At 43.4% G+C, this 72,089-nt stretch overlaps 3 protein-coding genes across 3 annotated transcripts; all 3 read left to right on the top strand.

The window, feature by feature from the left end:
- Window positions 1-14,836: 14,836 nt before the first annotated feature.
- LOC142664848 (uncharacterized) lies at window positions 14,837-17,137 on the top strand. Its single transcript, XM_075844239.1, has 3 exons — window positions 14,837-15,005; window positions 16,182-16,941; window positions 17,054-17,137. Exons 1-2 carry the CDS (start codon window positions 14,948-14,950, stop codon window positions 16,898-16,900), a joined length of 777 nt encoding a protein of 258 aa, XP_075700354.1. The 5' UTR covers window positions 14,837-14,947; the 3' UTR covers window positions 16,901-16,941; window positions 17,054-17,137.
- A 7,630-nt stretch (window positions 17,138-24,767) lies between these two features.
- LOC142664781 (uncharacterized) lies at window positions 24,768-27,134 on the top strand. Its single transcript, XM_075844109.1, has 3 exons — window positions 24,768-25,008; window positions 26,183-26,942; window positions 27,055-27,134. The coding sequence occupies exons 1-2, from the start codon at window positions 24,951-24,953 to the stop codon at window positions 26,899-26,901; spliced, it is 777 nt and encodes a 258-aa protein (XP_075700224.1). The 5' UTR covers window positions 24,768-24,950; the 3' UTR covers window positions 26,902-26,942; window positions 27,055-27,134.
- A 13,135-nt stretch (window positions 27,135-40,269) lies between these two features.
- LOC142664844 (uncharacterized) lies at window positions 40,270-42,392 on the top strand. Its single transcript, XM_075844232.1, has 3 exons — window positions 40,270-40,533; window positions 41,481-42,240; window positions 42,353-42,392. Exons 1-2 carry the CDS (start codon window positions 40,476-40,478, stop codon window positions 42,197-42,199), a joined length of 777 nt encoding a protein of 258 aa, XP_075700347.1. The 5' UTR covers window positions 40,270-40,475; the 3' UTR covers window positions 42,200-42,240; window positions 42,353-42,392.
- The last annotated feature ends 29,697 nt before the right edge of the window (window positions 42,393-72,089 follow it).

The raw sequence follows: 72,089 nt of genomic DNA, 5'->3' as shown, positions 1-72,089 counted from the left end.
GCCCTATCTTCGGGCGCTTCCGCCTCTGACCTCCCATTGACTTCAATGGGAGGCAGAGAAAGCGTATTTCGCGCTGTTTTATGCCCGCGGCGCTCAATGGCCGCGGGCGAAAAACTGCGTGAAAATCGCCGCGAAAATCGGCGTGCAGGGATAGGAAAATCTGCCTCAAAGTTCCAAACGGAATTTTGAGGCAGATATTCCTCCCCCAAAATTCTCAGTGTGAACATAGCCTTATAATGACAGCACGGCTCGCAAAAGCGTCCGGCTGCCCGTGGCCGGCCGTGCTCGTAATTACCAGCACGGCCCGTAAAATAAAAAAATAGAACATGTTCTATCTTTTTAATGGCACGGGCACCTTCCCGTGAGAAAACGGGAAGGTACCTGTGGCTAACAGAAGTCTATGGGCCCGCTATTTCGGGTCGTAATTACGACCCGTAATAACGGGTGTTTTTACGGTCGTGTGCATGAGGCCCCGTAATGACGGGTGGCTACATGTGTGCACCCGTCATTACGGCAGCGTTGCTAGGCGACGTCAGTAAGTAGTCACTCTCCAGGGTGCTGAAAGAGTTAACTGATCGGCAGTAACTGTTTCAGAACCCTGGACAGTGACTACCGATCACAATATAGAGTACCTGTAAAAAAAAAAAGACGTTCATACTTACCGGGAACTCCCTGCTTCCTCCAGTCCGGTCTCCTGGCCGTTGCCTTGGTGACGCGTCCCTCGCGACATCCGACCCGACATTCCTTGATGACGATGCAGCCCATGTGAGCGCTGCAGCCAATCACGGGCTGCAGAGGCCTCTGCAGCCAATCACAGGCTGCAGAGGCCTCTGCAGCCAATCACAGGCTGCAGAGGCCTCTGCAGCCAATCACAGGCTGCCGCGTCAGAAATGAAGGTCGGACTGGAGGAAGAAGAGGGACTCGTCACCAAGACAACGACCGGGTACGTATGAAATGCTTTTTATTTTATTTTTAATCAGCAGCCTCTTTTCTCTATCAGTGATTGATAGAGATAAGTGGCTGCCGATTTGTATAATATTTTTTAACCGGGTTCGGTCAAAACGGGTTCGGCCGAACCCGGTGAAGTTCGGATTCGCTGCGAACCAAACTTTTCCGGAAGTTCGGACCGAAACCGGGTTCGGTTGTCCCGGTTCGCTCATCTCTACCGGCGACCATTCAGAGTAGGAATCATTGACCACAACTCTCTGGATACGGTCCTTGAGCCAATTCTCAATCCAATTACAAACTATATTTTGTAAACCTATAGTCCTTAATTTACCCATTAGGCGTCTATGGGGGACAGTGTCAAATGCCTTTGCAAAGTCCAAAAACACTAAATCCACAGCGGCCCCTCTGTCTAGGCTTCTGCTCACCTCTTCATAAAAACAGATTAGGTTAGTTTGACAACTTCTGTCCTTAGTAAAACCGTGCTGGCTGTCACTTATAATACTATTTTTTGTCACATAATCCTGTATATAGTCCCTCAATAGCCCCTCAAACATTTTCCCCACGATGGATGTTAAGCTTACTGGTCTATAATTACCCGGGGAAGACCTAGAGCCCTTTTTGAAAATAGGCACCACATTTGCCCTGCGCCAGTCCCTTGGCACTATTCCAGTCACTAGAGATTCTCTGAATATTATGAAAAGGGGGACAGAAATAACTGAACTAAGCTCTTTAAGAATTCTAGAGTGTATCCCATCTGGTCCCAGGGCCTTGTGCACATTTATTTTATTTAATTTAGCTTGGACCATATCTACATTCATTCAAATCAATATATCAACTGATATATTAACAGCACTGGCACCGGCTACATCAGCTGCTCTTTCTTCAGTTGTATATACAGAGCTAAAGAACCCATTTAGTAACTCTGCCTTCTCTTGATCCCCTGTGACCAACTCCCCATTACCACTATCTAGGGGTCCTACATGTTCAGACCTTGGCTTTTTAGCATTTATATACTTGAAGAATTTTTGGGGATTTGTTTTACTATCCTTGGCCACCTGCCTTTCATTTTGTATTTTTGCTAATTTTATTACATTTTTACAAATTTTATTAAGCTCTTTATATTTTACAAAGGCTTCAGATGTACCCTCAGATTTGTATTTTTTAAATGCCCTTTTTTTGTCATGTATTGCCCCTTTCACAGAAGGTGTAAGCCATGTGGGATTTCATTTTAGTCGTTTATACTTGTTACCTATAGGAATAAATTTTGCACTATAATAACCCAAAGTAGATTTGAAAATCTCCCATTTATCATTTGTCCCATTATTTGACATTAGTTCTTCCCAGTCTATATCCTGAATTGCCTCTCACCTCCTGACGCCCACAGCCATGGATCTGTGAGCGCTGGTCCCCATCTCACTTCCGCTCCGGTCCGCCAGGGTGACGAATGGAAGATGGCATTTAACACCCGTGACGGGCACTACGAATACGTAGTGATGCACTTCGGACTGTGTAACGCTCCTGCAGTGTTTCAGCGTTAATGATATCTTCCGAGATCTCCTCTATATCTGTGTTGTTGTTTATCTCGATGATATTTTGATTTTCTCCCCAGATCCGACGACTCATCGGAGGCATGTCCATCAAGTTCTACTACGATTAAGGGAGAATCATTTATACGCCAAGCTGGAGAAGTGCGTCTTTGAGAGGAGTTCTCTGTACTTCCTGGGCTACATCATATCGGATCAAGGTCTCAAGATGGATCCTGAGAAAGTGAGAGCTGTCCTGGAGTGGCCACATCCTCAAGGTCTGAGGTCCATACAGCGTTTCCGGGGATTTGCCAATTTCTACCGGCAGTTTATCCCAAACGTCTCATCACTGACATCTCCTATTTCCACCCTTACCAAGAACGGTCTGAACGCCAAGGTGTGGACCCCAGAGGCAGAGTCCACATTTTTTAGTCTCAAAAAAGCCTTTACTTCTGCCTCAATCCTCTATCATCCTGACGTATATATACAGTTTTCTTTGGAGGTGGACGCCTCTTATGTTGGTGCAGGCGCACTTCTGTTCCAGAGGAGCCCCAAAGGAAAGGCAGTAGTATGTGGCTACTACTCGAGACTTTTTTCTTCTGCAGAGCGCATTTACTCTGTTGGGGATCAGGAGCTACTGGCCATCAAATTGGCTCTGGAGAAGTGGAGACATCTGCTGGAGGGCGCAGCTCACCCCATCCTAATCTACACCGACCACATGAAGCTCACCTACCTTCAGTCCGCTCAACGACTAAATCCCTGTCAAGCCAGGTGGCCGCTGTTCTTCACCCGTTTACAATTTGTGCTCCACTACGTCCCGCTGACAAGAATGTGAGGGCCGATGCCCTGTCCAGGTCATTTGAAACAGATGACACGGTGGAGTCTCTTCAAACTATCATAGACCCGTCCTGCATTATCACTGCCAATCCTTTGCAGGTTAGAGACATCCCTCCGGGGAGGACTTTTTTTCGATTAGCAGGCAGCAGAAGAATTCTCCGATGGGGACACAGTTCTAAACTGGCTGGGCACCCTGGTGTTCGTAAAACCCGAGACCTGATTGCTCGTCACTTTTGGTGGCCCACGCTGCCCAAGGATGTTGTGGACTTTGTCTCTTCTTGCACGGTGTGTGCTTCTAACAAGGTTACTAACTCCAAGCCTGCCGGCCTCCATCATCCTGTGCCTATACCCAATTCCACCTTGCAGCACATTGTGATGGACTTTGTCACTGACCTTCCTCCCTCAGCAGGATGCAACACTGTCTGGGTGGTGGTGGACCGGTTCTCGAAGATGGCACATTTTATCCCACTGACCGGCCTACCTTCTGTTCCCGAATGGCAAATCTCTTCATCCAGCACATCTACCGCTTGCATGGCTTGCCCTTCACATTGTGTCCGATCGGGGGTTTCAATTTACCTCGAGGTTCTGGAGGGCTCTCTGTAAACTCCTGGATGTGATATTGGACTTTTCCACAGCCTATCACACCCAGTCCAATGGGCAAGTCGAGAGGATCAACCAGATCATGGAGAATTATCTCCGTCACTTAATTTCCTTACAGCATGATAACTGGGTACAGCTTCTTCCATGGGACGAGTTCACGTACAACAACCACACAAGCGAGTCCACCACTTCCACTCCGTTTTACATTGTATAAGGTCAACATCCTAGAGTCCCTCTTCCAGTGTCTACTACTTCTCAGGTACCCGCTGCTGACTCTGCATTTGGGGACTTCCTGTAAATCTGGCAACAGACCCGGGCATGAAGCGAAAAGCGGATACAAGAAGAGAGCCGCCGCAGTATCTTCCAGGTACCAAAGTCTGGCTGTCCTCATGGAACATTCGTTTGAGGGTGCCTTCATACAAGTTTGCTCCCAGGTTTCTCGGTCCTTTTGAGATTCGGCAACAGATTAACCCTGTCTCCTATAAACTGCGGCTGCCTCCTACCCTCAGAATCCCCAACTCCTTTCATGTGTCCCTCCTGAAACCAGTGGTCCTGAACTGCTACAGCAAGACTTCCTGTTCCACAACTGCTCCCAGCGGTTCTTCTGATGTGTTCGAGGTGAGGGAGATCCTGGACTGCAAGAGGGTAGGAGGAAGGACTTTCTATTTGGTGGACTGGAGAGGGTTTGGTCCTGAGGAGAGGTCCTGGGAGCCGGAGGAGAACCTTGATGCCTCTGCTCTTGTTAAGAAGTTCCTCTCTCGCTCTAGTCCCAAGAAGAGGGGGCGTCAGAGGGGGGGATACTGTAGCATCCAGGGCCATCAGGTCCACTCACCTGACGCCCGCAGCCATGGATCTGTGAGCGCTGGTTCCCATCTCCTTCCCAGGAGACGCCAGCGCTCACTTCTGCTACGATCTGCTCTGTCCCGTAGGGTGCGCGCGCACGCTCGTGCCCGCTCTTAAAGGGCCAGAGCACGCACATGTAGGAAATCACCATCATCAACACACATGATTTCCTGGACTACAAGAAGGGCCCAACCCATCTGATCCTTGCCTGAGCATTGTTATTATACCCCAAGTCTGTCTTTCAAATGGTCCCTTATTGTTTCCTGTTCCAGTTGTTACCCGTGCCCTGTTACCCGTTCCTGTATCCCGTACTGTGTTCTTGTTCCTGTGCCTACTAGTTGGAGCCGTGTCTACTGCACCTGTGTCATCCGCCACGTCCTGTGTTACCTACCTCCATCCGTGCCAGAGCTGCGGCCACTGTCTGGACTATCCTGGTACCCTTGTGCGGGACTTTGTATTTCTGGGGTTCCCTGTTCTTTGGCCAGCTGCCTCGCTGCTATGGTGGTGCGGCCTGGTGGGTCCACATACCCACAAACCGTGACATCACATAATGTAGTGAGAACACTGCTAATAATTTTTAGTCCCCGCATAACCCCTTTAAGATGCATTGTGTACAAGCAGTGAATCCACCACACCTGGCCACGTTTTAACCTCCTTATTCTCTCTCCTCCTCTTGTAGGTGTTGGTCCTGAGCCTGGTACTTGGAACCACCATGATTTGCTTAGTGACCTGTATCTACTAATGTCTGGGGACTGGTACGTCATTCTATTTTATCCTAATACTAGATGTATACTGTGATAATACATCACCTGTGTCACGATGGGGGGTGTGGACCCACTGGGCCGTACCGCGTAGCGGGGACGGCAGCTGGCCAAACCGGAAAGTACACAGTTCAATGGTTCAGCGAGAGTACCTGAGGCAATCGTAGGCAGTGGCGAGGCGGACACGTCCAGAACCAGGCGGTGGGAAGTCGTTCGGTGAGGCGTAGCAGGGTAGCGTAGACTGTAGCACAGCATGGTAGGTAGCACAGCACGGCAATAGCACGAGTAGCACGGAAACAGGATACGGAATACAGGAGCAAGGTACACTGGGAGGCTGGAAGACACTGGGAGACCATAAGCAAGACGAACAACGGGAAAACTAACAACGCTCTGGCAAAGGGCAAGAGGGCAGAGCCCTTTTTATAGCCCAGGGCATCCTGGGCCAGATTACAGTTTTTACAAAAACGCGCGCACTGGCCCTTTAAGGCCGTGCATGCGCGGGCGCGCGCACCCGCCGGAGACACTCGGAATCCAGAATAGAGTTCCGGCGCCTGACTGGGGGACGACGCTGCAGGCAGGTAAGCTGTCCATGGCCACGGCCGTCGGGGTTAACGACCGATTGACGGGCCGTGGCCATAGACGTTACAGTATCCCCCCTCTTACGCCTCCTCTTCTTGGGACCAGAGCGAGAGAGAAACTTCCTCACAAGAACAGGGGCTTCGATGTTCTCCTCTGGCTCCCAAGACCTCTCTTCTGGGCCGAACCCCCTCCAGTCCACCAAATAAAATGTCCTTCCTCCCACCTTCTTGGTAGCCAGAATCTCCTTTACCTCGAAAGTCCCAGATGGGCCGGCAGGAACCACTGTGGGACTAGGAGTCCTGGAGTAGCGGTTCAGGACCACCGGTTTTAGCAGGGAGATGTGAAAGGAGTTAGGAATCCTGAGAGTGGGGGGGAGCCGCAGCTTGTAGGATACCGGGTTAATTTGTAGCAGGACTTCAAAGGGACCAAGGAACCTCGGGGCAAATTTGCATGACGGCACCTTCAGCCGGATATTCCTAGAGTACAGCCAGACTTTAGTCCCTGGAAGGAACTGCGGAGGCGCCCGTCATCTTGTGTCTGCCTTTCTCTTCATGCGGTCCACCGCCAAGAGGATAGAAGATCGGGTCTGTTGCCATATCTGTAGAAAGTCCCTGAAGGTGGAGTCGGCTGCAGGCACCTGGGACATTGTAGAAACAGGAAGAGGTATACGAGGATGTTGGCCGTAGACGATAAAAAATTGACTGGATGTGGTCGACTCACTGGTGTGGTTGTTATAGGAGAACTCTGCCCACGGGAGCAACTGCACCCAATCATCATGGTGCCTGGACACAAAGTGACGTAGGTAGTTCTCCATAATCTGGTTAACTCTCTCGACCTGCCCATTGGACTGGGGATGATAGGCCGAAGAGAAGTCCAATTTCACACCAAGGAGCCCGCAGAGTGCTCTCCAAAACTTCGAGGTAAACTGGACACCTCTGTCCGAGACAATATGCAGGGGCAATCCGTGCAGACGGAAGATGTGCTGTATGAAGAGGTCAGCCAACCGCGTAACAGACGGCAGAGCGGTCAACGGGATGAAGTGAGCCATCTTGGAAAATCGATCCACCACCACCCAGATAACACTGCAACTCGCAGAAGGGGGAAGATCCGTGTTGAAGTCCATAGCGACATGTTGCCACGGGGCAACGGGCACAGGCAGTGGTTGGAGCAGGCCCGCAGGTCTGGAGTGAGCAACTTTATTTGCTGCACAGACTGTGCAAGAGTAGACAAAGTCCATGACATCTTTGGGCAGCGTGGGCCACCAGAACTGACGGGTGATTAAATCTTGGGTCTTACGAGCACCCGCGTGACCTGCCAGCTTAGAGCTGTGACCCCAGCGAAGAATTCTTCCTCGGTCAACCAGACGCACAAAAGTCCTACCCGGAGGAATGTCTCTGACTTGCAGGGGATTCACAGAGAAGATACAGGATGGGTCAATGATATTCTGTGGAGATTCCATGGCGTCCTCGGTTTCGAAAGATCTAGACAAGGCATCGGCCCTCACATTCTTGTCGGCGGGACGGTAGTGGAGTTCGAACCGGAACCGAGCAAACGACCACCTGGCTTGACTAGGATTTAACCGCCGGGCCGTCTGTAGGTAGGTCAAATTCTTGTGATCCGTGAAGATCAGGATAGGGTGAACCGCGCCTTCCAGTAGGTGTCTCCACTCCTGCAGAGCCAGTTTGATGGCCAGTAACTCCCAGGCCCCAATCGAGTAGTTACGCTCTGCGGGAGAAAACAGCTTGGAATAGTAGCCGCATACCACGGCCTTGCCTTTCGGTCTTTTCTGGAACAACAGTGCACCAGCACCCACCGAGGAGGCGTCCACCTCTAACGAAAACTGTAAGGATACGTCCGAATGGTGCAGAATGGAGGCAGATGTGAAGGCTTTCTTTAAGGATTCAAATGCGGCTTCAGACTCCGTAGTCCACATCTTGGCATTCATACCTTTCTTAGTGAGGGTGGAGATAGGTGCTGTCAAAGATGAGAAGTTGGGGATGAAGAGTCGGTAGAAGTTGGCGAATCCTAGAAAGCGTTGGATGGCCCTTAAGCCTTGGGGGTGTGGCCACTCCAGGACGGCCTTTACCTTCTGGGGATCCATCTTGAGACCCTGATCTGAGATAATATAGCCCAGGAAGGATAGAGACTTCTTCTCGAACACACACTTCTCCAATTTGGCGTAAAGTCGATTCTCTCTTAGACGGAGTAACACCTGGCGGACATGACTTTGATGAGTTACTGGGTCTGGGGAAAAAATCAGAATGTCATCGAGATACACCACAACACAAACATACAGGAGATCACAAAAAATGTCATTGACAAATTCTTGGAATACTGCGGGAGCGTTACACAGGCCGAAGGGCATGACTAAGTATTCGTAATGCCCATCACGAGTATTAAAGGCAGTCTTCCACTCGTCACCTCGACGAATCCGGATCAGATTATAGGCCCCCCGCAGGTCCAGTTTAGAAAAAAATTTTGCCCCCCGTATGCGATCAAACAGTTCAGAAATTAAAGGCAGAGTATACCTGTTCTTCACCGTGATCTGGTTTAGGCCTCGGTAGTCGATGCAAGGTCGTAATGATCCATCTTTTTTTTTAACAAAGAAGAACCCTGCTCCGGCCGGGGATGAAGATTTACGAATGAAACCCCTCTCCAGGTTCTCCTTGATGTAAGCCGACATGGACTGGGTCTCTGGCAAGTAGAGAGGATACACTCTACCACGAGGAGGAGACGATTCCGGAACCAGGTAGATTGGGCAGTCATATGCCCGGTGTGGCGGCAAGGTCTCGGCCCCCTTTTTATTGAAGACATCGCCGAACATGGAGAAACAGAGGGGCAAACTTGCCAACGACTAAAGAGGAGCGGGCTGTGGCGACTGGATGTGACTCAGACAGCGGTCAAGACACTTCAGGCCCCACTGGAGAACCTCTCCAGAGTTCCAATCCAGGACGGGGGCGTGCAGACGAAGCCAAGGCAACCCCAGCAGCACGGGGTTGATGGCCTTGGACAGGACGAACAGAGAGATGATCTCAGCATGAAGGGCTCCCACTTGGAGTTTCAACGGTTTGGTTATGGACACAACTGGGTCTGGTAATGGCAGTCCATCCACCGAGGAAACGATCAACGGCCTTTCAAGCAGGATAGTGGGCAACTGTAGAAGATCCACAAGATCCTGGCAGATAAAGTTGGCTGCAGAGCCGGAGTCCAGATATGCGGAGACCTGATGAGACCTCTCGCCAGCGATGATGGTTACAGGGATAAATAGTTTGGAGGAGAGTTCTTGCTTCAATGTGTTGACGCCCAGGGTTTTCTCTCCAACCAAGCCTAGGCGCTGGGGTTTTTTGGCTTGTGAGGGCACAGACGCACGACGTAGCCAGCAAGACCGCAATATAAGCACAGTCCAGAGGTGCGCCTGCGCTGTTTCTCCTGGACCGATAATTTTAGTCGGTCAACTTGCATCGGAACCTCGGGCAAAGCGATAGAAGCAGGCAAGAGGGGTTGCTGAAAGTTGGGCGCCAGTCTAGGGCGCCGGCGCTCCTGACGAACCTCATGGGATCTCTCCCTCAGCCTTATGTCAACCCGTGTGGCAAGCAGAATCAAGTCGTCCAACGCGGGAGGCAGGTCTCGAGCAGCCAGTTTGTCCTTAATCTCGGGCGACAGGCCATGCCAATAGGATGCCACAAATGCCTCATTGTTCCAGGATAGCTCTCCTGCCAGAGTCCGGAACTGAATAGTATACTCGCCCACGGAGTTGTCCTCTTGGCGAAGGTTGAAGATGGCGGTGGCGGCTGATGGGACTCGCCCTGGCTCCTCAAAAACGGTTCGGAATATTCGTGCGAACTCCTGGAAGTCTCGGGTCTCGGATCCCTGACGTTCCCAGATAGGGTTAGCCCATGCCAGGGCCTTGCCGGTCAGGAGGGAGATGATAAATGCGATCTTGGCTCCATCTGACGGAAATGCCCGAGAGTGCAGGGTAAAATGAATGTGGCATTGGTTCAGGAACCCCCGACAAGCACTGGCGTCTCCATCGAACCGAGAGGGCAATGGCAGCGAGAACCGAGGGTCCGTACAGGAACTGCCAGGAGGAGCAACAGGAGGTTTGGCTTGAGGAAATTGCATAGAAGCAGGAATGGAGGCAACTAGCGTCCCTAGCTGCTTCGCCATAGAGTCCACGGCCACGAGGAGCTGGTCCTGCCTAGCTCGGAGATCCAGCAGATCCGCCTGCATGGCTTGGGAGGGTGACAAGCCTTTGAATTAGCAATTAGAGGTAGAAAAATGAGGGATGTGACTACGGTGCTGCTACTCAATAAAGATGCAGGAATTAATAGTAGTGTTTATTAGTAAGAAGGCTACGCGTTTCAATGCCGCACCGGCATCTTCCTCAGGCCATATGAAATGCAGTCAAAACAAGGCAGCTTTATATACACCACACGGATAAAAAAGCCGCCAATGTGATCAAGGTCAGAGGGCACCAATGACGTAAACGGTACATAGATCTCAAGTTTAACAAAGAAAAATGTCTATAAACAACAAATAACATTGATATTTAGACAAACAACAATGTTAACACATCGTAACATTTGCAGAATAGTTAAAATGAATACATAAATAAATGAATAAATAAATAAATAAAAACATGGGAGAAGGTAGCCCGCAAATAAAATGCCCGAAAAATTATGCCCGGTAGCTGTAAGAAACAAATACTATGATAAAAGCAGCTGGATAACGAAAATGCACGAAGATACAATATAAAATATGTAATAATTGATGAGATCAAATGAAGTAAAAAATGCATGAATGTACATTTTGTTATGTCAAAAACCTATTAACATATTGAATAATCAATGGATATATTTAAATAGCTATAATTAAAGCTATCATAAACAGAAAAAATGTAAAAAATATATCTGCAATAATACAGAGAAAAAAGCAGAACCCGGCAGTAAACCAACCAGGCACCCACGTAGCCGCTCGAGAATCAGGACCACGGACAGCTCCGGAGAACGAAATAACCGGATCAAAAACAAAAGGGGGTGTAATGTGTACACAGACCATTATACCATTATACTACTAAAATATATAATAATTAATGAATGAATGAGATCGAAAGAAGTAAAAATTGCATGAATGTACATTTTGTTAAGTCAAAAACCTATTAGCATAATGAATATATTTAAATAGATATAATTGAAGCTACCATGAACGAAAAAAATGTAGACATATATCTGCAATAATACAAAGAAAAACGCAGAAACCCGGCAGTGCACCAGCCAGGCTCCCACGTAGCCGTTCGAGAATCAGAACCACGGACAGCTCCGGAGAACGAAATAACCGGACCAAAAGAAAGGGGGTTGTAATGTGTACACAGACCATTATACATTATACTACTAAAATATATAATAATTGATGAATGAGATCGAAAGAAGTAAAAAATGCATGAATGTACATTTTGTTAAGTCAAAAAAACTTTTTAGCATAATGAATAATCAATGGATATATTTAAATAGATATAATTGAAGCTACCATGAACGGAAAAAATGTGTAGACATATATCTGCAATAATACAAAGAAAAACGCAGAAGCCCGGCAGTGAACCAACCAGGCTCCCAAATAGCCGTTCGAAAATCAGAACCACGGACAGCTCCAGAGAGCGGAAAAGCCGGACCAAACAGGGTTTGTAATGTGTACATAAACCATTATACTACTATACTACAGAAAAATCATGATGCGAATAGCAGCAAAAATAAGGACAATCCTTTAAAAATATATATAAAATATATATATATATGAATAAAATATATATATATATAATCTAAAAATCTAGCCCTTGAATTGGCCAGCGGGGTCCATGGCCAGAGCGTACTGTCACGATGCGGGGTGTGGACCCACTGGGCCGTACCGCGTAGCGGGGATGGCAGCTGGCCAAACCGGAAAGTACACAGTTCAATGGTTCAGCGAGAGTACCTGAGGCAATCGTAGGCAGTGGCGAGGCAGACACGTCCAGAACCAGGCGGTGGGAAGTCGTTCGGTGAGGCGTAGCAGGGTAGCGTAGACTGTAGCACAGCACGGTAGGTAGCACAGCACGGCAATAGCACGAGTAGCACGGAAACAGGATACGGGATACGGAATACAGGAGCAAGGTACACTGGGAGGCTGGAAGACACTGGGAGACCATAAGCAAGACGAACAACGGGAAAACTAACAACGCTCTGGCAAAGGGCAAGAGGGCAGAGCCCTTTTTATAGCCCAGGGCATCCTGGGCCAGATTACAGTTTTTACAAAAACGCGCGCACTGGCCCTTTAAGGCCGTGCACGCGCGGGCGCGCGCACCCGCCGGAGACACTCGGAATCCGGAAGAGAGTGCCGGCGCCTGACTGGGGGACGACGCTGCAGGCAGGTAAGCTGTCCATGGCCACGGCCGTCGGGGTTAACGACCGATCGACGGGCCGTGGCCATAGACGTTACAACCTGTAGTGTTACTGTTAAATCATCCCCCTGTACATGGACATAACTATAGCCCTAGTAGCCATAGAAGCTGCTATGGGGCTCTGATGCTGAGGGGGGCACTTTTGGTTGCCAAAACGTCATTAGTTTTTGTAAGGGAAGATCTGCTTTATAGCACTATAACCCTTCAATGCTGCCTAGCCCCTTCCACGACAACCAACGTGTGTATATATACGGTGTAGGCCAGGAGGGAAGTATGGAGTGGGGTCACGGACTGAGCTCACTCCATAATTTGCTGGTGTTGGTTGTATGTTACAACTGACAGTTCACTGCGACGAGCGAAATCGTAGATTACTACGATCCCACTCGTTTAACCCCTTAAATGCTGAGGTCAATAGTAACTGCGGTAACTAAGCCATTAGAAAGATGGGGGTGGCCATCTCTGACGGTCCATTGCCCCCCTGCGATTGCGGGGTGCCGATGGTTGTCATTGCAGCTTGGAGGACTAATGTAGGCCCTCAGGTCTGCCATCTTTGCACCCCTGGCAAGGCTTAATAAGAGCAGGTAAAGAACACGATATACTGCAACACATTAGTATTGCAGTATATCCTGCAAGCGATCCAATGATTGCTGGTTTAAGTACCCTAGAGGGCAAGTAAAGAAAGTAAAATACAGTTAAATTAAGTTTATATATATATATATATATATATATATATATATACATATATATATATATATATATATATATATATATATATATATATATATATATATATATTTATATATAAAGTTAAAATATGAAAAGTTAAAAAAAAGCAATGTAAAAAAAGTTAATTAACATATCTTGTATTGCCACGTCCGTAAAAGTCAGAGCTATAACAATATAACATTATTTAACCCACATGGTGAATGCATTAAAACAAACAAAAAATGTCGAGGGCAGAATCACTGTTTTTTGGTCATCTCATCTCCCACAAACAATGGAATAAAAGATGATCAAAAAGTCTCATGAACCAATAAAAACGACAGCTCGTGCCACAAAAAAACAAGCCCTCACACTGCTACAGCGACGGAAAGAAAACAAAACGTATGGCTCTCAGACAATGGCGAAACAAAACCGCGCGGTGATCTCCATAAAAACTAAACCCAAAAAACAATGGAGAAATCAGTTGTTTTTCCTATTTCACCCCACAAAGAAAGTTCTTTCAGTTTCCCATTTCATTAGTACAATAAATGGTGCCATGAAAAACTACAACTCGTCCTGCAAAAATCAAGCCCTCATGTGGATATATCAACAGAAAAATAAAAAAGTTGTGGCTTTTGGAAGGTGAGGAGGAAAGAACAAAAATGGGGGGCTCATTTTTTACTTTGCTAGAGCACGCCCTATCTATCTGTCTCTCACATATCCGTCTCATTTATATGCGAAGTTCTGCGGCATTTTCTATCACTATGTAGTTCGCTTTGTGAAATTTTATTTTTGTGCTGATTTGGGTTGAAAGCTAAAATTAAAAAGTTATTTTCAGTCAGTTGGTTTGGTGTAAATGTCTGTCACAATACGGCCCTCATCCAGTGTAATTTGTACATCCAGATAGTGCAGCTTAATGTCGCTGATTGTGACCCCCAGCGATCAGATTTAATCTGTGATGGAACTTGAGAAGTGTTGAATTCCCCTGCAGCGCCACCACAGGAGAAACTAAGCATTACACAGTGAAATCAATAAGAGACTTGTCCTTTCTTAACTTAGAATTCCCCAATAGGGTATTTACAATGGGTTTCTTATACCAGACAACCTCTTTAGGTTATAAAGGATTTTTATTTACTCCAGAACCATCTAGTTTTAGAAAAATAAAGTTACATTTCCACCTCTCCATTATGGTAATCTGTTACTAAGACTTTTACTTAGATGAACTGTGTGCTACAACATATACTAAACAATTATAGAGAAACATTTACTAAACAAATATTAGAGATTTTCAGCTGCAATATGTAAATATAAAAAAATGTACTATATATTTATTTATTTGGAGGCTTTGCTGCAGTGATTGATATAATGCAGAGCAGGGGACCGTTTATGACATACCGTTAGCATTATGACATCACTGCAGGTGATGTCATCAGAACAATGGAGGGTGTGGCATCTATAGCAGTGACATCACAATGGCGTGAAGTTCTAAGGACCCCAAGCGCGGTCACATCGGTGCCATATCTCGAGTTGATGCTGATGCTGAAACTTCACTTGGCTTTTCAAAGAGCGAATTTGTGCTACAAAGCGACTAGTACATCATCTGTTCAGAGCACTTAAACACCAGTGCAACTTCTGAACATCGTGGTAGATTCGCTCTTATTTGAGGAATCCCGTTTTTCCATTGTTCCTAAATGTAAACATCAAGCCGCCTGCTACAAGGAACAATGAGTTACCGAGAACTCTTGCAGCTTGCAATAGACGAAAGTTCCCGGATAAATCAAGGTAAGTGGAACTTGTTATATCAGATACATGTAGGCTAGTTTCACACAAACGTGTCCGTTTTGCGTCCGCAAAAAATGCACCGTTTTTCAGTTGCAAAAAGGGATGGTTATTGGCTTTCGGACCAAGGGCGGCGGTATTTCTCAAACAGCGCAGTTTGTGAACTATTCGCGTGCTGCTGTGGTGACAGTGTATCGTGAGTGGACAAATGGCACCATTGGGAATAACGGACATGGAAACTGCAGAGCACCACGTGCCATGTATTTGAGAGGTGAACGTAGGCTACCAGACGTGTGTTTAATACAACAGTTCAGCGAATCCGACTGCGTATGGGGCTCCGAACCCGACGGATGGTCACTGCTCCTATGTAACAAAGGTGCATCAGAGAAAATGGCTTCAATTTGTACGGCAGTATTGGTCTCAGAGCACCGATGATTGGCAAAGGGTTGTCTTCTACGATAAATCAAGTTTTCTGCTTCATCGAAAGGATGGACTTTACAACCATTGCTGGAAAAAGCTGGCGGCAACGTCAGCGTCTGGGGTATTTTTCCATGGCATTCTCTGGGCCACTCATCCATATGGAAGGCTCTGAACCGATTTAGATATGAATCCATCGTTACAGATCACATCCACCATACATGCTGATTGTCTTCCTTGGAGCAAATGGAATCTTAAAGCAAGACAATGCGACATTTCACACGACTATAAATGCCCGACAGTGGTTGGAAGAGCACGATCAAGACTTCCAAGTATTTCCCTGGCCCCCTATTTCTCCAGATTTGAACCCAATTGAGCATCTGTGGGACCACGTCAATCGTGTTGTTCGCTTTATGGATCCTCCCCCACACACCCTCTAGTAAATGTGGGATGTATGGAGTCAGCGAGGCTCCACATATGAGACCACTGAACAGCACCTTATTGAGTCACTCCCAGCCCGTCTACTGCTGTCCGTGCTGCACCCGCCGGTTACTCTGGATATTAGTAGTAGTTATAATAATGTGACTCGACTGTGTATATATATTCATAGTATCAAAACGGTTGTCCAAGATTAGAAAAACATGGGAGCTTTCCTCTAGAAAGAAGGCCACGCGAGTCCATAGGAAATGTCTGGTATTGATCTTTTTTCCCATTTTTTCTGTACATAATTAATATATGTTATACACATTGTTTCACATCTAGGCATTGCTGATGGAAGATTAAGATCTGGACATAGAAGGCGTCAGAGTGTGGAGCAGGATGAAGACCATGACAATGTCACCGACAGGAGACGAAGACGTGGTCAAGTTCCACCGCGCCGTAGGTTGCAGCAAGAAGGAGCGGACAGAAGCCGGTCCCCATTACGACCTGAGCCAATAGAACAGTCTGAAACGACAAGTGGCCGTCGTATTAATAGTGACACCGAGCTCAGAATTCCTGGAGAATCCCAGCCTGGGTCTACTCCATCAACTACTCAGGAGAGATCCGAAAGGCTGGAGGAACCAACACAAGACCCCAGCACCAGTGAGCCGCTACCAAACCTGCAGCCGTCCAGAGAAGGAAGCAGATCTCCTCAGCAAACATCTAACAGGCTGGTGGAGCCAACACCAAGAACCAGTCAGCTGCTTCCCAACCAACAGTCGACAACAGAGACCACAGACAGCAGACCTGTGCAGAGAAGACAACGTCGGCGAGGCAGGAGAGGCAGGCAGATTGATAGACTCCCGTCTCGAACCTTTACTGAAAACGAAGACATCCAGTCCTGCACTATATGCCTAGAGGACTATGAGATTGGAGAGCAAGTCACCGTTCTGCCATGTTCTCACATATTCCATCTGCCTTGTATTGCACATTGGATCCCGACAAATCCACGCTGTCCCTTGTGCCGCGTCCATGCCTTTCAAAGAAAGAGGAGGAGATAAGTACCAACAGCTGTGGTACAGAAGAAACACCAGCAGTACAGGTATGATCACTGACATCTATAGTATTTTTGTCAAATCATGGCTGGAGCTTCGGCACCAGTATATTGCTGAGTGATTATCGTCTGGTCTGATTATTTTTTGTTTTGTCTACAGTACCACCTAGTCTTCTTCATCATCTTCACCTTGGATGCCAGAATCTCAATCTGCACAGAGACCTAATAATAAAAGATCCCTGATGCCGTTTCCCAGAATCCATTTATGTGATACTGGAATTTCCCTTCGGGGATTAATAAAGTTATCTTATCTTATTTTATGCCTGGGACTCCCTTCTATCTTGGATATTTCATATTCCATCTCGGTTGGATTTGCGTTTCGACTACTACTACGTTTTGGCCTAAGATTTACATTATGCCTTAAAATTGGTGAGAATGGTGGCGTTCCCATGTTTACATAGGAGCAATGTAGGCCCGAAGATTACAATATTTAGGGTGATTGATATATATTGTAAAAATAAAAAGCACAGAAAAATTACTCTTTTTTTTAGGGTATGTTCACAAAAGAAGTGCAAGTGGGCCGCTTTTGGAGCCGTTTTCTTGAAAACAGCTCTGTAATTTCAGATATTTTTGAGTTTGCGTGTGAACATACCCTAATTTCCATCAATGTACAAATGAATAGAAATTAATTACTAACATATCCACCATCCAGACATAACATTAAAACCACCTGCCTTGTGTAGTCCTCCTCGTGCTGCCATAATAGCTCTGACCAGTTGGGACATGGATTTCAGAAGATCTTTAAAAGTGTCCTGTGGTATCTGGCACCAAGACGTTAGCAGATCCTTTAACCCCTTCCTGCTCCTTGACGTTCTATTCCATCATGTTATGGCAACAGGAGGCCTAACAATGGCCTCTGGGTTTGTCATCTACGGAAGCCTAGTTTGTCCTGCCTTAGGTTTGCTGTCAGTGAGTAACTGACAGCACTTTTACACTGCACTACGCATGTAGTGCAGTGTATTAGAATAGCGATCAGGGATTCCTGACTTCAAGTCACCTAGTGAGACAAAAAAAAACAGTTGTATAAAAAACCTTTTTTCAATATTAAGTCCTTTATTTAAAAAAAAAAATTGTTAATTAATAACTATTTTGTGTGGTATAACCATCTGCCTTACACCACATTTTCTGTAATTTTTTCTGTTTTTCACTGAATGTATCAACCAAATTTTACCACTAACATAAAGTTCAATGTGTCATCAGAAAACAGTCTCAAAATCACTTGGATAAATAAAGGCATTCCAAAGTTATCACCACATAAAGTGACACATGTCATAGTTACATAGTTCCATGGTTACATAGTTAGTACGGCTGAAAAAAGACACATGTCCATCAAGTTCAACCAAGGGACGGGAAAAGGGAAGGAAAAAATTTCTACACATAGGAGCTAATACTTTTTTGTTCTAGGAAATTATCTAACCCTTTTTTAAAGCCATCTACTGTCCCTGCAGTGACCAGCTGCTGCGGTAGGCTATTCCATAGATTCACAGTTCTCACAGTAAAGAAGGCTTGTCGCCTCTGCAGGTTGAACCTTTTTTCCTCCAGACAGAGGGAGTGTTAACTTGTTTTTTGAGGGGGTTTTACATGGAACAGGATTTCACCATATTTTTTGTATGTGCCATTAATATATTTATATAAATTAATCATGTCCCCCCTTAGTCGTCTTTTTTCAAGGCTAAATAGGTTTAATTCTTTTAATCTTTCCTCATAACTTAAATTCTCCATGCCCCTAATTAGCTTCGTTGCTCTTCTTTGTATTTTTTCCAACTCCAGGGCATCCTTTCTATGAACTGGAGCCCAGAACTGAACTGCATATTCTAGATGAGGCCTCACTAATGCTTTGTAAAGTGGCAATATTACATCCCTGTCCCGCGAGTCCATGCCTCTTTTAATACACGACAATATCCTGCTGGCCTTTGAAGCAGCTGATTGACACTGCATGCTGTTATTTAGTTTATGATTTACAAGTACACCCAGATTCTTCTCAACAAGTGACTCCCCCAGTGTAGCTCCCTCTAGGACATATGATGCATGCAGGTTGTTCGTACCCAGATGCATAACTTTACATTTATCTACATTAAACTTCATCTGCCAAGTGAATGCCCAAACACGTAGTTTGTTTAAATCCGCTTGCAATTCATGAACATCTTCTATAGACTGAACTATATTACATAGCTTGGTGTCATCTGCAAAAATAGAAATAGTGCTATTAATCCCATCCTCTATATCATTAATAAATAAGTTGAATAATAGTGGTCCCAGCACTGAACCCTGGGGTACACCACTTATAACCGGGGACCATTCAGAGTAGGAATCATTGACCACAACTCTCTGGATACGGTCCTTGAGCCAATTCTCAATCCAATTACAAACTATATTTTCTAAACCTATAGTCCTTAATTTACCCATTAGGCGTCTATGGGGGACAGTGTCAAATGCCTTTGCAAAGTCCAAAAACACTAAATCCACAGCGGCCCCTGTGTCTAGGCTTCTGCTCACCTCTTCATAAAAACAGATTAGGTTAGTTTGACAACTTCTGTCCTTAGTAAAACCGTGCTGGCTGTCATTTATACACTGGCGTAGCTATAGTGGTCGCAGCGGTCACAATTGCGACCGGGCCCCGAAGCCAGGGGGGCCCACGGCCCCCCGCACCACATCAATAAAAAGTTACTATAGTAACTCGGGCCGCGGGCCCCTGTTACTTTAGTAACATACTTTACTTAACTTCCTGGTTCCGGATCGCAGCGGAGGTCCTGACGTCAAGCGCTGTGCGCAGCGCATGACGTCACAGCGCTATGCGCCGCGCACAGCATCAAGACGACAGAACTCCCGCCGCGGCCGAAGAGGAAGGTAAGATTAGCCCTGACTGGCGGGGTCCAACTCCCGGGACCCGCCAATCAGCTGTTTTGAAGGGGCCGCAGCACTCGTACGAGAGCTGCTCCCCTTCATTCATGTCACTTCATTCCGGTCACACTGTGAATCCGTGTCGGCGATTCACAGTGTGGGCGAGTAGTGAAATGAAGGGGAAGAAGCTCTTGTACGAGTGCTGCGGCCCCTTCAAAACAGCTGATTTGCGGGTCCCGAGAGACACATCAGCTATTGATGGCCTATCCTGAGGATAGGTCATCAATGTTTAGGGACTGTACAACCCCTAAGCCCACGATGTAGCAGGCTTAGGGGGCCCATGAGACAGGATCACAGATTGTGTGATCCTGTCTGCTGGGCCCTGTATCTAAGCCAATCACATGGTAGACTTAGATACATGGCCCATGCGTGATCCTGTCTGCTGGGCCCTGTATCTAAGCCAATCACATGGTAGGCTTAGATACATGGCCCATGCGTGATCCTGTCTGCTGGGCCCTGTATCTAAGCCAATCACATGGTAGGCTTAGATACATGGCCCATGCGTGATCCTGTCTGCTGGGCCCTGTATTTAAGCCAATCACATGGTAGGCTTAGATACATGGCCCATGCGTGATCCTGTCTGCTGGGCCCTGTATCTAAGCCAATCACATGGTAGGCTTAGATACATGGCCCATGCGTGATCCTGTCTGCTGGGCCCTGTATCTAAGCCAATCACATGGTAGGCTTAGATACATGGCCCATGTGTGATCCTGTCTGATGGGCCCTGTATATAAGCCTACCACACTGTAGGTTTAGATACAGGGCCCCAGCACACAGTAATCTTATACTGTATAAGATTACTGTCTGCTGGACCCTGTATCTAAGCCTACGTTGTGGTAGGCTTAGATACAGGGTCCCACAGACAGTATCACACATGGGCCCTGTATCTAAGCCTAACACACGTGTTACTAATCGTTTTTCTTGTGTGTTTTCTTACAGGTTCGGTCGTTGGACTACGTCGGATTCCAGGACTACTTCGATGACAGCTTTTTTTTTATTATCAATAGAATGGTTAATGAGGGTTGTGTGTTTTTTTTTTTATTTCAATAAAATATTTTTTCTATGTCTTTGTGTTTTTCTTTAAACTATATTACTACCGCCTTAGTAATGGCCGCCGGCTGATTGACAGCATCAATTGCTAAGGCGGGGCTTAGTCTTAGCCGCTGCAGAGGCGAACACTAACCCCCTTTATTACCCCGGTACCCACCGCCACCAGGGGTGCTGGGAAGAGCCGGGTACAATCCAGTACCTGACCATCTGTAGTGATGGTCGGCCACTGGGATGGCCGCAGGCTGGTATTGTCAGAAGGGGAAAGGCCAAAAACAGTGGCCCTTCCTACCCTGGTGATGCTAGGAACCTCTCAGAAAGTAGCGCTGTGCTCCGTATACTGCAGGAGCAGTAGTACAGCGAGTACATAGAGTACAGCGGGGCCGATCACATGACGAAGAGTCGTGTCGTCACCAAAGAAGACTGTACAACTAGACTTCCGGTTCCTCATCAGCGCTATAAAAATCTATGAAAATCTCAGAAACAGCACCAAGGGGGACAGGGATGTATATTAGTTTACTCACATGTAGCATCTATGGCCGCGGGCCGTCGGTTCCACTCACCTCCTGACGCCCACAGCCATGGATCTGTGAGCGCTGGTCCCCATCTCACTTCCGCTCCGGTCCGCCAGGGTGACGAATGGAAGACAGAATTTAACACCCGTGATGGGCACTACGAATACGTAGTGATGCCCTTCGGACTGTGTAACGCTCCTGCAGTGTTTCAGGAACTCGTTAATGATATCTTCCGAGATGTCCTCTATATCTGTGTTGTTGTTTATCTCGATGATAATTTGATTTTCTCCCCAGATCAGACGACTCATCGGAGGCATGTCCGTCAAGTTCTACTACGATTAAGGGAGAATCATTTATACGCCAAGCTGGAGAAGTGCGTCTTTGAGAGGAGTTCTCTGCACTTCCTGGGCTACATCATATCGGATCAAGGTCTCAAGATGGATCCTGAGAAAGTGAGAGCTGTCCTGGAGTGGCCACGTCCTCAAGGTCTGAGGTCCATACAGCGTTTCCTGGGATTTGCCAATTTCTACCGGCAGTTTATCCCAAACGTCTCATCACTGACATCTCCTATTTCCACCCTTACCAAGAATGGTGTGAACGCCAAGGTGTGGACTCCAGAGGCAGAGTCCACATTTTTTAGTCTCGAAAAAGCCTTTACTTCTGCCTCGATCCTCTATCATCCTGACGTATATATACAGTTTTCTTTGGAGGTGGACGCCTCTTATGTTGGTGCAGGCGCACTTCTGTTCCAGAGGAGCCCCAAAGTAAAGGCAGTAGCATGTGGCTACTACTCGAGACTTTTTTCTTCTGCAGAGCGCATTTACTCTCTTGGGGATCAGGAGCTACTGGCCATCAAATTGGCTCTAGAGAAGTGGAGACATCTGCTGGAGGGCGCAGCTCACCCCATCCTAATCTACACCGACCACATGAACCTCACCTACCTTCAGTCCGCTCAACGACTAAATCCCTGTCAAGCCAGGTGGCCGCTGTTCTTCACCCGCTTACAATTTGTGCTCCACTACCGTCCCGCTGACAAGAATGTGAGGGCCGATGCCCTGTCCAGGTCATTTGAAACGGATGACACGGTGGAGTCTCTTCAAATTATCATAGACCCGTCCTGTATTATCACTGCCAATCCTTTGCAGGTTAGAGACATCCCTCTGGGGAGGACTTTTGTTCGATTAGCAGGCAGGAGAAGAATTCTCCGATGGGGACACAGTTCTAAACTGGCTGGGCAACCTGGTGTTCGTAAAACCCGAGACCTGATTGCTCGTCACTTTTGGTGGCCCACGCTGCCCAAGGATGTTGTGGACTTTATCTCTTCTTGCATGGTGTGTGCTTCTACATGCTGAGGGGGGCACCTTTGGTTGCCAAAATGTCAATAGTCAATAGTAACTGCGGTAACTAAGCCATTAGAAAGATGGGGGTGGCCATCTCTGATGGCCCATTACCCCCCTGCGATTTCAGGGTGCAGATGGTTGTCATTGCAGCTTGGAGGACTAATGTAGGCCCTCAGGTCTGCCATCTTTGCACCCCTGGCAAGGCTTAATAAGAGCAGGTAAAGAACAAGATATACTGCAATACATCAGTATTGCAGTATATCCTGCAAGCGATCCAATGATTGCTGGTTTAAGTCCCTGGTTTAAGTAAAGAAAGTCAAATACAGTTAAATTAAGTTTATATATATATATATATATATATATATATATATATATATATATATATATATATATATATATATATTTATATATAAAGTTAAAATATTAAAAGTTTCAAAAAAAGCAATGTAAAAAAAGTCAATTAACATAACTTGTATTGCCACGTCCGTAAAAGTCAGAGCTATAACAATATAATATTATTTAACCCACATGGTGAATGCATTAAAACAAACAAAAAATGTCGAAGGCAGAATCACTGTTTTTTGGTCATCTCATCTCCCACAAACAATGGAATAAAAGATGATCAAAAAGTCTCATGAACCAATAAAAACGACAGCTCGTGCCACAAAAAAACAAGCCCTCACACTGCTGCAGCGACGGAAAGAAAACAAAACATATGGCTCTCAGATAATGGCGAAACAAAACCGCGCGGTGATCTCCATAAAAACTAAACCCAAAAAACAATGAAGAAATCTGTTTTTTTCCTATTTCACCCCACAAAGAAAGTTCTTTCAGTTTCCCATTTCATTAGTACAATAAATGGTGCCATGAAAAACTACAACTCGTCCTGCAAAAATCAAGCCCTCATATGGATATATCAACATAAAAATAAAAAAGTTGTGGCTTTTGGAAGGTGAGGAGGAAAGAACAAAAATAAAAAAATTCAAAATGGCTGCGGCAGGAAGTGGTTAAGGTCTGTTCCTCACAATTGTATTATGGCTCATTGCAGGAGGTGTATATTTAGGGCTTACTAACGGGATTGTATCTTGGCATTTGAGATCAGAAAAATAAAGTAATGGGGGCTCATTTTTTACTTTGCTAGAGCACGCCCTATCTATCTGCCTCTCACATATCTGTCTCATTTATATGCGAAGTTCTGCGGCATTTTCTATCACTATGTAGTTGACTTTGTGAAATTTTATTTTTATGCTGATTTGGGTTGAAAGCTAAAATTAAAAAGTTATTTTCAGTCAGTCAGTTGGTTTGGTGTAAATGTCTGTCACAATACAGCCCTCATCCAGTGTAATTTGTGCATCCAGATAGTGCAGCTTAATGTCGCTGATTGTGACCCCCAGCGATCAGATTTAATCTGTGATGGAACTTGAGAAGTGTTGAATTCCCCTGCAGCGCCACCACAGGAGAAACTAAGCATTACACAGTGAAATCAATAAGAGACTTGTCCTTTCTTAACTTAGAATTCCCCAATAGGGTATTTACAATGGGTTTCTTATACCAGACAACCTCTTTAGGTTATAAAGGATTCTTATTTACTCCAGAACCATCTAGTTTTAGAAAAATAAAGTTACATTTCCGCCTCTCCATTGTGGTAATCTGTTACTAAGACTTTTACTTAGATGAATTGTGTGCTACAACATTTACTAAACAATTATAGAGAAACATTTACTAAACAAATATTATAGATTTTCAGCTGCACTATGTAAATATAAAAAAAATTAATATATATTTATTTATTTATTTATTTATTTGGAGGCTTTGCTGCAGTGATTGGTATAATGCAGAGCAGGGGACCGTTTATGACATACCGTAAGCATTATGACATCACTGCAGGCAGTGATGTCATCAGAACGATGGAGAGTGTGGCATCTATAGCAGTGACATCACAATGGTGTGAAGTTCTAAGGACCCCAAGCGCGGTCACATCAGTGCCATATCTCGAGTTGATGCTGATGCTGAAACTTCACTTGGTTTTTCAAAGAGCGAATTTGTGCTACAAAGCGACTACTACATCATCTGTTCAGAGCACTTAAACACCAGTGCAACTTCTGAACATCGTGGTAGATTCCCTCTTATTTGAGGAATCCAGTTTTTCCATTGTTCCTGAATTTAAACATCAAGCCGCCTGCTACAAGGAACAATGAGTTACCGAGAACTCTTGCAGCTTGCAATAGACGAAAGTTCCCGGATAAATCAAGGTAAGTGGAACTTGTTATATCAGAAACATTTAGGCTAGTTTTACACAAACGTGTCCGTTTTGCGTCCGCAAAAAATGCACTGTTTTTCAGTTGCAAAAAGGGATGATTATTGGCTTTCGGACCAAGGGCGGCGGTATTTCTCAAACAGCGCAGTTTGTGAACTGTTCGCGCGCTGCTGTGGTGACAGTGTATCGTGAGTGGACAAATGGCACCATTGGGAATAACGGACATGGAAACTGCAGAGCACCACGTGCCATGTATTTGAGAGGTGAACGTTGGCTACCAGACGTGTGTCTAATACAACAGTTCAGCAAACCCGACTGCGTATGGGGCTCCAAACCCGACGGATGGTCACTGCTCCTATGTAACAAAGGTGCATCAGAGATAATGGCTTCAATTTGTACGGCAGTATTGGTCTCAGAGCACCAATGATTGCCAAAGGGTTGTCTTCTCTGATAAATCACGTTTTCTGCTTCATCGAAAGGATGGACTTTGCAACCATTGCTGGAAAAAGCTGGCGGCGATGTCAGCGTCTGGGGTATTTTTCCATGGCATTCTATGGGCCACTCATCCATATGGAAGGCTCTGAACCGATTTAGATATGAATCCATCGTTACAGATCACATCCACCATACATGCTGATTGTCTTCCCTGGAGCAAATGGAATCTTAAAGCAAGACAATGCGACATGTCACACGACTATAAATGCCCGACAGTGGTTGGAAGAGCATGACCAAGACTTCCAAGTACTTCCCTGGCCCCCTATTTCTCCAGACTTGAACCCAATTGAGCATCTGTGGCACCACGTCAATCGTGTTGTTCGCTTTATGGATCCTCCCCCACGCACCCTCCAGTAAATGTGGGATGTATGGAGTCAGCGAGGCTCCACATATGAGACCACTGACCAGCACCTTATTGAGTCACTCCCAGCCCGTCTACTGCTGTCCGTGCTGCACACGCCGGTTACTCTGGATATTAGTAGTAGTTATAATAATGTGACTCGACTGTGTATGTATTCATAGTATCAAAACGGTTGTCCAAGATTAGAAAAACATGGGAGCTTTCCTCTAGAAAGAAGGCCACGCGAGTCCATAGGAAATGTCTGGTATTGATCTTTTTTCCCATTTTTTCTGTACATAATTAATATATGTTATACACATTGTTTCACATCTAGGCATTGCTGATGGAAGATTAAGATCTGGACATAGAAGGCGTCAGAGTGTGGAGCAGGATGAAGACCATGACAATGTCCCCGACAATAGACGAAGACGTGGTCAAGTTCCACCGCGCCGTAGGTTGCAGCAAGAAGGAGCGGACAGAAGCCGGTCCCCATTACGACCTGAGCCAATAGAACAGTCTGAAACGACAAGTGGCCGTCGTATTAATAGTGAGACCGAGCTCAGAATTCCTGGAGAATCCCAGCCTGGGTCTACTCCATCAACTACTCAGGAGAGATCCGAAAGGCTGGAGGAACCAACACAAGACCCCAGCACCAGTGAGCCGCTACCAAACCTGCAGCCGTCCAGAGAAGGAAGCAGATCTCCTCAGCAAACATCTAACAGGCTGGTGGAGCCAACACCAAGCACCAGTCAGCTGCTTCCCAACCAACAGTCGACAACAGAGACCATAGACAGCAGACCTGTGCAGAGAAGACAACGTCGGCGAGGCAGGAGAGGCAGGCAGATTGATAGACTCCCATCTCGAACCTTTACTGAAAACGAAGACATCCAGTCCTGCACTATATGCCTAGAGGACTATGAGATTGGAGAGCAAGTCACCGTTCTGCCATGTTCTCACATATTCCATCTGCCTTGTATTGCACATTGGATCCCGACAAATCCACGCTGTCCCTTGTGCCGCGTCCATGCCTTTCAAAGAAAGAGGAGGAGATAAGTACCAACAGCTGTGGTACAGAAGAAACACCAGCAGTACAGGTATGATCACTGACATTTATAATATTTTTGTGAAGTCATGGCTGGAGCTTCGGCACCAGTATATTGCTGAGTGATTATCGTCTGGTCTGATTATTTTTTGTTTTGTCTACAGTACCACCTAGTCTTCTTCATCATCTTCACCTTGGACGCCAGAATCTCAATCTGCACAGAGACCTAATAATAAAAGATCCCTGATGCCGTTTCCCAGAATCCATTTATGTGATACTGGAATTTCCCTTCGGGGATTAATAAAGTTATCTTATCTTATTTTATGCCTGGGACTCCCTTCTATCTTGGATATTTCATATTCCATCTCGGTTGGATTGGCGTTTCGACTACTACTATGTTTTGGCCTAAGACATACATTACGCCTTAAAACTGGTGAGAATGGTGGCGTTCCCATGTTTACATAGGAGCAATGTAGGCCCCAAGATTACAATATTTAGGGTGATTGATATATATTGTAAAAATAAAAAGCACAGAAAAATTACTCTTTTTTTAGGGTATGTTCACAAAAGAAGTGCAAGTCACTTCTTGGGCCGCTTTTGGAGCCGTTTTTCCTAGACAATATTGAAAACAGCTCCAAAAACGGCCGTAAAAAACGCTGAAAACCTTGAAAACAGCTCTGTATTTTCAGATATTTTTGAGTTTGCGTGTGAACATACCCTAATTTCCATCAATGTACAAATGAATAGAAATTAATTACTAACATATACACCATCCAGACATAACATTAAAACCACCTGCCTTGAGTAGTCCTCCTCGTGCTGCCATAATAGCTCTGACCCGTTGGGACATGGATTGCAGAAGATCTTTTAAAGTGTCCTGTGGTATCTGGCACCAAGACGTTAGCAGAACCTTTAACCCCTTCCTGCTCCTTGACGTTCTATTCCATCATGTTATGGCAACAGGAGGCCTAACAATGGCCTCCGGGTTTGTCATCTACGGAAGCCTAGTTTGTCCTGCCTTAGGTTTGCTGTCAGTGAGTAACTGACAGCACTTTTACACTGCACTACGCATGTAGTGCAGTGTATTAGAATAGCGATCAGGGATTCCTGACTTCAAGTCACCTAGTGAGACAAAAAAAAAACTGTTGTATAAAAAGCCTTTTTTCAATATTAAGTCCTTTATTTAAAAAAAAAATTGTTAATTAATAACTATTTTGTGTGGTATAACCATCTGCCTTACACCACATTTTCTGTCATTTTTTCTGTTTTTCACTGAATGTATCAACCAAATTTTAGCACTAACATAAAGTTCAATGTGTCACCAGAAAACAGTCTCAGAATCACTTGGATAAATAAAGGCATTCCAAAGTTATTACCACATAAAGTGACACATGTCAGATTAGACAAATGGGCTCTGAGCCTTAAGGCCCAACCTAGGCTTCGTCATTAAGGGGTTAAGTCCTGTAAGTTGTGAGTAGGGGTCTCCATGGATTGGATTTGTTTTTCCAGCACATCTCACAGATGATCGATTGAATTAAGAATATGGAGGCCAGGTCAACACCTTGAACTCTTTGTCATGTTCCTCACATCAGTCCTGAACGATTTTTGCAGTGTGGCGGGGGCATTATCCTGCTGTAAGACAGCACTGGCATTAGAGAATACCTTTACCATGAAGAGGTGGATTTGTCTGTAGCAATGTTTAGGTAGGTGGTCTGTGTCAAAAAACAGTATGGGAATACCAAAATAACCACCATAAGTTCCCCATAGATAATTGTGCCATAATCTGTCAAATAAGATGAAATTCTAGTGTTGGGTCCCAGTGACTCCAACTGAGGGGCTTGCATTTAAAAAAATAAAAATAAAATCATTATTAGTTTTTAGCATTGGATAAAGCAAAGGAGAAACAACAGGAACCTCTCAGAGGAACCTCTCAGAGAGCGGCGCTGTGCTCCGTATACTGCAGGAGCAGTAGTACAGCGAGTACATAGAGTACAGCGGGGCCGATCACATGACGAAGAGTCGTGTCGTCACCAAAGAAGACTGTACAGCTAGACTTCCGGTTCCTCGAGGGGGGCGTGGCTTAGCGGCATATGTGAGCGGACGCAGGAACCGGAGCTCCCGCTGCCGATATCCTGATACACATCCTGAGGCTGAACTCTCCTAACGGAGACATACCTGTGCAGAGAGGGGAGAAGGAGGAGAACCTGGTGACACGATTCTGAAGAATCTGGAGGCTGTAATGACCCGCTCAAGAAAGTCTAAGGCGGCAGAGGAAGGTGAGCTGGGCTTACAAGATGGCGCCGACATGTGCATGATGGCAGAGAGCAGGGACCTGAGAGGGGCGGCGGCATCCCGACTGGAGCGCTTTGCCAGAAAGACACCCATGAAGGCAGATGCTGGAGGAGAGATGACAGGTGGAGGGAAAGAGCAGGCAGGCTGCTCCGGGTCCAGATATGAACCGCTGCGGGCACAGATGGAATCAGAGGAGGAGGAGGAGAATGGAGAAGATGCTGCAGGCAGCTCAGGAGGAGGGCCGGATCGAGGCTCGCACAGTTCAAATAAGCCTGGGCCCACGCTGGCGGATGTTTTTTCGGCGGTAAGCCTATGTAATGCCACGCTAGCTAAACTCACCTGCCAGGTGGGCGGAATTAAGGAGGATATTTCCATAATACGGCACGATCTACAGAAGGTGTCGGAGCGTACAACAGCGGTGGAAGGTAGAGTCAGTGATGTGGAAGACAGAATGCTGCCCATGAGGAGGTAGCTGTGGATGTTACTTACCTGTTATCTAAAACGGATGACCTGGAGAATCGTCTACGTCGCAATAACGTGAGGATGGTGGGAATACCCGAAAAAGTGGAAGGGTCCCATCCGGATTCCTATTTCGAAAAATGGCTACTGGAGGTGTTTGGTAAGGAGTCGTTGACACCATTGTTTGCGGTGGAAAGAGCCCATAGAGTACCAACTCGCCCGGGTCCACCTGGACGGCCGCCAAGACCTGTGCTGGTAAAGCTGCTTCATTATAAAGACAGAGATTTAATTCTTCGGCAGGCCCGGGAAAAGCAAGATATACGGGTGAATGGGGTGAAAGTGTCATTTTACCCTGATTTTTCTGTAGAGGTCCAGAAAAGAAGGATGCAATTTCTGGATATCAAACGACGACTGAGGAATCTGCGTGTTCAATACTCCATGTTGTACCCGGCGAAACTTTGGGTTGCGGCGCTGGGATCCGTACAATTCTTTGAGAACTCAAAAGATGCGTTAAGATGGCTGGACAGTCACGAGGATCGCCTTCGTCAGAATCGAGAGGAAGCTGCTGTGTGATCATCAGGTGGATGGTTGAAGAGGGGACTCTGCTTTTTATGAAAAAGGAGGAGGATGAGCTGCACAGGGGAATAAGGCACTGTTTTTCTGCATTTATTTTCTGTTCTAATGTGGGGCTGCAGCCTCTATGTTTATAATGCTGAAGGGAAGACAGAGATGTCAGTTTAATTGAAGCATCAGTTGTTGGAGTCACTAAAATGCTATATGTCTATGGTAGTAAGGTGGCGGGAGGTTTGTGGTTCTCAGGTTTATATTGCGGGAAAAGATGTGTTTCTGCAGTGTGAATGGGAAGCTGAATAGTCACATTGGTGGAGATTTCTTCACCAGCCCGGGCCCTCTTTGGAGGGTAAGTTTATGGAAAGTTGCGTGGGTTAGGGAGGTGGGTGGAGGGAGGAACATGTTTTGGCGGGAAAGGGAGTTTGAAATGCAGTATGCTCTGATTGGCACTGGATTCAAGGGTAATGGCCTCTGTCAGATAAAAGAAATGGATAGATGGGGGGTAGGGTAAATCTTTTGTCCTGGAATGTGAGAGGTATGGGAGAGGCAACAAAACGGCGAGCTATATTCGATTTCCTGAAAGGGCAGTCTGCTGGAGTGATGGGACTACAGGAAACGCATCTTACCGCTGATACTGTGCAGCAGGCACATAGGGTATGGATTAGACACAGTTTTCACTCCTTTCATTCCACATACTCAAGGGGGGTTAGTCTCCTGGTTCATAGGGATGTACCTTTTTGCTGTTTGGCTTCCTTTAGAGATGGAGAGGGCAGATATGTAGGGATACATTGTAAACTGTTTAATTGGGAATGTATAATTGTGGTACTGTATGTACCTCCCCCATACTCGGTGGTTCCAATAAGAGAAGTGTTGGAAAGGCTGGCTAGTTGGCCGATGGTCCCGACTATACTTATGTGAGATTTTAACAATGTAATGGATATAAGACGTGATAAATTTCCAAAAGGGGGGGGGGTAGGAGAGGCTGTTCTGACGCGGTTTGGGAAGTACATGATGGAGGTTGGGTACACGGATGTTTGGCGGGCAAAGTGGCCATCTACTATGCAATATTCTTGTGTGTCATCTACTTATGGATCGTTGTCTAGAATAGATTTGATGTTTAGTAACGGGTTAGGGATTGAGTGTGTGGAAGGGGTGGAATATTTGCCAAGGTCACTGTCTGATCACTCCCCAATGATATTGAAGGTCCGAACTAATCCACAGATAGGGGGGCTAAGACTGCATTGGAGGTTAAATCCGTTCTGGATCCGACTAGTGGGGGAGGAGATAATAACTGCGAGCTTGCAGGAGTACTTTGAGTTTAATAAAGGTACGGTTCCTATGGATATCTTATGGGACGCTATGAAGGCAAATATCAGGGGGGTGTATATTCGGGAAATCACGACCATAAAGAATAGATCACGACAGGTGGGAAAACATCTGCTGGAAAGGGTGACGTTATCCGAGGAGAACCATGTAGCTAATAATACAGCAGAAACGATGGCCCAGTGGAAGGTAGCCCTAAAATTGCTAAAGGAACATCAGCTGGAACAAGCAGCTAATAAAAGGTTGTTTTTGCAACAAAAATACTATGAGGAGGGGGAAATGACGGGCAGATTGTTGGCAAATATGGCTAGGCCTCAGCGGGAGGGTGCGTTCATCCACCAATTGCAGGACAAAGAGGGGACACTGGTTGGAGAAACAGGGGATATACTGGGTGTGTTGAAATCCTTTTATACTGAGCTGTACCGCACAAGGGTAGATTATTCGGAAGATCTTCTGACAGACTATCTAGAGGAAATGGAGTGGGTTACTTTAGGGGAGGAGGAGAAGGAGTGGCTGGAGGAGCCAATTAATTTGGAGGAAATGCAGGAAGCAGTAAGTTCTATGGCAAATGAAAAGGCTCCAGGGGTGGATGGTATACCTACTGAGCTGTACAAAACATATGGGGGGGAGCTTCTGCCAGAGTTATTGGAGGTGTTCCAAGATAGTTTTACCAGGGGACGACTGCCGCAGACTATGTATGAAGCGGCAATAGTGGTCATTCCTAAAGAGGGGAAAGATCGAACACAGCCGGATTCTTATAGACTAATATCCCTGCTGTCCGCTGATGTAAAAATCTTGGCAAAGGTTCTGGCTAATAGGCTGACAAGAGTGGTGACTAAGGTAGTGGGCCCGGATCAGTCGGGATTTATGCCATCAAGATCTACAGCGGTTAATCTAAGAAGATTATTCTTGAATTTGCAGACAGAGGCTGCAGATACACAGTGTAGGGCAGTGTTGTCCTTAGACGCGGCTAAGGCATTTGACAGTGTGGAGTGGGGGTACCTGTGGGCTGTTCTGGAGCGGTTTGGTTTTGGGAGTAATTTTATAACATGGGTAAAATTGCTGTATAAGGAACCGGTGGCTAGGGTGCCAATGGGCGGATGTCAGATTCCTTTAGACTGGAGAGGGGGACGCGTCAGGGATGTCCACTTTCCCCGCTATTATTCGCTCTAGCGATCGAACCTCTGGCAAATATGGTAAGGCAACATCCGGGTATAGAAGGATTTCGATGTGGGGAGCTGGAGGAACGCATAGTATTATATGCGGATGATATTCTACTATTCCTGGGAGAGATAGTTCGGTCACTGCCGGTGATAATGACGGTATTGGAACGGTTTGGCAAATTTTCAGGGTTGCAAATTAATTGGAGCAAATCGGCATTGCTGCCACTCAAACCATTGGAGGTGCCACTGGTGGTGGGGGGAATTGCTGTACCTTGTGTTAAGGAATTTAAATATCTGGGGATTAAGGTCTCGGTGAGGGTGCAGGATTTTGTTGCGTTGAATGTGAAACCATTATTGGACAAACTAAAAGATAAGACTAGAATATGGCTTGGGCTACCACTTTCAGCGCTAGGAAGAGCAAACCTGATCAAAATGATTCTGATGCCTCAGGTTCTTTATGTGGTGCATAATGCCCCAGTGTGGTTGCCTAAATACTGGTTCAGGAGAATACATAATTTGTTTAGGGACTAGTGTGGAAAAGGGGGATCCCCAGGATTAAATTGGAAAAATTACAATTACCAACAGAAAAGGGAGGATTAGCTATTCCAAATGCGTGGATATATTATTTAGCAGCCCAAGCGCAACACTTTAAAGGTTGGAAGAATAGGGAAGAGTGGGGTTCTAGTGGGAAACTGGTGTATTATTTGAGTCGGTGCACGGATATACTAGAGGCAATGGAGTCTCATAAACTAAGGAGGGAGGCGAAAGAGAAACCGACTTTGCTATTGATACATAGGGTCTGGTGGGAATGCAAAAAAATACTGGGAGTTACTGGGTGCTCCAATTATATGCCTCTATGGGACAATCCATACTTATGGGAATTCAATACCTTGGACGGTTTTCAGGAGTGGGAACAAGCTGGGGTCAGATATGTATACCAGGTATATGAGGGGGGAAGTCTTAAATTGTTCTCACAGCTACAGGAGGAGTTTGGTCTCCCACATCGGATGTTTTATCAATACCTTCAGCTGTGTCACGTGGCACAGGCCCAGGGTAGGTTGGTGGACTTGAGCTGCTCTACTATGGGAGTGATGGAACAGGTATTGGGAGCAAAGGACACTAAAGGGATTATTTCTGTGATCTATGGTACATTACTTTCCAAATTCCTTGGAGATCCGATGGGGGAGATCAGAAGCAAATGGGAAGAGGATGTGGGGAATATAACTGATGATGAGTGGGAGGAGATACTGGAATCGCCCAAAATGCTTTCCATTAATGTAGCACACAGGAGGTCACAACTTTTTCTCCTACATAGAGTGTATAGGACGCCTAAGGTGTTAATGCAAATGAGGCTCAGACCAACGCAGGAGTGTCCCAGGTGTTCGTTTGAAGGGGCAGACATAAAGCATATGTTCTGGGGTTGTCCGAAGCTGAATGATTACTGGAAGGAGGTTGGAGGCATGGTAGCGAGGGTATTTGGGAGAGATTTTCCGCTAGAACCTAAGATCTATGTGTTGGGTTGTATGGGGGAAGAAGGAGGAGATGGAGCTGAATTACTGGCCATAAAAAAGGTTCTGTATCATGCTAGGAAATTAATAGCAAAATATTGGCTGAATACGGATCCCCCGGAGGTGTCTGAACTAGTGGGATACGTTAATCACACGGTGGCATTGGAACATCGGATATATCTAAAACGTGGGGCAACACACAAACATGATAAGCAATGGGGAAAATGGGTACACCATTATGGCACGGCAGGGAGGTAGGAAACATCGTAAGGTGAAATGATCAGGAGGCGATTATTGATAAATAAGTATGAGGCAGGAGAGAGAATGGCTATACGAGTCAGGGAAAGGAGGAGGTACTGCGGGGGGGGGGGGGAGTTGGGATGGAGGGAAGGGGGAGTTATGTTAAATGTAACTGTATATGATGTACAAAACCAAAAATGTATTGACTGTTGGAATTGAGTTGATGTACATGGGATTTAAATTGTAGGTTGTACTATCAATAAAAACTGGTTTGATTTAAAAAAAAAAGACTTCCGGTTCCTCATCAGCGCTATAAAAATCTATGAAAATCTCAGAAACGGCACCAAGGGGGACGGGAATGTATATTAGCGAGTTTACTCACATGTAGCATCTATGGCCGTGGGCCGTCGGTTCCACTCACCTCCTGACGCCCACAGCCATGGATCTGTGAGCGCTGGTCCCCATCTCACTTCCGCTCCGGTCCGCCAGGGTGACGAATGGAAGACGGCATTTAACACCCGTGACGGGAACTACGAATACGTAGTGATGCCCTTCGGACTGTGTAACGCTCCTGCAGTGTTTCAGGAACTCGTTAATGATATCTTCCGAGATCTCCTCTATATCTGTGTTGTTTTTTATCTTGATGATATTTTGATTTTCTCCCCAGATCCGACGACTCATCGGAGGCATGTCCGTCAAGTTCTACTATTATTAAGGGAGAATCATTTATACGCCAAGCTGGAGAAGTACGTCTTTGAGAGGAGTTCTCTGCACTTCCTGGGCTACATCATATCGGATCAAGGTCTCAAGATGGATCCTGAGAAAGTGAGAGCTGTCCTGGAGTGGCCACGTCCTCAAGGTCTGAGGTCCATACAGCGTTTCCTGGGATTTGCCAATTTCTACCGGCAGTTTATCCCAAACGTCTCATCACTGACATCGCCTATTTCCACCCTTACCAAGAACGGTGTGAACGCCAAGGTGTGAACCCCAGAGGCAGAGTCCACATTCTTTAGTCTCAAAAAAGCCTTTACTTCTGCCTCGATCCTCTATCATCCTGACGTATATATACAGTTTTCTTTGGAGGTGGACGCCTCTTATGTTGGTGCAGGCGCACTTCTGTTCCAGAGGAGCCCCAAAGGAAAGGCAGTAGTATGTGGCTACTACTCGAGACTTTTTTCTTCTGCAGAGCGCATTTACTCTCTTGGGGATCAGGAGCTACTGGCCATCAAATTGGCTCTGGAGAAGTGGAGACATCTGCTGGAGGGCGCAGCTCACCCCATCCTAATCTACACCGACCACATGAACCAAACCTACCTTCAGTCCGCTCAACGACTAAATCCCTGTCAAGCCAGGTGGCTGCTGTTCTTCACCTGTTTACAATTTGTGCTCCACTACCGTCCCGCTGACAAGAATGTGAGGGCCGATGCCCTGTCCAGGTCATTTGAAACGGATGACACGGTGGAGTCTCTTCAAACTATTATAGACCCGTCCTGCATTATCACTGCCAATCCTTTGCAGGTTAGAGACATCCCTCCGGAGAGGACTTTTGTTCAATTAGCAGGCAGGAGAAGAATTCTCAGATGAAGACACAGTTCTAAACTGGCTGGGCACCCTGGTGTTCGTAAAACCCGGGACCTGATTGCTCATCACTTTTGGTGGCCCACGCTGCCCAAGGATGTTGTGGACTTTGTCTCTTCTTGCACGGTGTGTGCTTCTAACAAGGTTACTAACTCCAAGCCTGCCGGCCTCCATCAACCTGTGCCTATACCCAATGCCACCTTGCAGCACATTGTGATGGACTTTGTCACTGACCTTCCTCCCTCAGCAGGATGCAACACTGTCTGGGTGGTGGTGGACCGGTTCTCGAAGATGGCACATTTTATCCCGCTGACCGGCCTATCTTCTGTTCCCCGAATGGCGAATCTCTTCATCCAGCACATCTACCGCTTGCATGGCTTGCCCTTCACATTGTGTCCGATCGGGTGTTTCAATTTACCTCGAGGTTCTGGAGGGCTCTCTGTAAACTCCTGGATGTGATATTGGACTTTTCCACAGCCTATCACACCCAGTCCAATGGGCAAGTCGAGAGGATCAACCAGATCATGGAGAATTATCTCCGTCACTTCATTTCCTTACAGCATGATAACTGGGTAGGATAACAGCTTCTTCCATGGGCCGAGTTCTCGTACAACAACCACACAAGCGAGTCCACCACTTCCACTACTGACTCTGCATTTGGGGACTTCCTGTAAATCTGGCAACAGACCCGGGCATGAAGCGAAAAGCGGATACAAGAAGAGAGCCGCCGCAGTATCTTCCAGGTACCAAAGTCTGGCTGTCCTCATGGAACATTCATTTGAGGGTGCCTTCATACAAGTTTGCTCCCAGGTTTCTCGGTCCTTTTGAGATTCGGCAACAGATTAACCCTGTCTCCTATAAACTGCGGCTGCCTCCTACCCTCAGAATCCCCAACTCCTTTCATGTGTCCCTCCTGAAACCAGTGGTCCTGAACTGCTACAGCAAGACTTCCTGTTCCACAACTGCTCCCAGCGGTTCTTCTGATGTGTTCGAGGTGAGGGAGATCCTGGACTGCAAGAGGGTAGGAGAAAGGACTTTCTATTTGGTGGACTGGAGAGGGTTTGGTCCTGAGGAGAGGTCCTGGGAGCCGGAGGAGAACCTTGATGCCTCTGCTCTTGTTAAGAAGTTCCTCTCTCGCTCTAGTCCCAAGAAGAGGGGGCGTAAGAGGGGGGGATACTATAGCATCCAGGGCCATCGGGTGCACTCACCTGACGCCCGCAGCCATGGATCTGTCTGCTATGATCTTCTCTGTCCCGTAGGGTGCGCGCGCACGCTCGTGCCCGCTCTTAAAGGGCCAGCGCGCACATGTAGGAAATCACCATCATCAACACACATGATTTCCTGGACTATAAGAAGGGCCCAACCCATCTGATCCTTGCCTGAGCATTGTTAGTATACCCCAAGTCTGTCTTACAAATGGTCCCTTACTGTTTCCCGTTCCAGTTGTTACCCGTGCCCTGTTACCCGTTCCTGTATCCCGTACTGTGTTCTTGTTCCTGTGCCTACTAGTTGGAGTCGTGTCTACTGCACCTGTGTCATCCGCCACGTCCTGTGTTACCTACCTCCATCCGTGCCAGAGCTGCGGCCACTGTCTGGACTTTCCTGGTACCCTTGTGCGGGACTTTGTATTTCAGGGGTTCCCTGTTATTTGGCCAGCTGCCTCGCTGCTATGGCGGTGCGGCCTGGTGGGTCCACATACCCACAAACCGTGACATCACATAATGCAGTGAGAACACTGCTAATAATTTTTAGTCCCCGCATAACCCTTTTAAGATGCATTGTGTACAAGCAGTGAATCCACCGCACCTGGCCACGTTTTAACCTCCTTATTCTCTCTCCTCCTCTTCTAGGTGTTGGTCCTGAGCCTGGTACTTCGAACCACCATGATTTGCTTAGTGACCCGTATCTACTAATGTCTGGGGACTGGTACGTCATTCTATTTTATCCTATTACTAGATGTATACTGTGATAATACATCAACTGTAGTGTTACTATCAAATCTTCCCCCTGTACATGGACATAACTATAGCCCTAGTAGCCATAGAAGCTGCTATGGGGCTCTGATACTGAGGGGGGCACCTTTGGTTGCCAAAACGTCATTAGTTTTTGTAAGGGAAGATCTGCTTTATAGCACCATAACCCTTCAATGCTGCCTAGCCTCTTCCACGACAACCAACGTGTATATATATGGTGTAGGCCAGGAGGGAAGTATGGAGTGGGGTCACGGACTGAGCTCACTCCATAATTTGCTGGTGTTGGTTATATGTTACAACTGACAGTTCACTGCGACGAGCGAAATCATAGATTACTACGATCCCACTCGTTTAACCCCTTAGATGCTGCGGTCAATAGTAACTGCGGTAACTAAGCCATTAGAAAGATGGGGGTGGCCATCTCTGACGGTCCATTGCCCCCCTGCGATTGCGGGGTGCCGATGGTTGTCATTGCAGCTTGGAGGACTAATGTAGGCCCTCAAGTCTGCCATCTTTGCACCCCTGGCAAAGCTTAACAAGAGCAGGTAAAGAACACAATATACTGCAATACATCAGTATTGCAGTATGTCCTGCAAGCGATCCAATGATTGCTGGTTTAAGTCCCCTAGAGGGCAAGTAAAGAAAGTAAAATACAGTTAAATTAAGTTTATATATATATATATATATATATATATATATATATATATATATATATATATATATATATATATATAAAGTTAAAATATTAAAAGTTAAAGAAAAAGCAATGTAAAAAAAGTAAATTAACATTACTTGGATTGCCACGTCCGTAAAAGTCAGAGCTATAACAATATAACATTATTTAACCCACATGTTAATCACTGTTTTTTGGTCATCTCATCTCCCACAAACAATGGAATAAAACATGATCAAAAAGTCTCATGAACCAATAAAAACTGCAGCTCGTGCCACAAAAAAACAAGCCCTCACACTGCTGCAGCGACGGAAAGAAAACAAAACGTATGGCTCTCAGATAATGGCGAAACAAAACCGCGCGGTGATCTCCATAAAAACTAAACCCAAAAAACAATGGAGAAATCTGTTTTTTTCCTATTTCAACCCACAAAGAAAGTTCTTTCAGTTTCCCATTTCATTAGTACAATAAATGGTGCCATGAAAAACTACAACTCGTCCTGCAAAAATCAAGCCCTCATATGGATACATCAAAACAGAAAAATAAAAAAGTTGTGGCTTTTGGAAGGTGAGGAGGAAAGAACAAAAATAAAAAAATTAAAAATGGCTGCAGAAGGAAGTGGTTAAGGTCTGATCCCCACAATTGTATTATGGCTCATTGCAGGAGGTGTATATTTAGGGCTTACTAACGGGATTGTATCTTGGCATTTGAGATCAGAAAAATAAAGTAATGGGGGGCTCATTTTTTACTTTGCTTGAGCACGCCCTATCTATCTGCCTCTCACATATCCGTCTCATTTATATGCGAAGTTCTGCGGCATTTTCTATCACTATGTAGTTGGCTTTGTGAAATTTTATTTTTGTGCTGATTTGGGTTGAAAGCTAAAATTAAAAAGTTATTTTCAGTCAGTTGGTTTGGTGTAAATGTCTGTCACAATACGGCCCTCATCCAGTGTAATTTGTACATCCAGATAGTGCAGCTTAATGTCACTGATTGTGACCCCCAGCGATCAGATTTAATCTGTGATGGAACTTGAGAAGTGTTGAATTCCCCTGCAGCGCCACTACAGGAGAAACTAAGGATTACACAGTGAAATCAATAAGAGACTTGTCCTTTCTTAACTTAGAATTCCCCAATAGGGTATTTACAATGGGTTTCTTATACCAGACAACCTCTTTAGGTTATAAAGGATTCTTATTTACTCCAGAACCATCTAGTTTTAGAAAAATAAAGTTACATTTCCACCTCTCCATTGTGGTAATCTGTTACTAAGACTTTTACTTAGATGAATTGTGTGCTACAACATTTACTAAACAACTATAGAGAAACATTTACTAAACAAATATTAGAGATTTTCAGCTGCAATATGTAAATATAAAAAAATTTAATATATATTTATTTATTTATTTATTTATTTGGAGGCTTTGCTGCAGTGATTGGTATAATGCAGAGCAGGGGACTGTTTATGACATACCGTAAGCATTATGACATCACTGCAGACAGTGATGTCATCAGAACAATGGAGGGTGTGGCATCTATAGCAGTGACATCACAATGGCGTGAAGTTCTAAGGACCCCAAGCGCGGTCACATCAGTGCCATATCTCGAGTTGATGCTGATGCTGAAACTTCACTTGGTTTTTCAAAGAGCGAATTTGTGCTACAAAGCGACTACTACATCATCTGTTCAGAGCACTTAAACACCAGTGCAACTTCTGAACATCGTGGTAGATTCCCTCTTATTTGAGGAATCCCGTTTTTCCATTGTTCCTGAATTTAAACATCAAGCCGCCTGCTACAAGGAACAATGAGTTACCGAGAACTCTTGCAGCTTGCAATAGACGAAAGTTCCCGGATAAATCAAGGTAAGTGGAACTTGTTATATCAGATACATTTAGGCTAGTTTCACACAAACGTGTCCGTTTTGCGTCCGCAAATAATGCACCGTTTTTCAGTTGCAAAAAGGGATGATTATTGGCTTTCGGACCAAGGGCGGCGGTATTTAACAAAGGTGCATCAGAGAAAATGGCTTCAATTTGCACGGCAGTATTGGTCTCAGAGCACCGATGATTGGCAAAGGGTTGTCTTCTCCGATAAATCACGTTTTCTGCTTCATCGAAAGGATGGACTTTACAACCATTGCTGGAAAAAGCTGGCGGCGACGTCAGCGTCTGGGGTATTTTTCCATGGCATTCTCTGGGCCACTCATCCATATGGAAGGCTCTGAACCGATTTAGATATGAATCCATCGTTACAGATCACATCCACCATACATGCTGATTGTCTTCCCTGGAGCAAATGGAATCTTAAAGCAAGACAATGCGACATGTCACACGACTATAAATGCCCGACAGTGGTTGAGAGAGCACAACCAAGACTTCCAAGTACTTCCCCGGCCCCCTATTTCTCCAGACTTGAACCCAATTGAGCATCTGTGGGACCACGTCAATCGTGTTGTTCGCTTTATGGATCCTCCCCCACGCACCCTCCAGTAAATGTGGGATGTATGGGGTCAGCGAGGCTCCACATATGAGACCACTGACCAGCACCTAATTGAGTCACTCCCAGCCCGTCTACTGCTGTCTGTGCTGCACACGCCGGTTACTCTGGATATTAGTAGTAGTTATAATAATGTGACTCGACTGTGTATATATTCATAGTATCAAAACGGTTGTCCAAGATTAGAAAAACATGGGAGCTTTCCTCTAGAAAGAAGGCCACGCGAGTCCATAGGAAATGTCTGGTATTGATCTTTTTTCCCATTTTTTCTGTACATAGTTAATATATGTTATACACATTGTTTCACATCTAGGCATTGCTGATGGAAGATTAAGATCTGGACATAGAAGGCGTCAGAGTGTGGAGCAGGATGAAGACCATGACAATGTCCCCGACAGGAGACGAAGACGTGGTCAAGTTCCACCGCGCCGTAGGTTGCAGCAAGACGGAGCGGACAGAAGCCGGTCCCCATTACGACCTGAGCCAATAGAACAGTCTGAAACGACAAGTGGCCATCGTATTAATAGTGAGACCGAGCTCAGAATTCCTGGAGAATCCCAGCCTGGGTCTACTCCATCAACTACTCAGGAGAGATCCGAAAGGTTGGAGGAACCAACACAAGACCCCAGCACCAGTGAGCCGCAACCAAACCTGCAGCCGTCCAGAGAAGGAAGCAGATCTCCTCAGCAAACATCTAACAGGCTGGTGGAGCCAACACCAAGCACCAGTCAGCTGCTTTCCAACCAACAGTCGACAACAGAGACCACAGACAGCAGACCTGTGCAGAGAAGACAACGTCGGCGAGGCAAGAGAGGCAGGCAGATTGATAGACTCCCATCTCGAACCTTTACTGAAAATGAAGACATCCAGTCCTGCACTATATGCCTAGAGGACTATGAGATTGGAGAGCAAGTCACCGTTCTGCCATGTTCTCACATATTCCATCTGCCTTGTATTGCACATTGGATCCCGACAAATCCACGCTGTCCCTTGTGCCGCGTCCATGCCTTTCAAAGAAAGAGGAGGAGATAAGTACCAACAGCTGTGGTACAGAAGAAACACCAGCAGTACAGGTATGATCACTGACATCTATAGTATTTTTGTGAAATCATGGCTGGAGCTTCGGCACCAGTATATTGCTGAGTGATTATCGTCTGGTCTGATTATTTTTTGTTTTGTCTACAGTACCACCTAGTCTTCTTCATCATCTTCACCTTGGATGCCAGAATCTCAATCTGCACAGAGACCAATAATAAAAGTTCCCTGATGCCGTTTCCCAGAATCCATTTATGTGATACTGGAATTTCCCTTCGGGGATTAATAAAGTTATCTTATCTTATTTTATGCCTGGGACTCCCTTCTATCTTGGATATTTCATATTCCATCTCGGTTGGATTGGCGTTTCGACTACTACTACATTTTGGCCTAAGATTTACATTACGCCTTAAAACTGGTGAGAATGGTGGCGTTCCCATGTTTACATAGGAGCAATGTAGGCCCCAAGATTACAATATTTAGGGTGATTGATATATATTGTAAAAATAAAAAGCACAGAAAAATTACTCTTTTTTTAGGGTATGTTCACAAAAGAAGTGCAAGTCACTTCTTGGGCCGCTTTTGGAGCCGTTTTTCCTAGACAATATTGAAAACAGCTCCAAAAACGGCCGTAAAAAACGCTGAAAACCTTGAAAACAGCTCTGTATTTTCAGATATTTTTGAGTTTGCGTGTGAACATACCCTAATTTCCATCAATGTACAAATGAATAGAAATTAATTACTAACATATACACCATCCAGACATAACATTAAAACCACCTGCCTTGTGTAGTCCTCCTCGTGCTGCCATAATAGCTCTGACCCGTTGGGACATGGATTTCAGAAGATCTTTAAAAGTGTCCTGTGGTATCTGGCACCAAGACGTTAGCAGATCCTTTAACCCCTTCCTGCTCCTTGACGTTCTATTCCATCATGTTATGGCAACAGGAGGCCTAACAATGGCCTCCGGGTTTGTCATCTACGGAAGCCTAGTTTGTCCTGCCTTAGGTTTGCTGTCAGTGAGTAACTGACAGCACTTTTACACTGCACTACGCATGTAGTGCAGTGTATTAGAATAGCCATCAGGGATTCCTGACTTCAAGTCACCTAGTGAGACAAAAAAAAAACAGTTGTATAAAAAAACTTTTTTCAATATTAAGTCCTTTATTTAAAAAAAACAAATTGTTAATTAATAACTATTTTGTGTGGTATAACCATCTGCCTTACACCACATTTTCTGTATTTTTTTCTGTTTTTCACTGAATGTATCAACCAAATTTTAGCACTAACATAAAGTTCAATGTGTCACCAGAAAACAGTCTCAGAATCACTTGGATAAATAAAGGCATTCCAAAGTTATTACCACATAAAGTGACACATGTCATAGTTACATAGTTACATAGTTAGTACGGCTGAAAAAAGACACATGTCCATCAAGTTCAACCAAGGTTCGGGAAAAGGGAAGGAAAAAATGTCTACACATAGGAGCTAATACTTTTTTGTTCTAGGAAATTATCTAACCCTTTTTTAAAGCCATCTACTGTCCCTGCAGTGACCAGCTCCTGCGGTAGGCTATTCCATAGATTCACAGTAAAGAAGGCTTGTCGCCTCTGCAGGTTGAACCTTTTTTTCTCCAGACAGAGGGAGTGTCCCCTTGTTTTTGGAGGGGGTTTTACATGGAACAGGATTTCACCATATTTTTTGTATGTGCCATTAATATATTTATATAAATTAATCATGTCCCCCCTTAGTCGTCTTTTTTCAAGGCTAAATAGGTTTAATTCTTTTCATCTTTCCTCATAACTTAAATTCTCCATGCCCCTAATTAGCTTCGTTGCTCTTCTTTGTATTTTTTCCAACTCCAGGGCATCCTTTCTATGAACTGGAGCCCAGAACTGAACTGCATATTCTAGATGAGGCCTCACTAATGCTTTGTAAAGTGGCAATATTACATCCCTGTCCCGCGAGTCCATGCCTCTTTTAATACTCGACAATATCCTGCTGGCCTTTGTAGCAGCTGATTGACACTGCATGCTGTTATTTAGTTTATGATTTACAAGTACACCCAGATCCTTCTCAACAAGTGACTCCCCCATTGTAGCTCCCCTAGGACATATGATGCATGCAGGTTGTTCGTACCCAGATGCATAACTTTACATTTATCTACATTAAACTTCATCTGCCAAGTGGATGCCCAAACACTTAGTTTGTTTAAATCCGCTTGCAATTCATGAACATCTTCCATAGACTGAACTATATTACATAGTTTGTTGTCATCTGCAAAAATAGAAATAGTGCTATTAATCCCATCCTCTATATCATTAATAAATAAGTTGAATAATAGTGGTCCCAGCACTGAACCCTGGGGTACACCACTTATAACCGGGGACCATTCAGAGTAGGAATCATTGACCACAACTCTCTGTATACGGTCCTTGAGCCAATTCTCAATCCAATTACAAACTATATTTTCTAAACCTATAGTCCTTAATTTACCCATTAGGCGTCTATGGGGGACAGTGTCAAATGCCTTTGCAAAGTCCAAAAACACTAAATCCACAGCAGCCCCTGTGTCTAGGCTTCTGCTCACCTCTTCATAAAAACAGATTAGGTTAGTTTGACAACTTCTGTCCTTAGTAAAACCGTGCTGGCTGTCACTTATAATACTATTTTTTGTCACCTAATCCTGTATATAGTCCCTCAATAGCCCCTCAAACATTTTCCCCACGATGGATGTTAAGCTTACTGGTCTATAATTACCCGGGGAAGACTTAGAGCCCTTTTTGAAAATAGGCACCACATTTGCCCTGCGCCAGTCCCTTAGCACTATTCCAGTCACTAGAGATTCTCTGAATATTATGAAAAGGGGGACAGAAATAACTGAACTAAGCTCTTTAAGAATTCTAGCGTGTATCCCATCTGGTCCCGGGGCCTTGTGCACATTTATTTTATTTAATTTAGCTTGGACCATATCTACATTCATCCAATTCAATATATCAACTGATATATTAACAGCACTGGCACCGGCTACATCAGCTGCTCTTTCTTCAGTTGTATATACAGAACTAAAGAACCCATTTAGTAACTCTGCCTTCTCTTGATCCCCTGTGACCAACTCCCCATTACCACTATCTAGGGGTCCTACATGTTCAGACCTTGACTTTTTAGCATTTATATACTTGAAGAATTTTTTGGGATTTGTTTTACTATCCTTGGCCACCTGCCTTTCATTCTGTATTTTTGCTAATTTTATTACATTTTTACAGATTTTATTAAGCTCTTTATATTTTACAAAGGCTTCAGATGTACCCTCAGAATTTTATTTTTTAAATGCCCTTTTTTTGTCATGTATTGCCCCTTTCACAGAAGGTGTAAGCCATGTGGGATTTAATTTTAGTCGTTTATACTTGTTACCTATAGGAATAAATTTTGCACTATAATAACCCAATGTAGATTTGAAAATCTCCCTGTAAAGGATCTGCCAGGCACTTCTGTGTATACGCCCATGGGTAATCAGTCTGCACCTGGTTCTATGTCTCTGAGACTGACTCCATCTTCCACCACTCAGGATGGCAGGCTTAGGAGTGGGAGAGCCTATCGCAGCCTGGCCAGACGGAGCTAGTTCCGCCCTCTGTCTATTTATACCTGCCTTTCCTGTTCCTCCTTTGCTTGTGATTCTTCTCGTGTGGTTTCCTGGCCTTGCCGCAGCTCCTAGCTATTTGACCTTGCTTCATACTGACCCCGGCTTTCTGACTACTCTCCTGCTCTGCGTTTGGTACCTCGTACATTCCTGGTTTGACTCAGCTCGCTCACCTCTCTAGTTGCTAACGGTGTTGCCGTGGGCAACTGCCCCATTTCCCTTTGCTTGTGTCCCCTCGTCCGTTTGTCTGTCGTGCACCTACTGAGCGGAGGGACCGTCGCCCAGTTGTACCCCATCGCCTAGGGCGGGTCATTGCAAGTAGGCAGGGACTGAGTGGTGGGTAGATTAGGGCTCACTGTCTGTTTCCCTACCCCCCTGTCATTACACTCCCATTTATCATTTGTCCCATTATTTTACATTAGTTCTTCCCAGTCTATGTCCGGAATTGCCGCCTTCATCCTGGGGAAATTGGCTTTCTTAAAATTAAATGTTTTTGCCCTCCCAGCCTGTGTTTGTTTTTTACAGTATAGGTAAAATGTAACTATATTGTGATCACTGTTACCGAGGTTTTCACGAACATTGACGTTCCCAACAAGCTCTGCATTATTAGAAATGACCAGATCCAACAGAGCTTCACCTCTAGTTGGGTCTTCCACAAACTGGCCCATAAAATTTTCCTGCAACAGGCTGAGGAAATGTCTCCCCTTAGATAATGTCAGATTAGACAAATAGGCTCTGAGCCTTAAGGCCCAACCTAGGCTTCGTCATTAAGGGGTTAAGTCCTGTAAGTTGTGAGTAGGGGTCTCCATGGATTGGACTTGTTTTTCCAGCACATCTCACAGATGATCGATTGAATTAAGAATATGGAGGCCAGGTCAACACCTTGAACTCATTGTCATGTTCCTCACATCAGTCCTGAACAATTTTTGCAGTGTGGCGGGGGCATTATCCTGCTGTAAGACAGCACTGACATTAGAGAATACCTTTACCATGAAGAGGTGGATTTGTCTGTAGCAATGTTTAGGTAGGTGGTCTGTGTCAAAAAACAGTATGGGAATATCAAAATAACCACCATAAGTTCCCCATAGAAAATTGTGCCATAATCTGTCAAATCAGATGAAATTCTAGTGTTGGGTCCCAGTGACTCCAGCTGAGGGGCTTGCATTTAAAAAAAAAAAAAATCATTATTAGTTTTTAGCATTGGATAAAGCAAAGGAGAAACAACAGGAACCTCTCAGAGGAACCTCTCAGAGAGCGGCGCTGTGCTCCGTATACTGCAGGAGCAGTAGTACAGCGATTACATAGAGTACAGCGGGGCCGATCACATGACAAAGAGTCGTGTCGTCACCAAAGAAGACTGTACAACTAGACTTCCGGTTCCTCATCAGCGCTATAAAAATCTATGAAAATCTCAGAAACAGCACCAAGGGGGACGGGAATGTATATTAGCGAGTTTACTCACATGTAGCATCTATGGCCGTGGGCCGTCGGTTCCACTCACCTCCTGACGCCCACAGCCATAGATCTGTGAGCGCTGGTCCCCATCTCACTTCCGCTCCGGTCCGCCAGGTTGACGAATGGAAGACGGCATTTAACACCCGTGACGGGCACTACGAATACGTAGTGATGCCCTTCGGACTGTGTAACGCTCCTGCAGTGTTTCAGGAACTCGTTAATGATATCTTCCGAGATCTCCTCTATATCTGTGTTGTTGTTTATCTTGATGATATTTTGATTTTCTCCCCAGATCCGACGACTCATCGGAGGCATGTCCGTCAAGTTCTACTACGATTAAGGGAGAATCATTTATACGCCAAGCTGGAGAAGTGCGTCTTTGAGAGGAGTTCTCTGCACTTCCTGGGCTACATCATATCGGATCAAGGTCTCAAGATGGATCCTGAGAAAGTGAGAGCTGTCATGGAGTGGCCACGTTCTCAAGGTCTGAGGTCCATACAGCGTTTCCTGGGATTTGCCAATTTCTACCGCCAGTTTATCCCAAATGTCTCATCACTGACATCGCCTATTTCCACCCTTACCAAGAACGGTGTGAACGCCAAGGTGTGGACCCCAGAGGCAGAGTCCACATTTTTTAGTCTCAAAAAAGCCTTTACTTCTGCCTCTATCCTCTATCATCCTGACGTATATATACAGTTTTCTTTGGAGGTGGACGCCTCTTATGTTGGTGCAGGCACACTTCTGTTCCAGAGGAGCCCCAAAGGAAAGGCAGTAGCATGTGGCTACTACTCGAGACTTTTTTCTTCTGCAGAGCGCATTTACTCTGTTGGGGATCAGGAGCTACTGGCCATCAAATTGGCTCTGGAGAAGTGGAGACATCTGCTGGAGGGCGCAACTCACCCCATCCTAATCTACACCGACCACATGAACCTCACCTACCTTCAGTCCGCTCAACGACTAAATCCCTGTCAACCAGGTGGCCGCTGTTCTTCACCCGTTTAAAATTTGTGCTCCACTACCGTCCCGCTGACAAGAATGTCAGGGCCGATGCCCTGTCCAGGTCATTTGAAACGGATAACACGGTGGAGTCTCTTCAAATTATCATAGACCCGTCCTGCATTATCACTGCCAATCCTTTGCAGGTTAGAGACATCCCTCCGGGGAGGACTTTTGTTCGATTAGCAGGCAGGAGAAGAATTCTCCGATGGGGACACAGTTCTAAACTGGCTGGGCACCCTGGTGTTCGTAAATCCCGAGACCTGATTGCTCGTCACTTTTGGTGGCCCACGCTGCCCAAGGATGTTGTGGACTTTGTCTCTTCTTGCACGGTGTGTGCTTCTAACAAGGTTACTAACTCCAAGCCTGCCGGCCTCCATCAACCTGTGCCTATACCCAATGCCACCTTACAGCACATTGTGATGGACTTTGTCACTGACCTTCCTCCCTCAGCAGGATGCAACACTGTCTGGATGGTGGTGGACTGGTTCTCGAAGATGGCACATTTTATCCCGCTGACCGGCCTACCTTCTGTTCCCCGAATGGCGAATCTCTTCATCCAGCACATCTACCGCTTGCATGGCTTGCCCTTCACGTTGTGTCCGATCAGGGGTTTCAGTTTCCCTCGAGGTTCTGGAGGGCTCTCTGTAAACTCCTGGATGTGATATTGGACTATTCCACAGCCTATCACCCCCAGCCCAATGGGAAAGTTGAGAGGATCAACCAGATGATGGAGAATTATATCCATCACTTCATTTCCTTACAGCATGATAACTGGGTACAGCTTCTTCCATGGGCCGAGTTCTCGTACAACAACCACACAAGCGAGTCCACCACTTCCACTCCGTTTTACATTGTATACGGTCAACATCCTAAAGTCCCTCTTCTAGTGTCTACTACTTCTCAGGTACCCGCTGCTGACTCTGCATTTGGGGATTTCCTGTAAATCTGGCAACAGACCCGGGCATGAAGCGAAAAGCAGATACAAGACGAGAGCCGCCGCAGTATCTTCCAGGTACCAAAGTCTGGCTGTCCTCATGGAACATTCGTTTGAGGGTGCCTTCATACAAGTTTGCTCCCAGGTTTCTCGGTCCTTTTGAGATTCGGCAACAGATTAACCCTGTCTCCTATAAACTGCGGCTGCCTCCTACCCTCACAATCCCCAACTCCTTTCATGTGTCCCTCCTGAAACCAGTGGTCCTGAACTGCTACAGCAAGACTTCCTGTTCCACAACTGCTCCCAGCGGTTCTTCTGATGTGTTCGAGGTGAGGGAGATCCTGGACTGCAAGAGGGTAGGAGGAAGGACTTTCTATTTGGTGGACTGAAGAGGGTTTGGTCCTGAGGAGAGGTCCTGGGAGCCGGAGGAGAACCTTGATGCCTCTGCTATTGTTAAGAAGTTCCTCTCGCTCTAGTCCCAAGAAGAGGGGGCGTAAGAGGGGGAGATACTGTAGCGTCGAGGGCCATCGAGTCCACTCACCTGACGCCTGCAGCCATGGATCTGTGAGCACTGGTTCCCATCTCCTTCCCAGGAGACGCCAGCGCTCACTTCTACTACAATCTGCTCTGGCCCGTAGGGTGCGTGCGCACGCTCATGCCCGCTCTGAAAGGGCAAGCGCACGCACATGTAGGAAATCACCATCATCAACACATATGATTTCCTGGACTATAAGAAGGGCCCAACCCATCTGATCCTTGCCTGAGCATTGTTAGTATAAGCCAAGTCTGTCTTTCAAATGGTCCCTTACTGGTTCCCGTTCCAGTTGTTACCCGTGCCCTGTTACCCGTTCCTGTATCCCGTACTGTGTTCTTGTTCCTGTGCCTACTAGTTGGAGTCGTGTCTACTGCACCTGTGTCATCCGCCACGTCCTGTGTTACCTACCTCCATCCGTGCCAGAGCTGCGGCCACTGTCTGGACTATCCTGGTACCCTTGTGTGGGACTTTGTATTTCTGGGGTTCCCTGTTGTTTGGCCAGCTGCCTCGCTGCTATGGCGGTGCGGCCTGGTGGGTCCACATACCCACAAACCGTGACATCACATAATGCAGTGAGAACACTGCTAATAATTTTTAATCCCCGCATAACCCCTTTAAGATGCATTGTGTACAAGCAGTGAATCCACCGCACCTGGCCACGTTTTAACCTCCTTATTCTCTCTCCTCCTCTTCTGGTGTTGGTCCTGAGCCTGGTACTTCGAACCACCATGATTTGCTTAGTGACCCGTATCTACTAATGTCTGGGGACTGGTACGTCATTCTATTTTATCCTAATACTAGATGTATACTGTGATAATACATCACCTGTAGTGTTACTGTCAAATCTTCCCCCTGTACATGGACATAACTATAGCCCTAGTAGCCATAGAAGCTGCTATGGGGCTCTGATGCTGAGGGGGGCACCTTTGGTTGCCAAAACGTCACATTAGTTTTTGTAAGGTAAGATCTGCTTTATAGCAGCATAACCCTTCAATTCTACCTAGCCCCTTCCACGACAACCAACGTGTATATATACGGTGTAGGCCAGGAGGGAAGTATGGAGTGGGGTCACGGACTGAGCTCACTCCATAATTTGCTGGTGTTGGTTGTATGTTACAACTGACAGTTCACTGCGACGAGCGAAATCGTAGATTACTACGATCCCACTCGTTTAACCCCTTAGATGCTGAGGTCAATAGTAACTGCGGTAACTAAGCCATTAGAAAGATGGGGGTGGCCATCTCTGACGGCACATTGCCCCCCTGCGATTGCGGGGTGCCGATGGTTGTCATTGCAGCTTGGAGGACTAATGTACGCCCTCAGGTCTGCCATCTTTGCACCCCTGGCAAGGCTTAATAAGAGCAGGTAAAGAAGACGATATACTGCAATACATTAGTATTGCAGTATATCCTGCAAGCGATCCAATGATTGCTGGTTTAAGTCCCCTAGAGGGCAAGTAAAGAAAGTAAAATACAGTTAAATTAAGTTTATTTATATATATATATATATATTTAAAGTTAAAATATTAAAAGTTAAAAAAAAGCAATGTAAAAAAAGTAAATTAACATAACTTGTATTGCCACGTCCGTAAAAGTCAGAGCTATAACAATATAACATTATTTAACCCACATGGTGAATGCATTAAAACAAACAAAAAATCACTGTTTTTTGGTCATCTCCCACAAACAATGGAATAAAAGATGGTCAAAAAGTCTCATGAACCAATAAAAACTACAGCTCGTGCCACAAAAAAACAAGCCCTCACACTGCTGCAGTGACGGAAAGAAAACAAAACGTATGGCTCTCAGATAATAGCGAAACAAAACCACGCGGTGATCTCCATAAAAACTAAACCCAAAAAACAATGGAGAAATCTGATTTTTTCCTATTTCACCCCACAAAGAAAGTTCTTTCAGTTTCCCATTTCATTAGTACAATAAATGGTGTCATGGAAAACTACAACTCGTCCTGCAAAAATCAAACCCTCATATGGATATATCAACAGAAAAATAAAAAAGTTGTGGCTTTTAAAAGGTGAGGAGGAAAGAACAAAAATAAAAAAATTCAAAATGGCTGCGGCAGGAAGTGGTTAAGGTCTGATCCCCACAATTGTATTATGGCTCATTGCAGGAGGTGTATATTTAGGGCTTACTAACGGGATTGTATCTTGGCATTTGAGATCAGAAAAATAAAGTAATGGGGGGCTCATTTTTTACTTTGCTAGAGCACGCCCTATCTATCTGCCTCTCACATATCCGTCTCATTTATATGCGAAGTTCTGCGGCATTATCTATCACTGTGTAGTTGACTTTTTGAAATTTTATTTTTGTGCTGATTTGGGTTGAAAGCTAAAATTAAAAAGTTATTTTCAGTCAGTTGGTTTGGTGTAAATGTCTGTCACAATACGGCCCTCATCCAGTGTAATTTGTGCATCCAGATAGTGCAGCTTAATGTCGCTGATTGTGACCCCCAGCGATCAGATTTAATCTGTGATGGAACTTGAGAAGTGTTGAATTCCCCTGCAGCGCCACCACAGGAGAAACTAAGCATTACACAGTGAAATCAATAGGAGACTTGTCCTTTCTTAACTTAGAATTCCCCAATAGGGTATTTACAATGGGTTTCTTATACCAGACAACCTCTTTAGGTTATAAAGGATTCTTATTTACTCCAGAACCATCTAGTTTTAGAAAAATAAAGTTACATTTCCACCTCTCCATTGTGGTAATCTGTTACTAAGACTTTTACTTAAATGAATTGTGTGCTCCAACATTTACTAAACAATTATAGAGAAACATTTACTAAACAAATATTAGAGATTTTCAGCTGCAATATGTAAATATAATTTTTTTTTATATATATTTATTTGGAGGCTTTGCTGCAGTGATTGGTATAATGCAGAGCAGGGGACCGTTTATGACATACCGTAAGCATTATGACATCACTGCAGGCAGTGATGTCATCAGAACAATGGAGAGTGTGACATCTATAGCAGTGACATCACAATGGCGTGAAGTTCTAAGGACCCCAAGCGCGGTCACATCAGTGCCATATCTCGAGTTGATGCTGATGCTGAAACTTCACTTGGTTTTTCAAAGAGCGAATTTGTGCTACAAAGCGACTACTACGTCATCTGTTCAGAGCACTTAAACACCAGTGCTATTTCTGAACATCGTGGTAGATTCCCTCTTATTTGAGGAATCCCGATTTTCCATTGTTCCTGAATTTAAACATCAAGCCACCTGCTACAAGGAACAATGAGTTACCGAGAACTCTTGCAGATTGCAATAGACGAAAGTTCCCGGATAAATCAAGGTAAGTGGAACTTGTTATATCAGATACATTTAGCCTAGTTTCACACAAACGTGTCCGTTTTGCGTCCGCAAATAATGCACCGTTTTTCAGTTGCAAAAAGGGATGATTATTGGCTTTCGGACCAAGGGCGGCGGTATTTAACAAAGGTGCATCAGAGAAAATGGCTTCAATTTGCACGGCAGTATTGGTCTAAGAGCACCGATGATTGGCAAAGGGTTGTCTTCTCCGATAAATCACGTTTTCTGCTTCATCGAAAGGATTGACTTTACATCCATTGCTGGAAAAAGCTGGCGGCGACGTCAGCGTCTGGGGTATTTTTCCATGGCATTCTCTGGGCCACTCATCCATATGGAAGGCTCTGAACCGATTTAGATATGAATCCATCGTTACAGATCACATCCACCATACATGCTGATTGTCTTCCCTGGAGCAAATGGAATCTTAAAGCAAGACAATGCGACATGTCACACGACTATAAATGCCCGACAGTGGTTGGAAGAGCACAACCAAGACTTCCAAGTACTTCCCCGGCCCCCTATTTCTCCAGACTTGAACCCAATTGAGCATCTGTGGGACCACGTCAATCGTGTTGTTCGCTTTATGGATCCTCCCCCACGCACCCTCCAGTAAATGTGGGATGTATGGAGTCAGCGAGGCTCCACATATGAGACCATTGACCAGCACCTAATTGAGTCACTCCCAGCCCGTCTACTGCTGTCTGTGCTGCACACGCCGGTTACTCTGGATATTAGTAGTAGTTATAATAATGTGACTCGACTGTGTATATATTCATAGTATCAAAACGGTTGTCCAAGATTAGAAAAACATGGGAGCTTTCCTCTAGAAAGAAGGCCACGCGAGTCCATAGGAAATGTCTGGTATTGATCTTATTTCCCATTTTTTCTGTACATAATTAATATATGTTATACACATTGTTTCACATCTAGGCATTGCTGATGGAAGATTAAGATCTGGACATAGAAGGCGTCAGAGTGTGGAGCAGGATGAAGACCATGACAATGTCCCCGACAGGAGACGAAGACGTGGTCAAGTTCCACCGCGCCGTAGGTTGCAGCAAGACGGAGCGGACAGAAGCCGGTCCCCATTACGACCTGAGCCAATAGAACAGTCTGAAACGACAAGTGGCCATCGTATTAATAGTGAGACCGAGCTCAGAATTCCTGGAGAATCCCAGCCTGGGTCTACTCCATCAACTACTCAGGAGAGATCCGAAAGGCTGGAGGAACCAACACAAGACCACAGCACCAGTGAGCCACAACCAAACCTGCAGCCGTCCAGAGAAGGAAGCAGATCTCCTCAGCAAACATCTAACAGGCTGGTGGAGCCAACACCAAGCACCAGTCAGCTGCTTCCCAACCAACAGTCGACAACAGAGACCACAGACATCAGACCTGTGCAGAGAAGACAACGTCGGCGAGGCAGGAGAGGCAGGCAGATTGATAGACTCCCATCTCGAACCTTTACTGAAAATGAAGACATCCAGTCCTGCACTATATGCCTAGAGGACTATGAGATTGGAGAGCAAGTCACCGTTCTGCCATGTTCTCACATATTCCATCTGCCTTGTATTGCACATTGGATCCCGACAAATCCACGCTGTCCCTTGTGCCGCGTCCATGCCTTTCAAAGAAAGAGGTGGAGATAAGTACCAACAGCTGTGGTACAGAAGAAACACCAGCAGTACAGGTATGATCACTGACATCTATAGTATTTTTGTGAAATCATGGCTGGAGCTTCGGCACCAGTATATTGCTGAGTGATTATCGTCTGGTCTGATTATTTTTTGTTTTGTCTACAGTACCACCCCTTCTTCATCATCTTCACCTTGGATGCCAGAATCTCAATCTGCACAGAGACCAATAATAAAAAATCCCTGATGCCGTTTCCCAGAATCCATTTATGTGATACTGGAATTTCCCTTCGGGGATTAATAAAGTTATCTTATCTTATTTTATGCCTGGGACTCCCTTCTATCTTGGATATTTCATATTCCATCTCGGTTGGATTGGCGTTTCGACTACTACTACGTTTTGGCCTAAGATTTACATTACGCCTTAAAACTGGTGAGAATGGTGGCGTTCCCATGTTTACATAGGAGCAATGTAGGCCCCAAGATTACAATATTTAGGGTGATTGATATATATTGTAAAAATAAAAAGCACAGAAAAATTACTCTTTTTTTAGGGTATGTTCACAAAAGAAGTGCAAGTCACTTCTTGGGCCGCTTTTGGAGCCGTTTTTCCTAGACAATATTGAAAACAGCTCCAAAAACGGCCGTAAAAAACGCTGAAAACCTTGAAAACAGCTCTGTATTTTCAGATATTTTTGAGTTTGCGTGTGAACATACCCTAATTTCCATCAATGTACAAATGAATAGAAATTAATTACTAACATATACACCATCCAGACATAACATTAAAACCACCTGCCTTGTGTAGTCCTCCTCGTGCTGCCATAATAGCTCTTGCCCGTTGGGACATGGATTTCAGAAGATCTTTAAAAGTGTCCTGTGGTATCTGGCACCAAGACGTTAGCAGATCCTTTAACTCCTTCCTGCTCCTTGACGTTCTATCCCATCATGTTATGGCAACAGGAGGCCTAACAATGGCCTCCGGGTTTGTCATCTACGGAAGCCTAGTTTGTCCTGCCTTAGGTTTGCTGTCAGTGAGTAACTGACAGCACTTTTACACTGCACTATGCATGTAGTGCAGTGTATTAGAATAGCGATCAGGGATTCCTGACTTCAAGTCACCTAGTGAGACAAAAAAAAAACAGTTGTATAAAAAACCTTTTTTCAATATTAAGTCCTTTATTTAAAAAAACTAATTATTAATTAATAACTATTTTGTGTGGTATAACCATCTGCCTTACACCACATTTTCTGTAATTTTTTCTGTTTTTCACTGAATGTATCAACCAAATTTTACCACTAACATAAAGTTCAATGTGTCACCAGAAAACAGTCTTCGGGTATGTACACACACACTAATTACGTCCGTAATTGACGGACGTATTTCGGCCGCAAGTCCCGGACCGAACACAGTGCAGGGAGCCGGGCTCCTAGCATCATACTTATGTACGATGCTACGAGTCCCTGCCTCTCCGTGGAACTACTGTCCCGTACTGAAAACATGATTACAGTACGGGACAGTTGTCCTGCAGAGAGGCAGGGCCTCCTAGCATCGTATATAACTATGATGCTAGGAGCCCGGCTCCCTGCACTGTGTTCGGTCCGGGACTTGCGGCCGAAATACGTCCGTCAATTACGGACGTAATTAGTGTGTGTGTACATACCCTCAGAATCAATAAAAAAAGAAAAAAAGAAAAAGTTTCAGAAATATAACTAAGCACTCTTGGGCTCAATAAAAGTAAATAATTATTTTATTTTTTGAATCCAGACAATACCGGAAAAGATAAATTTATACATTCACCAAAATACAATTTAAAAAGAGAATTCTCCTGGCCAGGAAAAAGAACATACGAATAATCTTCAAAACATTAGTAATATTGCCTGATGGTTATATAGTATATTATATGTGTACTACACAATTATACAAAAAGATTTCCAAGTGGAAAGCCGCTGGACTGTGTTCACACCTGCGGTTTCCAAACATTTATGTAATTTGTATCACAATATTGCTAAAGGACCTGTCTGGGGTAGCTGTAAATAATATGAAAGTATTCCAAATGGAAAACCGCTGGACTGTGTTCACACCTGCGTTTTCCAAGCATATATATAATATATATCACAATATTACCAAAGGACCTGTTTGAGGTAGCTGTTAATAATATAACATACAATGAACCTTCAAAGCGTAAGTGATATTGCCAGATGGATATATAGCATGATGTATATGTATTACACGATTTTACAACAGGATTTCCAAATGGAAAACCGCTGGACTGTGTTCACACCTGCGGTTTCCAAACATATATGTAATTTGTATCACAATGTTACCCAAGGAACTACTTTAGGTAGCTGTTAATAATTGTAATTTGTATAACCATATTGCCAGAGGACCTATTTGAGGTAACTGTTAATAATATAACATATGATAAACCTTCAAAAGATAAATAAATTTGTCAGATGGATATATAGCATGATGTATGTGTGTTACACAATTTTACAAGAAGATTTCCAAATGGCAAACCGCTAGACTGTATTCACACCTGCGGTTTCCAAACATATATGTAATTTGTATCACAATATTGCAAAATAACCCCATTCGAAGTGACTGTTAATGCTATTAATAATGAGATTTTTTCATGCATATATAATATGATAACTCTCAAAAATAGAAGAATAGCCTCACGATTTGAAGGAATGTGGTTATGAACGTGCTTTTTTCTCTCTCATCAAGTAGATAAATAATTCCAATTCAAAACTGATGATAATAGGAAGTCTTTTCACAGACCCTTAGGTCAATGTATAGCCTACAGGCAATTGAATTTTGGAGTAGAGTATGAGCTTGGATGGGTTTTTACCTTCATCTCCGAAACCAAATAAGTGCCGGGGAGACCATGCAGGGAGAATATTAACTCCGATGTAAAGGATAGATCTCCTCAAGAGGAAAGTTCGCCTGTGTGGCCACACATTTAATTACAAAGCATCCTCATCTCCACCATTACTTCCCTTGGCGCCTTCCTCTATAGATCCATACTGGCAAAAGCCGCTGTATTCACTGAGATAGGGGCCCAGCAAGGCAGGATCGCACACTGAAATTTCAGGTGAATTAACCAGGCACTCCAGGAGGACCGGACCAGACAGGATCACACGCCGGCAACCAGGTAGGTAATTGTTCCAACGTATGTTCCTTTCCACAGAGCTCTTCAAAACTGGACAGGTATTCTCTGGGCAGGGTTAGGACGTCACTACCCGCCCCATTGATTAGGACAGCTGACGCGTTTCATCCCTGAACGGGATTTCTTCAGAGCAGTTTGACGATTACTGCCAAACACACCATATATATATAGTGTCCCAAATTCATTCATTGGTTCCATAATCAAGAACATAATGTTTCACACAAAGACATTATGGATATTATATATTTAACTCTTGCATGAGATGCCGCCATGAAATATATCTCTCAATTTTAATAGCAGGCTAAAATATTTTTATGTTCAAACAAACAATTAGAATATCCAGAAAGTCAAATTCATAGAAATATTCAGTATTTATCCGGAGGAGGGTAATCAGTGATGTGTCTCAACTTGGTCGAAATAAGACCAATTGTTAAATTTTATATAGCGATACCATTGATACCTAGATTTGATTAGTAAAATAAATTCTTCCGTTAATACGGTTAACTATTACTATCTAGACTTTATGATAGATTTATGGAGGAACGAAGTTTTTCTTCAATAGGGGAACCCCCCTTAGATTATTTTAACATAAAATGAAATCTATTTAATTCTTTTAACATATTTATATATAGAATATATTCACTCATACACATAAGCATATGAAATACAGATAATACCTTAGGGGAGGCAGGGACGGAGAACCACTACCTATTAAGGCATCAGGACCCGGGTCCCCACCACCCCCAAAGCAGAATCATAATCAGTTAATTTAACTACTGGATTACATCATATTTCGCATATGCGTATAAAAGACTCTGGTGAATAATAGGGGCCATCATGAAATTCCAAGCGAAGGCACGAATGAGGATCCAGTGTCAATAAAACAGCAGATCCCCAATTCCCACTCATTTGATATTATTAATCCAATTGATTGATCATTCTATGTTGGAAATAAAGTAACTCATAATCATACCACTAAAACAAATTATAATTAAATGAAAAAATTATTATATGATATCCAGATAGAAGGCAAATTAGGATTTAACTATCAGGTTTCCAAAATTAAAACCAGAAAGTGTGTATATTTAAATCCAAATTTTACACAACCAATTTTCCTAGATCATTCTCCAGGGATAACATAAAATAAGGGGGGGGGTCCCTTTCTTTAATCTAATATTCATGTATCAGAGATTGTTTGTATCCAACACCAGCTAACTCCAAAATACCGAGAATTGAGGGAAATACAGGACAGTCTCTCAAACCCCAACCATTCAAAGAAACATATTAAATTTAATTTCATTATTCAATCCCCTGGGATTCAAAGTTCTTAATGTATAGATCCACATAGTTTCCTTCTGGAGGAGTATTCGATTGAGATCACCTCCCCTTCTATCTTGAAAAAGTTGGTAAATCCCCATAAATTTTAAGCCAGTTGGTGATTGGGCATGGTATGTTTTGAAATGTGCGGCTAGAGGATTAATCATTTCACCCTTAACGATATCTCTAATATGTTCACTAATGCGAACATGTAATTCTCGTTTCGTTTTCCCTATATATTGTTTCCCACATGGGCAGATAATGGAGTAAACAACCATGGTTGAGCGACAGTTGATGAAATTATAGACTTTAAATTCCTTTTTATGTTCACTATCCAGAAAAGTGTCTGATTTTAAAACGTACTTACAGCATTTACAAGAGCCACACATAAACATTCCTTTTGGACGTTTCTGTAGCCATTTCTCATTATTTGGGGTCCTTCTCTTAAACTCAGAACTCACCAATAAATTCCTCAAAGTAGGGGCCTTTCTTGGGACCATGCTCGGTACATTCCCCACTATTGAATTGATTCTTTTATCCAAGGTTAAATGTGGCCAGTTTTTAATCATCAGATTCCGAAGTATGTTCCAATGGGACCCATACCTTGAAATGAATCTGACTCTATTATCACTGTTATCTTTTTTACCTCTTTTAAGAATTTCCTCTCTATTCTGCCTAGATGCTCTATTGTATCCTTTCTTGATCATCTTCTTGGGGTAACCCCTATCTTCAAAGCGAGATGATAAGTCTTGTGCTTCGCTTTTAAAGTCCCTGAAATCTGTACAATTACGGCGAATTCGAAGAAATTCGCTTATCGGGATCCCCTTAATTTGAGATGGAAAGTGATGGCTACTTGCTGCCAAAAGAGTATTACCAGATGTTGGTTTCCGGTATGTAGTCGTTTTTAATTTATTTCCTTCCCTATGAATATTAAGATCTAAAAAGCTAATATGATCTTTACTATGAGAAAAGGTCAAAAGGATATTTAGTTCATTTGAGTTTAAATCCCCAATAAAACTTTCAAGTAAGTCCAACGGTCCCTTCCAACACAAAAGGACATCGTCCATGTATCTGAGCCAAACGGATGCGCATTTTCTGAAGAGAGGATGAGGGTATACTATAAACTCTTCCCACCAGCCCAAGTGCAAACAGGCATACGATGGTGCACAAGAGGATCCCATGGCCGTTCCACGAATCTGACGGTAGAATTTACCATCAAAAGAGAAGCAGTTATAATTCAAAACGAATTCCAACATTTCAATAATAAATTCATTTTGATGGGCCCAGTCTCCCCCTCTCCTCTCCAGAAAATGCGCAGCCGCCTTAAGGCCAACATCATGTGGGATGGAGGTATACAAAGACTCCACATCCAATCCCACCAGGATAAAGTCTTCCTCAAAATTCAAATTATCAATTTTATTTAGAAGATCCCCTGTGTCTAATACAAAGGATGGAAGTGTACGGACAAAAGGTTTCAATTTTTCGTCTATGTATTTACCAAGATGATCTGTTGGGCCATCACACCCTGAAATAATGGGTCTACCTGGGGGTGTGTTCCTATTTTTATGCACCTTAGGAAGTACATATATCGTGGGCATACGAGGTTCTCTTACCTCTAAAAATTGAAACTCATTTTTGTTAATCAAGCCCTCATCCAATGCAAAAGTTAATTTTCTATTTAAAGTTCCCATTATGTTATCCAGTGGGTTATCCTTCAAAAGGGAATATGTGTCCGTTTCCAATTGTCTTTTAATCTCACCGACATAGTCATCCTCTCTGAGGAGGACAACATTCCCACCCTTATCACTGGGCTTAATTACAATATTCTCAATATTTTGTAATTCTTTTAGGGCTTTTCGTTCCCTTTCAGTTAAGTTGTCCTCACACAGAAAGGAGGACCAGTCGATGACACTTATATCTCTAAGCATGGCCTCCAAAAATGCATGTGTGTATCTGTTAGAATGTATGCTTGGCATAGTACTACTTTTTTTCCGCAGGCCCGTATACTCTGGGATAATATCCGTAAAGTTCTCTCCAGGAGTGTCTATATTCTCCAATAGGTTACCTTCCCTCCATAATTCATTTAGATCTGCTAGAGTATTTAGATCAGACATTTCCAGATTAGGGATCATTCCAAATTCCATTATTTCTCTCTGTGACTCAGACATCACATTCTCATTTTGGGTATTCCTCTCATTTTTTTCCCCATGCCAGAGTCTCAAGAGAATTTTTCTAAGAAAGAGGTGAAGATCTTTACATATTTCAAATTCCTTTCCAGGGGTAACTGGTGAGAAACCCAATCCACGGTTTAATAGGGATATATGATGTATTGATAGAGGGAAATCGGTTAGATTGATTATATTATTCAAATTATTATCTATCTTCCCCTGCGTTGTCTTGTATTGGGTCCTCCTTTTTTCTCTACTATTCTTTCCTCTCCGAATTTCCCTCTGTTTCGGTCCCCTAAAAAAGAAACCTTGGATTGTGATTCCTCAATTCTAATGTGTTTCCCCATTTCATTATCACTAGATGGGTCACTTGTAGTTTCCCCATCTGTTGACATGAAAGTATTCCTTCTCATCCGTACCCTATTCCTATTCTGTCTTTCTCTGTTTTTTATTGTAAAGGAGAAAATTTGTTTCTGTTCAAAATCAAAAGTATCCCTTTGAAATTTTCTCCTTTTTCGTACTGATATTTCACGAAGTTCCACTTCTACCTCTTTCTTCAGACTATTATTTAATTTTTCAAATTCCTGATCCTTACAAAATATATCCAATTTTTTAACACTCTCCTCAATTTCCACATTGAGCGAACTAAGCATATTTTTCTCCTCTTCTATTAGTAAGTCCATCAAATTCATTGAGTGTCTCAGACACTCATCATCCCATTTTTCCAAAAATACTTCGCTCTTAAAATGTGATGCGGGTGTTGTACGTCTACGTAATCCTCTTGGGACAATTTTAGACAGCTTATATGCCTCTAAACTCTGAATATCCCACTTGCGTCTCAGATGGCTCAAAATAAGTCTCCGATGATTTTTAAATAGACCATATATATCTCCTCCAATATCCTCTGCACTTCTATTCCTTTCACAATTCAAAAGTGCAGCAATCTGTGCATCAACCTCCAAATCTAGACAATAAGCCATAATCGAGACACACCACTGATACCCTCACAGTTCAAGAAAGAAAATACTTTCCCCTTTGAAAGGTATATAAACAAAAACAGGAAGGAAAAACACCCTCCAAAAATTAATTATAAAGAAAAACAGATGTGGTTATTACAAACCATACCTAAAGAACCCAAAATTGCAATATAATATAGCACGGTGCCATTCCTGATATAAATTAATAAAAAAAGAAAAAAAGAAAAAGTTTCAGAAATATAACTAAGCACTCTTGGGCTCAATAAAAGTAAATAATTATTTTATTTTTTGAATCCAGACAATACCGGAAAAGATAAATTTATACATTCACCAAAATACAATTTAAAAAGAGAATTCTCCTGGCCAGGAAAAAGAACATACGAATAATCTTCAAAACATTAGTAATATTGCCTGATGGTTATATAGTATATTATATGTGTACTACACAATTATACAAAAAGATTTCCAAGTGGAAAGCCGCTGGACTGTGTTCACACCTGCGGTTTCCAAACATTTATGTAATTTGTATCACAATATTGCTAAAGGACCTGTCTGGGGTAGCTGTAAATAATATGAAAGTATTCCAAATGGAAAACCGCTGGACTGTGTTCACACCTGCGTTTTCCAAGCATATATATAATATATATCACAATATTACCAAAGGACCTGTTTGAGGTAGCTGTTAATAATATAACATACAATGAACCTTCAAAGCGTAAGTGATATTGCCAGATGGATATATAGCATGATGTATATGTATTACACGATTTTACAACAGGATTTCCAAATGGAAAACCGCTGGACTGTGTTCACACCTGCGGTTTCCAAACATATATGTAATTTGTATCACAATGTTACCCAAGGAACTACTTTAGGTAGCTGTTAATAATTGTAATTTGTATAACCATATTGCCAGAGGACCTATTTGAGGTAACTGTTAATAATATAACATATGATAAACCTTCAAAAGATAAATAAATTTGTCAGATGGATATATAGCATGATGTATGTGTGTTACACAATTTTACAAGAAGATTTCCAAATGGCAAACCGCTAGACTGTATTCACACCTGCGGTTTCCAAACATATATGTAATTTGTATCACAATATTGCAAAATAACCCCATTCGAAGTGACTGTTAATGCTATTAATAATGAGATTTTTTCATGCATATATAATATGATAACTCTCAAAAATAGAAGAATAGCCTCACGATTTGAAGGAATGTGGTTATGAACGTGCTTTTTTCTCTCTCATCAAGTAGATAAATAATTCCAATTCAAAACTGATGATAATAGGAAGTCTTTTCACAGACCCTTAGGTCAATGTATAGCCTACAGGCAATTGAATTTTGGAGTAGAGTATGAGCTTGGATGGGTTTTTACCTTCATCTCCGAAACCAAATAAGTGCCGGGGAGACCATGCAGGGAGAATATTAACTCCGATGTAAAGGATAGATCTCCTCAAGAGGAAAGTTCGCCTGTGTGGCCACACATTTAATTACAAAGCATCCTCATCTCCACCATTACTTCCCTTGGCGCCTTCCTCTATAGATCCATACTGGCAAAAGCCGCTGTATTCACTGAGATAGGGGCCCAGCAAGGCAGGATCGCACACTGAAATTTCAGGTGAATTAACCAGGCACTCCAGGAGGACCGGACCAGACAGGATCACACGCCGGCAACCAGGTAGGTAATTGTTCCAACGTATGTTCCTTTCCACAGAGCTCTTCAAAACTGGACAGGTATTCTCTGGGCAGGGTTAGGACGTCACTACCCGCCCCATTGATTAGGACAGCTGACGCGTTTCATCCCTGAACGGGATTTCTTCAGAGCAGTTTGACGATTACTGCCAAACACACCATATATATATAGTGTCCCAAATTCATTCATTGGTTCCATAATCAAGAACATAATGTTTCACACAAAGACATTATGGATATTATATATTTAACTCTTGCATGAGATGCCGCCATGAAATATATCTCTCAATTTTAATAGCAGACTAAAATATTTTTATGTTCAAACAAACAATTAGAATATCCAGAAAGTCAAATTCATAGAAATATTCAGTATTTATCCGGAGGAGGGTAATCAGTGATGTGTCTCAACTTGGTCGAAATAAGACCAATTGTTAAATTTTATATAGCGATACCATTGATACCTAGATTTGATTAGTAAAATAAATTCTTCCGTTAATACGGTTAACTATTACTATCTAGACTTTATGATAGATTTATGGAGGAACGAAGTTTTTCTTCAATAGGGGAACCCCCCTTAGATTATTTTAACATAAGATGAAATCTATTTAATTCTTTTAACATATTTATATATAGAATATATTCACTCATACACATAAGCATATGAAATACAGATAATACCTTAGGGGAGGCAGGGACGGAGAACCACTACCTATTAAGGCATCAGGACCCGGGTCCCCACCACCCCCAAAGCAGAATCATAATCAGTTAATTTAACTACTGGATTACATCATATTTCGCATATGCGTATAAAAGACTCTGGTGAATAATAGGGGCCATCATGAAATTCCAAGCGAAGGCACGAATGAGGATCCAGTGTCAATAAAACAGCAGATCCCCAATTCCCACTCATTTGATATTATTAATCCAATTGATTGATCATTCTATGTTGGAAATAAAGTAACTCATAATCATACCACTAAAACAAATTATAATTAAATGAAAAAATTATTATATGATATCCAGATAGAAGGCAAATTAGGATTTAACTATCAGGTTTCCAAAATTAAAACCAGAAAGTGTGTATATTTAAATCCAAATTTTACACAACCAATTTTCCTAGATCATTCTCCAGGGATAACATAAAATAAGGGGGGGGTCCCTTTCTTTAATCTAATATTCATGTATCAGAGATTGTTTGTATCCAACACCAGCTAACTCCAAAATACCGAGAATTGAGGGAAATACAGGACAGTCTCTCAAACCCCAACCATTCAAAGAAACATATTAAATTTAATTTCATTATTCAATCCCCTGGGATTCAAAGTTCTTAATGTATAGATCCACATAGTTTCCTTCTGGAGGAGTATTCGATTGAGATCACCTCCCCTTCTATCTTGAAAAAGTTGGTAAATCCCCATAAATTTTAAGCCAGTTGGTGATTGGGCATGGTATGTTTTGAAATGTGCGGCTAGAGGATTAATCATTTCACCCTTAACGATATCTCTAATATGTTCACTAATGCGAACATGTAATTCTCGTTTCGTTTTCCCTATATATTGTTTCCCACATGGGCAGATAATGGAGTAAACAACCATGGTTGAGCGACAGTTGATGAAATTATAGACTTTAAATTCCTTTTTATGTTCACTATCCAGACGTACAACACCCGCATCACATTTTAAGAGCGAAGTATTTTTGGAAAAATGGGATGATGAGTGTCTGAGACACTCAATGAATTTGATGGACTTACTAATAGAAGAGGAGAAAAATATGCTTAGTTCGCTCAATGTGGAAATTGAGGAGAGTGTTAAAAAATTGGATATATTTTGTAAGGATCAGGAATTTGAAAAATTAAATAATAGTCTGAAGAAAGAGGTAGAAGTGGAACTTCGTGAAATATCAGTACGAAAAAGGAGAAAATTTCAAAGGGATACTTTTGATTTTGAACAGAAACAAATTTTCTCCTTTACAATAAAAAACAGAGAAAGACAGAATAGGAATAGGGTACGGATGAGAAGGAATACTTTCATGTCAACAGATGGGGAAACTACAAGTGACCCATCTAGTGATAATGAAATGGGGAAACACATTAGAATTGAGGAATCACAATCCAAGGTTTCTTTTTTAGGGGACCGAAACAGAGGGAAATTCGGAGAGGAAAGAATAGTAGAGAAAAAAGGAGGACCCAATACAAGACAACGCAGGGGAAGATAGATAATAATTTGAATAATATAATCAATCTAACCGATTTCCCTCTATCAATACATCATATATCCCTATTAAACCGTGGATTGGGTTTCTCACCAGTTACCCCTGGAAAGGAATTTGAAATATGTAAAGATCTTCACCTCTTTCTTAGAAAAATTCTCTTGAGACTCTGGCATGGGGAAAAAAATGAGAGGAATACCCAAAATGAGAATGTGATGTCTGAGTCACAGAGAGAAATAATGGAATTTGGAATGATCCCTAATCTGGAAATGTCTGATCTAAATACTCTAGCAGATCTAAATGAATTATGGAGGGAAGGTAACCTATTGGAGAATATAGACACTCCTGGAGAGAACTTTACGGATATTATCCCAGAGTATACGGGCCTGCGGAAAAAAAGTAGTACTATGCCAAGCATACATTCTAACAGATACACACATGCATTTTTGGAGGCCATGCTTAGAGATATAAGTGTCATCGACTGGTCCTCCTTTCTGTGTGAGGACAACTTAACTGAAAGGGAACGAAAAGCCCTAAAAGAATTACAAAATATTGAGAATATTGTAATTAAGCCCAGTGATAAGGGTGGGAATGTTGTCCTCCTCAGAGAGGATGACTATGTCGGTGAGATTAAAAGACAATTGGAAACGGACACATATTCCCTTTTGAAGGATAACCCACTGGATAACATAATGGGAACTTTAAATAGAAAATTAACTTTTGCATTGGATGAGGGCTTGATTAACAAAAATGAGTTTCAATTTTTAGAGGTAAGAGAACCTCGTATGCCCACGATATATGTACTTCCTAAGGTGCATAAAAATAGGAACACACCCCCAGGTAGACCCATTATTTCAGGGTGTGATGGCCCAACAGATCATCTTGGTAAATACATAGACGAAAAATTGAAACCTTTTGTCCGTACACTTCCATCCTTTGTATTAGACACAGGGGATCTTCTAAATAAAATTGATAATTTGAATTTTGAGGAAGACTTTATCCTGGTGGGATTGGATGTGGAGTCTTTGTATACCTCCATCCCACATGATGTTGGCCTTAAGGCGGCTGCGCATTTTCTGGAGAGGAGAGGGGGAGACTGGGCCCATCAAAATGAATTTATTATTGAAATGTTGGAATTCGTTTTGAATTATAACTGCTTCTCTTTTGATGGTAAATTCTACCGTCAGATTCGTGGAACGGCCATGGGATCCTCTTGTGCACCATCGTATGCCTGTTTGCACTTGGGCTGGTGGGAAGAGTTTATAGTATACCCTCATCCTCTCTTCAGAAAATGCGCATCCGTTTGGCTCAGATACATGGACGATGTCCTTTTGTGTTGGAAGGGACCGTTGGACTTACTTGAAAGTTTTATTGGGGATTTAAACTCAAATGAACTAAATATCCTTTTGACCTTTTCTCATAGTAAAGATCATATTAGCTTTTTAGATCTTAATATTCATAGGGAAGGAAATAAATTAAAAACGACTACATACCGGAAACCAACATCTGGTAATACTCTTTTGGCAGCAAGTAGCCATCACTTTCCATCTCAAATTAAGGGGATCCCGATAAGCGAATTTCTTCGAATTCGCCGTAATTGTACAGATTTCAGGGACTTTAAAAGCGAAGCACAAGACTTATCATCTCGCTTTGAAGATAGGGGTTACCCCAAGAAGATGATCAAGAAAGGATACAATAGAGCATCTAGGCAGAATAGAGAGGAAATTCTTAAAAGAGGTAAAAAAGATAACAGTGATAATAGAGTCAGATTCATTTCAAGGTATGGGTCCCATTGGAACATACTTCGGAATCTGATGATTAAAAACTGGCCACATTTAACCTTGGATAAAAGAATCAATTCAATAGTGGGGAATGTACCGAGCATGGTCCCAAGAAAGGCCCCTACTTTGAGGAATTTATTGGTGAGTTCTGAGTTTAAGAGAAGGACCCCAAATAATGAGAAATGGCTACAGAAACGTCCAAAAGGAATGTTTATGTGTGGCTCTTGTAAATGCTGTAAGTACGTTTTAAAATCAGACACTTTTCTGGATAGTGAACATAAAAAGGAATTTAAAGTCTATAATTTCATCAACTGTCGCTCAACCATGGTTGTTTACTCCATTATCTGCCCATGTGGGAAACAATATATAGGGAAAACGAAACGAGAATTACATGTTCGCATTAGTGAACATATTAGAGATATCGTTAAGGGTGAAATGATTAATCCTCTAGCCGCACATTTCAAAACATACCATGCCCAATCACCAACTGGCTTAAAATTTATGGGGATTTACCAACTTTTTCAAGATAGAAGGGGAGGTGATCTCAATCGAATACTCCTCCAGAAGGAAACTATGTGGATCTATACATTAAGAACTTTGAATCCCAGGGGATTGAATAATGAAATTAAATTTAATATGTTTCTTTGAATGGTTGGGGTTTGAGAGACTGTCCTGTATTTCCCTCAATTCTCTGTATTTTGGAGTTAGCTGGTGTTGGATACAAACAATCTCTGATACATGAATATTAGATTAAAGAAAGGGACCCCCCCCCTTATTTTATGTTATCCCTGGAGAATGATCTAGGAAAATTGGTTGTGTAAAATTTGGATTTAAATATACACACTTTCTGGTTTTAATTTTGGAAACCTGATAGTTAAATCCTAATTTGCCTTCTATCTGGATATCATATAATAATTTTTTCATTTAATTATAATTTGTTTTAGTGGTATGATTATGAGTTACTTTATTTCCAACATAGAATGATCAATCAATTGGATTAATAATATCAAATGAGTGGGAATTGGGGATCTGCTGTTTTATTGACACTGGATCCTCATTCGTGCCTTCGCTTGGAATTTCATGATGGCCCCTATTATTCACCAGAGTCTTTTATACGCATATGCGAAATATGATGTAATCCAGTAGTTAAATTAACTGATTATGATTCTGCTTTGGGGGTGGTGGGGACCCGGGTCCTGATGCCTTAATAGGTAGTGGTTCTCCGTCCCTGCCTCCCCTAAGGTATTATCTGTATTTCATATGCTTATGTGTATGAGTGAATATATTCTATATATAAATATGTTAAAAGAATTAAATAGATTTCATTTTATGTTAAAATAATCTAAGGGGGGTTCCCCTATTGAAGAAAAACTTCGTTCCTCCATAAATCTATCATAAAGTCTAGATAGTAATAGTTAACCGTATTAACGGAAGAATTTATTTTACTAATCAAATCTAGGTATCAATGGTATCGCTATATAAAATTTAACAATTGGTCTTATTTCGACCAAGTTGAGACACATCACTGATTACCCTCCTCCGGATAAATACTGAATATTTCTATGAATTTGACTTTCTGGATATTCTAATTGTTTGTTTGAACATAAAAATATTTTAGCCTGCTATTAAAATTGAGAGATATATTTCATGGCGGCATCTCATGCAAGAGTTAAATATATAATATCCATAATGTCTTTGTGTGAAACATTATGTTCTTGATTATGGAACCAATGAATGAATTTGGGACACTATATATATATGGTGTGTTTGGCAGTAATCGTCAAACTGCTCTGAAGAAATCCCGTTCAGGGATGAAACGCGTCAGCTGTCCTAATCAATGGGGCGGGTAGTGACGTCCTAACCCTGCCCAGAGAATACCTGTCCAGTTTTGAAGAGCTCTGTGGAAAGGAACATACGTTGGAACAATTACCTACCTGGTTGCCGGCGTGTGATCCTGTCTGGTCCGGTCCTCCTGGAGTGCCTGGTTAATTCACCTGAAATTTCAGTGTGCGATCCTGCCTTGCTGGGCCCCTATCTCAGTGAATACAGCGGCTTTTGCCAGTATGGATCTATAGAGGAAGGCGCCAAGGGAAGTAATGGTGGAGATGAGGATGCTTTGTAATTAAATGTGTGGCCACACAGGCGAACTTTCCTCTTGAGGAGATCTATCCTTTACATCGGAGTTAATATTCTCCCTGCATGGTCTCCCCGGCACTTATTTGGTTTCGGAGATGAAGGTAAAAACCCATCCAAGCTCATACTCTACTCCAAAATTCAATTGCCTGTAGGCTATACATTGACCTAAGGGTCTGTGAAAAGACTTCCTATTATCATCAGTTTTGAATTGGAATTATTTATCTACTTGATGAGAGAGAAAAAAGCACGTTCATAACCACATTCCTTCAAATCGTGAGGCTATTCTTCTATTTTTGAGAGTTATCATATTATATATGCATGAAAAAATCTCATTATTAATAGCATTAACAGTCACTTCGAATGGGGTTATTTTGCAATATTGTGATACAAATTACATATATGTTTGGAAACCGCAGGTGTGAATACAGTCTAGCGGTTTGCCATTTGGAAATCTTCTTGTAAAATTGTGTAACACACATACATCATGCTATATATCCATCTGACAAATTTATTTATCTTTTGAAGGTTTATCATATGTTATATTATTAACAGTTACCTCAAATAGGTCCTCTGGCAATATGGTTATACAAATTACAATTATTAACAGCTACCTAAAGTAGTTCCTTGGGTAACATTGTGATACAAATTACATATATGTTTGGAAACCGCAGGTGTGAACACAGTCCAGCGGTTTTCCATTTGGAAATCCTGTTGTAAAATCGTGTAATACATATACATCATGCTATATATCCATCTGGCAATATCACTTACGCTTTGAAGGTTCATTGTATGTTATATTATTAACAGCTACCTCAAACAGGTCCTTTGGTAATATTGTGATATATATTATATATATGCTTGGAAAACGCAGGTGTGAACACAGTCCAGCGGTTTTCCATTTGGAATACTTTCATATTATTTACAGCTACCCCAGACAGGTCCTTTAGCAATATTGTGATACAAATTACATAAATGTTTGGAAACCGCAGGTGTGAACACAGTCCAGCGGCTTTCCACTTGGAAATCTTTTTGTATAATTGTGTAGTACACATATAATATACTATATAACCATCAGGCAATATTACTAATGTTTTGAAGATTATTCGTATGTTCTTTTTCCTGGCCAGGAGAATTCTCTTTTTAAATTGTATTTTGGTGAATGTATAAATTTATCTTTTCCGGTATTGTCTGGATTCAAAAAATAAAATAATTATTTACTTTTATTGAGCCCAAGAGTGCTTAGTTATATTTCTGAAACTTTTTCTTTTTTTCTTTTTTTATTAATTTATATCAGGAATGGCACCGTGCTATATTATATTGCAATTTTGGGTTCTTTAGGTATGGTTTGTAATAACCACATCTGTTTTTCTTTATAATTAATTTTTGGAGGGTGTTTTTCCTTCCTGTTTTTGTTTATATACCTTTCAAAGGGGAAAGTATTTTCTTTCTTGAACTGTGAGGGTATCAGTGGTGTGTCTCGATTATGGCTTATTGTCTAGATTTGGAGGTTGATGCACAGATTGCTGCACTTTTGAATTGTGAAAGGAATAGAAGTGCAGAGGATATTGGAGGAGATATATATGGTCTATTTAAAAATCATCGGAGACTTATTTTGAGCCATCTGAGACGCAAGTGGGATATTCAGAGTTTAGAGGCATATAAGCTGTCTAAAATTGTCCCAAGAGGATTACGTAGACGTACAACACCCGCATCACATTTTAAGAGCGAAGTATTTTTGGAAAAATGGGATGATGAGTGTCTGAGACACTCAATGAATTTGATGGACTTACTAATAGAAGAGGAGAAAAATATGCTTAGTTCGCTCAATGTGGAAATTGAGGAGAGTGTTAAAAAATTGGATATATTTTGTAAGGATCAGGAATTTGAAAAATTAAA

The sequence above is a fragment of the Rhinoderma darwinii genome, chromosome 12 (genome assembly GCF_050947455.1).
Source record: "Rhinoderma darwinii isolate aRhiDar2 chromosome 12, aRhiDar2.hap1, whole genome shotgun sequence".
NCBI lineage: Eukaryota > Metazoa > Chordata > Amphibia > Anura > Rhinodermatidae > Rhinoderma > Rhinoderma darwinii.
This window is presented reverse-complemented; position numbering and strand designations above follow the sequence as displayed.

What these genes read in the sequence shown, in the direction of transcription:
- LOC142664848 (XM_075844239.1), top strand. Translation starts at nt 14,948, where the DNA reads ATGAGTTACCGAGAACTCTTGCAGCTTGCAATAGACGAAAGTTCCCGG. An exon ending in AAGTTCCCGGATAAATCAAG is followed by an intron (nt 15,006 to 16,181) that starts GTAAGTGGAACT and finishes TTTCACATCTAG; the next exon opens with GCATTGCTGATGGAAGATTA.
- LOC142664781 (XM_075844109.1), top strand. Translation starts at nt 24,951, where the DNA reads ATGAGTTACCGAGAACTCTTGCAGCTTGCAATAGACGAAAGTTCCCGG. An exon ending in AAGTTCCCGGATAAATCAAG is followed by an intron (nt 25,009 to 26,182) that starts GTAAGTGGAACT and finishes TTTCACATCTAG; the next exon opens with GCATTGCTGATGGAAGATTA.
- LOC142664844 (XM_075844232.1), top strand. Translation starts at nt 40,476, where the DNA reads ATGAGTTACCGAGAACTCTTGCAGCTTGCAATAGACGAAAGTTCCCGG. An exon ending in AAGTTCCCGGATAAATCAAG is followed by an intron (nt 40,534 to 41,480) that starts GTAAGTGGAACT and finishes TTTCACATCTAG; the next exon opens with GCATTGCTGATGGAAGATTA.